The sequence below is a fragment of the Emys orbicularis genome, chromosome 10 (genome assembly GCF_028017835.1).
Source record: "Emys orbicularis isolate rEmyOrb1 chromosome 10, rEmyOrb1.hap1, whole genome shotgun sequence".
Lineage (NCBI taxonomy): Eukaryota > Metazoa > Chordata > Testudines > Emydidae > Emys > Emys orbicularis.
This window is the reverse complement of record NC_088692.1, coordinates 76,017,657-76,088,362: the sequence shown is the minus strand read 5'-3', so window position 1 is coordinate 76,088,362 and position 70,706 is coordinate 76,017,657. Positions and strand designations below refer to the sequence as shown.

Genomic DNA, 70,706 nt, shown 5'->3' with positions numbered 1-70,706 from the left:
TGGGCTGGGCTGGGGGGAAAGCAGAGCAACCCAGGCAAATACGTAGAAAATATTTTCTGTCCAGTTTCTGCCCATGTAAATGTATTTCAGAGATTGGCCCCTTTGGTCAGTTTCACAGGCTCTTTCTGGAACATGACATGCACTTGCTGAGCTTCAGTTTGGGGCATTGCAAGGGTTTGCTGGGAATGCCCAGGCACACCAGGAAAAGAAATTGCCTTGGCCTTTTCATGAAAGAGGTGGAGAGTCACTATTCCCTGAGGGGGAAATTACCCTAGGTGCAGAGGAGCCAGCACAGCGCCTGACACGTCTCATGTCCCACTCAGGGTCATTGGGCCAGATCCTCAGCTGATGTAAATAAGCTTCGCTTTGCGGACTCCACTGGAACTGTGATGATTGCCATCCACAGAGGATCCGGCCCCTCGTTTGGCTCATACTCATTGCATGCACACGACTAATTAGTGCTCCAGAAAGAGTAAAAACTGGGCAGACAGGCAATCTGACATCCCAAGCAAATGCTAATGTGCGGGTATTTTCCCAGTCCAGTGCCTCTCTTCTGTCTCTCCCTCTTGTCCTGTATTGGATTTCAGTGGATTTCAGTGGCAACTGGTTCTTGCCCTCTGGCTGATCTAAGCTTAGACAACAGGGGTCTGTGATGTACCTAAGCAAACAACTTTAATATTTCCCTAGGGCACTTTCTAAAAAGCCAAGGTGTTTAATTAGGAATGGTTTGATCAGAGCTCTTTAAAAGCCCATTTTGAACTTCCCTGGCTCACAGCCCAAACTGCTGTCTCCACACTTGGCACCCACAGACAGATCACTTTTGAAGCTGACTGTTTTTTGGCTCTGTTTGACGTTTTGCCTCCAGCCCAGGGTCGGAAGGCTGCGGAGGGCTGGCAGTGGAGCTGGAAACCAATTGTTACTAAACTCTCGTTTGGTGTATGCAGTGCTCTATGGTGGCAAGAGGCAGCTAAGGGATAATATTACAGTTCGATGTCCATTCTGCTCCCACTGGCAAAATTCTGTCTCTGATAATGACCAAGTGGACTTGGGTCAGAAACTTAGGGTGGGATCCATGAAGGTACCCATTCCCTTAAGTCCAGCGGTTAGGCTCCACAGCAACCACAAAACACCTGCTCAGCTGCCACCTAACCCTGTAGGTGCCTAAACTCACTTGGCTCCTAAGTTTTTACTTAGGTATGCACACCGCAGCCTCACTCTAGGCCCCCAGATGCCTGTGTCCTGCCTGAGCCCCAGACCTATTCACAAACAGAAAGACGAGCAGTCAGCTGCCGAGGTTATGTGCAGGGGCACCATCTGGTAGGTGCCCTCTGAGCATGCCTACTAGATCAGACGCCTTAGGTGAGTTCACACAAAACAGCCAGGGGCGAGAGGAGCCACTCCCTTATAACCTTTAGCCTAGTGTATTCACCCGGTATGCGGAAGACCCCCAGTTCGAGTCCCCCCTCTTCTTGAGGGGGAGAAGGGATGTGAATAGAGATCTGCCACCTCTCAAGGGAGCGCCCAAACCACTGGGCCATACTATCCTTCTAAACACTGTTTCTGGTTCAAGTAGTATTTAAATAGTCCATTGTTTAATTAAAGTGAAACAGCTTCAACAGAAGAGTTTGAGGGCACCCACATCAGAATATTCCATAGCATGGTGGTTTGGACATGCACCTGGGAGATGATCAATCCCTGTTCAAATCCCTTCTCCCACTCAGAAGGTGGAGGGTGCTGACCCAGGGGTCTCTCACATCCTGGGTGAGTACAGTAGGCTAAAGGTAATAAGGGAGCTTCCCTTTCTCCCCTGCCAGCTGTCCTGCTTCAGGTTCCACATTCCACTTAGGCAGCCGTGCACCTATCTTCCCTGTTTGCGGATCACTAGCAGAGCTAGGCACTTCCCTGCAGCCTGGACTTAGGTGCTTATCTCTGAGGAGGGGCGGGGCTAAGCACACACCACTCCCACTGGAGGAGGGACGGGCCTAAGCATGCATCACTCCCACTGGCGGCTATTAATGATAGTTAATTAATGTTAGTGAATTGCTTACTAAAAGTAAAACTTTTTTTAACACAAAAGGCTTTTTGGTCAAAAGGCCTCTTTTTTTTAAACAAAAGTTATCCCAAAAAAAGCTGTCATTACTGTCCAAAATGTTTTCCACAAAAAAGTTGCGCTTTATATATTTTTGCTAAATTTGTATTGAAAAAATATTGAAAACACTATAAAATAGTTATACATTTTTCAATTACAGAAAACCCAGGTTTCGGTAAATGAAACATTGCTTTAGCCATTAGCTATTTATTTTATTACTTTAAATGAAAATTTTTAATTGTTTTGACAGTTTTGATTCAGTTTTAAAAATTTTTTAAATGTATTGGGAATAAAATGTGCTTAAAAAGTTTTTTAAAAAGGAAAATTGGATCTGTTTCCAGCTCTTTCAAATTTCAAACATTTTCATTAACCTAATAGTTCATCTCTAATGAAAAGTACTAATCATTCTTATTAGAATATAAAATAATTAATCTATATCATTCAGGTGTATGAGGTAGCTGATTCACTGCCTGCTGAGGACTCTCATCCTTTAGTGGTTCATTTTCCAAGCACAGAGTCCATTTTACGCCTCTGGGTTTGTGGCTGTAGCTTCTGCATGTGGAGTGGTTTGAGAAATTTGTGCTGGGGACAATGGAGCTGGCTCCGTCTTCACTACGGGGGAGGGGGGTCGACTTAAGATACGCACATTCAGCTACGCGAATAGCGTAGTGGAATTTGACGTATCCGAGCCGACTTACCCCGCTGTGAGGACGGCGGCAAATCGACTTCCGCGGCTCCCCCGTCGATGGCGCTTACTCCTACCTGCGCTGGTGGAGTACAAGCGTCAATTCGGGGATCAATTGTTGCGTCCTGACGAGACACGATCATTCGATCCCCGAGAGATCGATTTCTACCCGCCGATTCAGGCGGGTAGTGAAGACATAGCCAGAGAGAGAAGGCTAGGTTGGCTTTCTTACACTGCTTATGTCTTACACTGAGTGAACTGACTGCATTGGTTTGTGGCATAAGAAGGAGAACCTGTCTGGGTCTGAGCTTGTGAAGGAAACTCAGGTCTGGTCTTCACTACGGAGTTAGGTCGACGCAAGGCAGCTTATGTCAATCTAACTATGGAAATGTCTCCACTTAAATTTCACTCCTGCTGATGTTCATTGCCCTGCTTCGCTGACTTAGTAGCTCCACCTCCACGAGCGGCGTAGAGTGAAGGTCGCTGTAGTTAGGTCAATGCAGCATCAGTGTAGACATTGTGTTGCTTATGTCAACTGTTACTGGCTTTCAGGAGCTGTCCCACAATGCCCCACATTGACAATACAATCGCTCCTGGTGAGGACATGCACTGCTGATATAAAGAGCAAAGTGTAGACATGCACAAGCAATGCATTTACTGCAGTGGCTGTATGCAGACGTAAGTTAGGTTGACTTAATTTTGTACAGTAGACGTGGCCTCAGTGATACTGAGACGGGTGCAAGATCTCTACCCAGGCTCCCATCCTACAGATAGGGATGCTCCCACACGGGGAAAAAGGGAGAGATTCTATTCCCTAGAGTTGTTAGACTTTGTATCATAAAGTGCTGGGCAAACCACAGCAATATGGACTAAAATGGCCATTTTCCTAACAGCTTTTTTGTATTTAGGCCCATGCACTTCGGTGTCCACCAGACTTGCACATGTTTGTGCATGCAAACTGGGCAGGGACAAACGAAGATCTGGGTCTTTGTTTTTTCGGGTTTTCTTCTCAGAGTGTAGGAAGGGGAAGGAGGGCATCTCGATGTGATTTATCCACACCCACAGAAATATATAGGGCCAGACTTGGCACAGGAGAGTGTCAAGGGGCCAGTTACGGTTTCCTGATGCTAAGTACCAGGCCTGACTCTGATAGAGTTAGAGTGGCTGTCAGGCTGCTCTATGGTACACGACTAGTATAGGGTCCTTAGATGGATTCTACGCCAGTGGAGGATCGATGCCACGGTGTTTCCTTTGCTGCCTCCCCTCTCAGCCCTCCTGACCATTTGCGGCCAGGTACCAGACCCTTTTGTTGCATGACAAGTGCAGAGGGGACAGAGCTGATTAGCAAATCTGGCCAGTTTTGCTTCCCAGGGAAAATTTCACTTTCTATTTACTAGTAAATTGGAAACTAGAAACTGCTCTTTTTTAGTAACAGGAGTGATTTAAAAAATAAATCGCCCACGTTTAGTGCATGGGCTGCAATTTCTAACAGAAAAGCGCAGTTTAGGTGGAATTTGATTGTTGTTCTGGGAGGCAGCCTATTTCAGAATATCACTTATTTTATATGGGTTAAACTCCCCTAAGGCCTGTGCACCATTTAAGTCCCCCTTAAGCCCTCAAAACAGGATTTAAGTAGGGCTTAAATAGTGCATAGGCCCTTGGCCAATCCTCTGCATTGGGATGAATTTCACTCTCTATGTATAGATCTTTAAGGCAGCTATCAGGTGAGCAAACGTAACAGGCTGAATTTGCAGTGGCTGAATGCATTAATTCCAGCAATGCCACAGAAATGGCATTGCTGGAATTAATGCATTCAGGGGTGGAACAGGTAAAATCCAAGATGATTCTGCCCACAACTCTGACCTGACCTGGTTGTAGCAAGACCCAGTTTGATGCACCTCTGATTAGGCAATTCTCTTTGTGAGAGGCTTTGTACCCAGCGTTTTAAAGCATTCTCATCTATATCTGTATAGGTATAAATATATAACAAGTGGTGGGAGAGGAAGATTGTTATCTAATGCATTAAGTTGAAGAGAAGGAGGACGAGAGCCATGGAAGCTGGAGAGGGGAAAGTTAATCATCCTAGACAGAGAGCAGTGATGTGAACTGGGATTAGGCAGGGGTGACAGAGAGGAATGGGTGGATTTTACAAATATAGAAAGAGAAGAGACAAGAGTGGATGACAGCCTGGATGTGAGGAAGGGAGGAGTCAAAAATCTATGAGGAAAGGTTAAAAATACTGGCCACGTATAGTCCTGAGAAAAGAACACTGTAGAGGGACCTGATAACAGTTTTCAACTGTGGTTAAGGGCTGCTACAATGAGGAGGAGATCAATTGTTGTCCATGTGCCTTGAAGGTAGGACAAAAAGTAATTGGCTTAATCTGCAGCAAGGGAAATTGAGGTTAGATATTAGGAAAAACTTTCTAACTATAAGGATCGTTAAACCCTAGAATAGGCTTCCAAGGGAGGTTGTGAACTCCCCATCATTGGAGAACAGGTTAGACAAACACCTGTCCGGGTTGGACTGTGTATATTTAGTTCTGTCGCAGTGCCAGTGCCTCTCGAGGTCCTTGCCAGCCCTACATTTCTATGATTCCATAACCCCAAGGCTGCAAACTTGAGTGACAGGAAGAATAGCAGAATTGTCAACAGTGACGGTGAAAGCAGGGTGGGGAGAGAGATGGAAGATCCAGAGAACAGATGTGTTCAGGTTCATCTCTATTTAGTTAAGCAGGAGAGACTGGAAGAGATGCAAGCTTGGATGCGGGTGGCAAAGAGCAGGTAAGCTGTGCAGGCCAAATAGATACAGTTCAAGTAATTTAAAAGCTCCATTGGCAAAGCCTACAGAGTTTGTACAATGAACAAGCTACATAGTGATGGATTTTTCCTATTTTCCCCCTTTTTTCATTAAAAAAAATCCAAGGAAATGAAAACAAACAAACAAACAAGGGATTAACACAACTTGCAGAATGAGAAATCAGGTGCTGAAATACCAGCCAGGCCCCAGAGTTCAGTTTCTCCCTGACATGCTAATTCAGACATGTTGCACATATTCAGTGTTGTCTTCCTGGGCACAAAGCCCAGTCTTCATCCCTCCCTCGTGCACACTTTCCTCCTTTCTCCTCAATGCTCCCTTCTCTCGGTGAGCTCCCATTTCTAATCTCCACTTGGATGCTATCTACAGTAGTCTGATTATGAATCAGTGTGTTAGACCCATTTGATTTAGTCTGTAAGCAATTTGGGGCAGGTACCTCGTTCTCCTACAAGTTTGTAAAACACTGTGCCCACCTGGGGTGCTAAATAATGATGATAGGTGAGGGTTGTTGTCTGTCACATCCACCTCACTAATGGTCTGAGCAATGAGTGGAATCATTGTGCATGTGACCACAGTTAAGACTTGAACCAGGACCTTTGAGGTCTGTAGGCAGCTAGTCTGCTAGACAATGTGGGTGAGGTAATATCTTTTATTGGACCAACTTCTGTTGGTGAGAGAGACAAGCTTTCGAGTCATAAAGAGCTCTTCTTCAGGTCTGGGAAAGGTACCCTGAGTGTCACAGCTACGCAACGGGGAAGAGAGAGTTTAGCATAAGTAGTTAGCACATATTGTAAAGGACCTTTCAAGGTAGAGTCGCCCGTTAACACCTCTGAAGTCATAGGACAAAAAGAGGGAGCTAATGGATCACAGATTCTTGTAATAAACCATAAATCCAATGTCTCTGTTCAGTCCATGATTTTTAATGTCTAGCAAAGTTATGCATCTTTTCAAAGTGTTGTGCAGGTTTCCTTTGCGGATGAGGACTGATAGGTCAGATGTAGAGTGATCACTTTGTGAAAAGTGTTCACCCACAGCTGATGTGGTGTTTTCGTCTTTTATCATTTTCCTATGTGAGTTCATTGGAGACCGTAGTGATTGTCTGGTTTCACTCACATAGTTGTTGTTGGGGCATTTAGTGCACTGGATGAGGTACATCACATGTTGTGATAGGCATGTGTAGGATCCATGGATCTTAAAAGGTGTGTTGTGGGGGGTATTGATCATTGTAGCAATGGAACTATGTCTGCAGGTTTTGCATCTGTTGTTCTGGCAGGGTCTGGTGCCGCTTTGAGTTGGTGTGACATGGTCTGTGGGGAGCTTGCTTCTGATGATGAGCTTGGAGAGGTTGGGGGGTTGTTTGAAGGCCAGAAGAGGAGGGTCAGGAAACAATTCTTTCAGGGTGGGGTCCCCATTGAGTTTGGATTGTAGTTGTATGATGATACTCTGTATGGATTCCAGTGTGGGGTGGTAGGTGACAGCTACGGCATGCGGTCAGAGTGGGTTTTATTTCTGTATTGAAGCAGGTTCTCTTGGGGTATTTGGGTGGCCCATTCCATGATGCGATGTACCTCTCTGGTGGAGTGTCCTTGTTTGGTGAAGGCCGTTCTGAGTTTGTTCAGGTGTGTATCCCGGACGTTCTCCTTGGAGCATATTCTCTGTGGTATCTGAGTTTCTGGCTGTAGATAACAGATTTCTTGGTGTGTTTGAGGTGGTGTGGTGATCCGTGGGTTTCTGGTATATGGTTGTCCGTAGAGTTCCATTGTTGAAGCTGATTGTGTGTCCAGGAAGCTGATGCTAGTGTGGGAGTGTTAGAGTTTAATGGACGGGTGCTGCAGGCAAGCTGAACGTAAGCCGTCACTGGGGGAGGGCAGGAGGTGTGCTGAGCTGTTCTCAGATAGGAATCATTCCCCCTGAGCAAGGCATAGAAGTCATGCTGAGCTGGTAGATTACATGCTGCTGTATGATGTTTTAATGGAAGATACACTAAGAACAAAATTCAAGAGCAAATGAGCAGGTGCCAAGTTCCTGGCCATGCCTGCTAATGACACTAGATGCCAGTAATGATTTAGGGCCAACTTCACACAGAATGAAGGGAACATGATCTGCCCCATGTCTCTGTAGTTCCATGGGGAGTGCACTGCACATGTGAGCACTATGGTGGAAGCAGGTGTTATGTACCAGGCAGGAGACTAGGATATTTGGAGACTGTTTGCAAGATTCTCGCTTAACATTAGTTCACTTATGTTAGGTACACAGTGAAACCAGTACAAGAGATCAGTCCTATTAAGCAACCTCCTGTTTTCAGAGTCTGCCCCCAAAGTATCCCCATGTGCACAGAGTGCAGTCCTATAACACCTCTGTTAGCGGACCCAGCACTGTTAAACAGCCACTCTTTGTTGGTTTCTTTAGTGGTAGTTTATCACACTGTATCCAGCCATCCCTTTATCTCTCTCACTAGCCACACTACAACTAATGCATCACATTTAGAGCTACAGTTCAGCAGATACATGGGTCAGTTAATTAGTGTTTAAAACACTATTTCCCACTGTTCATTTATTTATCAAGCCATGCTTCTCCAGGGAATATGTTTCCCTGGTGTAGACTCTGCCATTGCCTGATTGTTTGGAACAGTAGGTTGTTCCTAGGAGATTGGCCCTTTGGAGGGGAATACATTGATTTCTCTATATGAAGATTTTTCTGAAATGTTAGAAGTATGTGATGAGATTCTTTAGCAGACTGTGTCTAGTAATAAGCAAAGGAGTTTACATAAGAAAGAAGCCACCAAAACCTTCGTTGAGAGTTCTAACAAAACCAGAACTTTTTTTAGGGTTTCAAAAAAGCCAGTTATATCAGAAACAATTTCCCTCAGCAAAATACCACAGCAAAGATTGTTCTCCTGATACTTCTCAAAAGTACTGGAAATCTTGTGGCAGAACCTATTATGGTAGCATTTCTAGCTTGGTTTACAGACCAGAAAGGTTCAAAAAAGCATCCAAACTTCTAGGTGAGAAATCAAATTTCTCAGCAGTTTTTTGAACACACTGTTTATCCTCAGTCCATATCACGGTGCCTCATCAAAGTCATAGTTTGGACATCTTATGCCCCTGTTCTGGACTGTATCTCCCGTGAACACAAACTTCCATTCAGCTGCAATCGTCTTTCTACTTCATAGAGCTGAGCTAAATTCCCAAAGGAGTTCAAAGGCTGTGTAGGTGGTTTTTTCAACTGCTTATTCCACTGTACAGGTCACCTAAAGCAGTTGAAAATCAGAATTTTCACCCTGTGGGAAATTCCAGTATTTCAAAATTTGTTTTTGTCCTTGTACAGGATCAGGGCCTATCATATAGCCCTCTCCTCCTGTTTGGGTTCGAGTTTGCACTTGCTGAGCCAGTTTCCTCTCTGGCGAAGTCTGTCTGGAGCCCTCTTACAGAATCCAGGGAAGCAGTTTCCAGCAGAGTTAGTTGTTTTGTGTTTTATTTCAAGCCTTCTTAACAAAACAAGATCAAAGCTTCACAGACTCTTCCCTCAAAAGTCTGTGCAGGCCAAGTGGTCCCTTCCCCAAAGCTGTCCCTCACACCCATAAGTTCATCAGTCCAAGTTTCCTGGCTCTCACCTCAGAACCTCAGCAACAACAGGACTTCATACAGTCACCCATCTGTGTATTTGGTTCTTGGAGCAGTTTCTCTCTGCAGTTGCTCCAGCCACAGTCCATCTGGCGCACAGCCATTAGCCCCTCGGCTTTCTGGCAGGTATTGCAGTCCCTCCCCTCCATGTCCTGCCGCCTTCTTTTATGAGTATCAGCCAATTAAGTTGCAGGTCTTTTTCCCAGGTGCAGCGGGAGGAGCTAATCAGCCAGCCAGCCAGCTGCAGGCCTCTGACCCAAGAGCAGTGGTGTCCCCTTATACCTTCAGAAGTCCTGAATTAAGATAGAAAGCTGAAACGTTAAAACTTTTCATGGAATAGAAAATTTCAATGCAGAAATATCAAAATGCTTCATTTTGGGTCAGTTCAGCATTCATCTGTGTCCCTCTGCATTATCACGGCGCCTCATCGGAATTATAGTTTGGACATCTTATGTCCCTGTTCTGGAGTGTATCTCCTCTGATGCGTGTGTTAGTTCAACAAAAGAAGAGATTGTCGTGCAGCATGGGAGATATAGTCCATCAGGAAACCTGGCCCATATCGGATAATGGAGGTATGAGGAGTTCCAGCAGCTCAGATGGAGTTGACCAGACCCAAAACAAAAAAAATCATTTTGATTTTCCCAACAGAAAATCAAAAATTTTAGACAACATCAAGAAATGACATTTTCTATTGAAAAAACTTTTCAACCGAAAATCCCCAACCAGTTCTAGTCTGAAGTCATGGATCTGCGAGCCAGAGTATGTTGGTTTTATTTCAGAGAAAGGAGAATTTTGTGGTATAAGTGACTGCTATCCATCCTGGCTCTAGAGAGAGACAGGGTGGCTCATGGTTAGTTGAGTGGACTGGGAATATGGACTCCTCAGTGATATTCCCATTTTTGTCACTGCCTTGCTGTACAAGTCAGTTCTCTGCTCCATGTCTTAGTCTTCCCAGGAATACAATGAAAATGGTGATCCTTGCCATTACGTACTTCATGGTGGTGTTGTGAGGCTTAGGGCTGGTCTACCCTACAGAGTGGGATCGATCTAAGTTACGCAACTTCGGCTACGTGAATAATATAGATAAAGTCGACTTACTTAGATCTACTTACTGCGGTGTCTTCACTGCAGTGTGTCGACGGGAGACGCTCTCCTGTCGATTCCCGTTGCACTTCTCGTTGAGGTGGAGTACGGAGTCGATGCTAGAGCGATCGGTGGTCGATTTATCATGTCTATACTAGAAACGATAAATGGACCCCTGCTGGAGTGATCGCTGCCCATCAATCCAGCCGGTAGTGTAGACAAGCCCTCAGTTAACTAACTTTTGTGAAGAGTTTTGTAATCCTCAGATGGCACATGCTAGAGAAGAGCAAAGGACAATTCCGTTTGCTTGTATTTGGCACCCACGGATGTCCTAGGCTTTGATGGATAAACTAACACGTAGAGAGGGCCAGGAGCCAGATAACTGGAGGTCTTTGCCCCAGCCCAACCATTGCCAATAAGAATTAGCAAAAAGAACAGGAGTACTTGTGGCACCTTAGAGACTAACAAATTTATTAGAGCATAAGCTTTCGTGGGCTACAACCCACTTGGGTTGTAGCCTACGAAAGCTTATGCTCTAATAAATTTGTTAGTCTCTAAGGTGCCACAAGTACTCCTGTTCTTTTTGCGGATACAGACTAACACGGCTGCTACTCTGAAATAAGAATTAGATATATGAAGAACACTCTCTTCAGTTTACAGGGAGAATGATATCCTAATCCCATGTAATAGCTGGTGGAACAGATAACAGACACTCCCATCATAGGCACACAGGCAGCACAAGGAATTTGAGACCTGGAACCCATGCCAAGAATTGAGCACCTCCTGGGGAAAATGAATAGTGAATGAGAGTTTTCCTTTATTTACCCCCCTAAATGTTGTAGATGTGTTGTGGGACTCGGCAGGGAAGCCAGGGAGATAGGATTTCCTAAGCATTGATTTAGCTGACTGTGAAATGTGCATATACAACACAAGTAGAAACAGACATGGGTGATCCTTCTTTCCTGAATCACTGAGCAAGATTTTGAGATAACGACTTGGTCTTCGTACATGACCTGCACTGGAAACCGCGGCACCTCAAGAGTAATTCAGCGCTGATGTTGTCTCAAGTGTGAAGAATGCAACTTGTTTCCCACTCATTCCCAGATATATTACACCTTGTTCTTGAATGCTTGAATGGTGGAAAAGTTGATGGTGTCCGTTGCAGGTGGCAGGGCGTTCTGCTCTCTGCTACTAGTTTCACTAGTGATTTGTTGGAAAATTAATGTTAGTGGTTGAGTGGGAGATGTGACTGTGCTGTTGGGGGCCAGAAGGACAGTATGTCTAGCCTAATTCTGCTCTCACTCACACCACTGTGACGCTGGAGTAACTCTGTTAATGTCAATGGGGTTACATTGGTGTGAGACTGGCGTAAATGAGAGGAGAAGAAGGTGGCCCATTGTGTCGTGTGTACGGTCCATAGTAGTTTATATGGTGTTATGCATGCAAAAGGAAATCTGCTCCATGCAAATTGTCAGGGTGTGAATCTCCACTCCCTGAAACTTAGCAGTATTAGTTGTTCAGGTTGTTACTGAAATCTCATCCTAGCATCTCACTCCTCAGAAAATGGGAGCTTGTCCGCCTGGTAAATGGAATGTGAAATAACTGTATCAGTTGTCCTTGACACTTAGTTAGTTTGGTGTAAGTCTGTGTGTGGATACGCTTATTTTGGTATAAGATTGCCTTTGTGTTGATTTAATTAAGCTGGTAGTTATAGTTATGTTATATGGAAACAGGGCTCTTATATTGAAATAAGAGTGTGCATACAGGGACTTAAACTGCAATAACCCAGAGCTGATTAGTTAGAGCTGATTAGTTATTTCGGTTCCATTTATTGTATAGACAGATGAAAAGAGAAGGGCTAAGCCATGTGTTCTTGAGGTGCACAACATTCCTGCCAGTCAGGAGGGAGGGGCCAAGTCCTGCCAGTCCACCGAGCTGTGTATAAGAGAGCCCATGACCACAACAGCAAGGGGTACTCCAGGACAGGAGTGAGATAAGTTGGCTGAGATGTATGATGAAATCTGCTGCTTTCCTGAGTCCTAAGCAACCCCTCCTTTTCTTGCTACCCTCGCTCTAATAAAGTCTCTTTCTGTGCCTCCAACTCGCTGTCTGATGCAGGAAGCTGATGTGGGGAATGTCAGCCCCCGTCAAGCTGTGGGCAACACACCGCAGTGACACAATATCACAGTAACCACTGCCACGTTTCATTCTTGGTTCAAAAAAGACTTTCTTGTCCCAGGAATCACGTCAAAAACGGCCTTGGCGGGAGCAACATCCGAGCAGCCCACTGCATAAAAGGCTTAGTCTCAGAATGGTTTGGAAGCCATACAGAATGGAATAGTTTTCCTATTTTCTTTACAGCTGAGAAAACACAAAAAGTCACAGGAGCATATTTATTACTATACTTCTATTCCAAAACTTGCCTTATTTAAAAAAAAAAAGAAATAAAATTGTTTCTCCCCTCCCCCCTTTTTTTTTTATTCCTCCCCTCCCATTTCCTGGAGCAGGGTGGGGTTTGAACAGAAAAGCTCTCAGTCCTGGACAAGAGCTTGTAGCATGTGGAGACAATGGGGAATTTGTTTGTGGAAGTGATGAGGGAGCACTCCGTATTCTCACTGAAACAAAAAGCCACTGACAGTTATGAAGACTGAAGGAATCTGGGACACCCCATAGATATGTACATGAGGGATCAAAGACCTGACATCCTCCTCTGTCAAGAGGAGGTACATTTTCTTAATTCTCCTTAAACCTTCATCCAAAGTTTTGCCATCATCATTAAGTCTTGAAAGTAGCTGAACTGTGAGAGTTAGTTGAAATAAACAAGATTGGATGGAGGCGGTTGGTGTTCCCTGGAGAAACTGAGGTACATTCCCTGGAGGGGAAAAAAGGGAGACTAAATCTTTGATTTAAGAGAATGTAAGGCTAAAGTATCGCTGGTTTGGTCTCTTATTAGATGCCTCTTTATATCCAAATTTTAAGAATCTCCTGGAAAATGCCATTATGCCAAAGGCACAAGCTCCTGCCCATGAATGCTGTTTCATTACCAGTCTGAAACCCTACTAAGATTTCTCAAAAGTTTTCCATATCTTTTAATGTGCCTGGGTCAAAATATGGAAGCTGTGTGGAGTATAATAGCGTCAGGTGAGTTTTGCTCCGATGTTTTACAATGAGATGACATTTGTATTGTCATGAAGATGGTGTGTTGCAAGGCTGTAACATCAAGATGTGTAACTGTGTCCATTTTGTCCCAGATTTCAAAAGCTGCAAATCTCTGAGTGGGTAACAGGCTCAGAAACAAGAAGGCGTGAAATGAATCCAAGAAAAGAGGGCATTAAGGGTGATTAAAGTAAACTTACTTACTGCAAGGGTGATTAATGTGGAATGGACAACCAAAAGCAGAAGGAGAAACTGCAGATGGGTATAGATTCAAAAGCAAGGTAGAAAAAGAATGGAAAATGCATTCCAAAAAGCAAATAAATTGGATAGATAGACTGAGCTCTAAATGGGCCATATCTGCCTGCCTTCCTGGGATGTTACTGTGTAAGCACTTTGTTGGATCTAGAACTTTCCTTGCCTCTAAAATGCAATTTTTACTCTCACAAGGTTTTCTAGTTCTGTGAAAATCTGGGGAAGGGGGTAGAAGGAGAGAGGGGTTTAAAAAATCCGAAATGCTCAGATTTTTCAAATATGCACTTTTACTTGCAGTCCCCTTGTGACTGTTTGCATACAATCCCTGGTGCATGAGCAGAAACTAGAGGTTGCACACATGCATAAGTCCATCTTTGAAAAAATTGGGCTTAATATAAAATGGCAATAAACCCAAGTTAAAGTGATAATGGTTCTCCAGGGCGGAAATATCCTATGCTATCCAATCCTTCTCAGTTCTGGATGGTTTGGAAAAACTGGGTCTTTTTCTCAATTACCTCCAGACCTGGCTGAATTAGGAAGTGTGGTTACATAAATAAATCCAATGTAAAATGCTAACCAAGCCTCGTTCCAATCTCAGTTAATGCGTAGAAGAGGAAGAATGGCTGGAATTTTGGGTAACTGTTAAGTCTGAATATTGTTCATCAAGACTGGTTGATGTGCTCCAAGACTCCATGTGGGTAGCAGTGATCCTGTATGACGCCTCCTACCTCCTCCTCGCCCTCTTTTCCACAAAAGCCTGAAGAAATTGTCTTGCAAACTCCATCTTCCCAGTTTCAATGAATCTGCAGTCTCGCTAAGCACAAACACAGCCTTTAAAGCACTTTAAACACACCTTGGGGGCTGGAAGTTGTTGTTTTCCCATAACACAAACTCTTCTGAGATGCTCAGTACGATCCTGACTCTCCATTTGTGGCACTGGCTGCCATCAGAAACAATTCTCACCCTATGCTGGTGCTTGGTAGATCCTGTCTTCTCAGTATAACCTATTCAGACACCCACCCCCCAAAGTACCCATTCTCAGAATCTCTCTGCCTGGGTGAGGTTTTCTACTGGAGGATAGTATCAGAGGGGTAGCCGTGTTAGTCTGAATCTGTAAAAAGCAACAGAGGGTCCTGTGGCACCTTTAAGACTAACAGAAGTATTGGGAGCATAAGCTTTCGTGGGTAAGAACCTCACTTCTTGCATCTGAAGAAGTGAGGTTCTTACCCACGAAAGCTTATGCTCCCAATACTTCTGTTAGTCTTAAAGGTGCCACAGGACCCTCTGTTGCTTTTTACTGGAGGATAATGACACCCACAGGTAATTTGGGCTTGTCAAAAGGGACCTCTACTGACTAGTGTGAGTTAACAAACTAATTTTCTAGCAGTACAGATACTCAGGAGCATTCAAACTGAGGCGTTTATAGAACTTCTGTGTTGCATATTTTACTTCTTATGCATTCTATGGTAGGCAGCTTAATTATATCCCTAACCCTATGCTAAAATTCATCTTTGTAACACTAACCTTAACCATAATCCTAACTACTAACATTAACCCTGTCTATGACCATAAGAGTAACTGACCCTAACCACAACTTTAATTGTAACCCCCACATTAGCCCTAACCCTCAAATGATGTTTTATGTACTCAGAGAGGTTAAGAGCCCTGACAGACTGGGGCAGGGGGGAGCTTTGTAACAGTCTTTGGGCCCTGTAAAGAGGCTTCCAGTTTTCATTTAAAGCATTTCATTTTTGTTTTCAGTCTCTAGCCCTTTTCTTTGTGAAAAGCCTTGAAAATGCAACTGATGCAGGGGAGAACTGCCCCCCCCCCCGCCCATCCCAGCCAATGGGAATCCATTTCCTAACTGTGCACCCAACCTATGGCTAGACTCACTCCCCATCTGACCAATCACCACACAACCAGAGGCCACAGAATCACTTTCCTGCTACCACTGAGCTGCTGTTGGGGGCCAGCTAATGGAGCCTCATTGAGGTCCTGGGGAGGGGCCATTCCCTTCTCTCCTTAACCCCCTCCAGACTCCAGGCCTTTTGCACTTGGAACAGTCACTCAATTAATGGCCACCAAGTTCCTTCCTTTCCTCGAAAGGCCATGATGTATCCCAGCCATAGCAACCACACACCACTCCGGGTTTGCTCAGTGTTGTCCTGGACTATACCTTCATACGTGGAGGTCTTTAGGCAAGGGCCTGTCCGTTACAGGAGCGCTCTTTAAAACAGAGATGTTCACCCACTGTCGAGTGCCAGGCACGCTGACAACCCTACAGAAACAAAACGGAATCATAGAATAGTAGAATATAAAATCATCACTGCTAATGATGGCAAATTATCGAGGACATTCTAAGCAGCACAAAGCAGGGCTTTGTATGAGCTGCAGGATAAGTTTTCCCCGCGGTAGTTAGAATAGTGAGAAATGGAGAACATGTTGCAAACATGACCGTGAGGAATAGGCACCTGATTGAATTTCGCACTGGCAGGGAGTCAGGTCTATGAAGCTGGCAGAATGCACTCCACACACTATTATTCTAATTTGTTTGAACTGCCACTGAGAGAAAGAATTCACTGTCTGTGGGATACTGCGGGGGAGGGGAGATGGAGGGAGGGCGTTTCTTTTTCCCGAATAAACCAACTTGGAAATGTTCCTGTCTTCCCTGCTCTTACGGTATGACGAAATAGCCCCCTGTGTGAAGGACCAGCACAAAGCAAAGTATAGAGTGACCACACGCCTCGTTTTGGCTGGGACAGTCCCATTTTTAAGCTCTGTCCCGGCTGTCCTGACTTTTTTGACAAAAATGGGCATTTGTCCCATTTGCTCTTCCCCAACTGATCAGTTGGAAAGAGCAAAGGAACAAATGCCCAGTTTACCAAAAAAGTGGAGGAACACTGGGAGGAGGGTCAGCAGCATGAGGTGCTGGGCTGCAAGCTCAGGAGTCAGCCCCAGCTGGCACTGGGATCAGCCCAAGCCGCAGCTGAATGCGGCATGGATCTTGGGAGGAAGTCAGCCCCAGCACCAGCCGGGGTGGAGGTTGGGGGGGGGGGCACGTCAGCCCCAGCCATGGGCAGCACAGGGCTTGGGTGCTCATCGGGGCGCAGAGCTCGGGGGAGTGGGGGTCAGCCCCCGTCCCAGGCAGTGCTGAGCTGAGGGGTGGGGGTCAGCCATGGGTGGCACAGAGCTCAGGCACTCAGCCGCTTGCAGCTTGTGCGGGGGAGGGGGTCATCCCCAGCTGCGGGTGACATGGGGTGCAGTGCTCGGGGGCGGGGGGGGTCAGCCCCTGTCCCAGGCAGTGCTGAGCTGGGGGGGGGGGTCAGCCATGGGTGGCACACAGGTTAGGCACTCAGCCCCTTGGAGCTTGTGGGGAGGGGGCGTCAGCCCCAGATGCGGGTGGCACAAGGTGCAGAGCTGGGGAGACAGGGGGTCAGCCCCAGTACCAGGCAGTGCTGAGCTTGGGGGGGGGGGCGGTCAGTCATGGGTGGCACACAGCTCAGGCACTCAGCCCCTTGGAGCTTGGGGGGGGGGGTCAGCCCCAGCTACAGGTGGCACAGAGCTCGGGGGGGGAGGGTCTGCCACAGACAGCACGGAGCTCAGGGGGGGGGGTCAACCATGGGCAGAACAGGGCTCAAATGCTCAGGCTCAGTTGCGGGCCGCACGGAGCTCAGAGCTGGAGGGGGTCAGCCCCAGCCAGGGGCGGTTCGCAGCTTGGGGGCAGGGTGTCAGCCCCTGCCCCGGATGGTAGGGGTGGCTCTGGTAAGTCCTGCAGGTGGGGCGGCGGGGTGGCTCGGGCTTAGGCGAGCCCTGTCCGTCCCATTTTTACTTTAGGAAATATGGTCACCCTAGCACAGTGGGACTCCAGGGGTGCATAGGGCTTGTGCTGGCTTTCCATACAGGAGTGAATTTCACCCATTCAGAATAATCATACTCTGCAAATTCTAACCAGCGCTAGCATGAACCTGCTCTCCTGCTTCATATCTCACTGGCAATGAATACTGACAGAAACAACTTTTTTGCTACAACTTTTGAGTGCTCGGTGACAATACCAGCCTATAATAGGTAAAAGCCCTGGAGGTATTTTCAGACAGCCAGGGCCCATCATATTTGATTTCTCTGTTTCAGTGCTCTAAGATGCTTCAATTCCAGGTTTCTTCTGCAGAAAAACCCAGACAAAAGGATGCCTGTCTCTTTGCTAATCCAAGGCTATTTATTTTAAATCGTTTTTAGCATAATGCTGGCGCTGCTGAAAGGTACCAGATTTGCTGACTCTGGAGAAGTGACAGCTTGTCTTTAAAGCTAGAACAGGTACAACACAAGCTGCGACAGTACAAGTTTCCCAAATGCTGACCCCACCAATGTGCCTTCTGCCTTGGAGGCCTCCCCCACCACAACACCTGGGGATGATAGGAGAATTCCATCTCCATGGCCCATTCAATCCTTGGCCTCTCGATTGATTCTGTCATCAAGAGATCCAGTTAGTCCCCAAGGCTGCTTATTGTAATTTCAAATTTCGCATGATGTGCTCACCTACGACATTAGAAACTGGACTGAGCCCCCTTCTCCCCGCTCCCAATTCATTTAACGTACAGTAGATCACCAGAGGGTAACAGCTGTATACAGCTCCACTTCGAGTTGGAAGGTGTAATTTCCAGCTTGAGGAAACGTCACCCACACTAGCTCTGATCAAGTTAACACACTAAAAATAGAAGTACAGCCATAGTGAGGGGCTAGACACCTGAGTACAAGCCCGTCGGAGTCATTCGGCTGGCTAGCCCCTCCCATCATTCGCTCTGCCTCAGCTACTCTCTATATCGAGTGCACTAACTTGATCGGAGCTAGTGCAGGTATGTTTCCTGGAGCTAGAATTTACACCTCCAGCTCTCAGTGTGACATACCCTAAGTCACCAATGACCTGGGCCTTATTAAAACTAGTGACCTATTGGTGAAAGGCTCCCTATTACATAAACAATCTCCTGAGTCATGCTGTCTCCATTTGTTCTTTCTAACAAACCGGGAATACATTGCCGACATTTGGCTTGAGTTTTTTCCCAGTGCTGAAGTCCTTACCTAGAGACTAGAACTGAGTTTGTCTGCTTTTATGGCTTTGTGGCTAAAGTGGGACTCCAAGCCTCTCGGCGTACAAATAAATAAATAACAGCCAGCACTGATCTTAAAATGTAACAGTGATGGGTACGTAACTTTAGCAGCCAGAGAGAAACTGGCGTGTTTCCCCATGATACAAATTAATATCTTACTCCCTGTCTCTTGCTGGTTAACTTTCTACTCAGCCTCTGCATTGCTGTTTGACAAAATGCCATGGGGTACTGTGCAGACTGAGCAATGGAAGTCTGATTCTGTTGTTTTTTTTCCATATATTTATTTTACAGGGAGCTTTTGGTCATGGATGCTACAAGATAGTTAAAAAAATGTGTATGAAGTAATTATTCGTAAAAATGACTTTTTGTACTGCCTAGAGCCAGACATAATAAATAATACAAGAGGAAAGACTGAGACGTCTCATACATATTTCAGTCCTACCCTGCAGCACCCACTGCTCTTCCAGTCCTAGACACCCACATGACTCTGCTACTTCTCCTCAATGTTGTCTGGCAGCCCCTTCCTCACCCCACTCCCCATGCACATCAGTCCTGACCTCCAACAACCCAAGTATTCCAAATGTGGGCCCACACACACCTCTGCCAATGCACCTCAGCCCTGACCTGCAGCAGCCCCTGCACGTTCAATATTTAGCCTCTCTTGAGTCGAGATTTCCAAAGGGTTTAATATTTGTTCATGTAGATAAAGTACCAGGTTGTGATTTATAAATACATTTTCTCTTTTGGCTCACGCAGGATTTGAACCCAGTTCTTCAGAAGTGAAAGCCTAATAGTCTGACTTTATAAGATGTAATTTATATTTTCTCTTGTCCTGTGCCATGCTTTCAAGTGTGCTGGTTAATGAGCTTTACTACTGAGCCAATAGCCATGTACGCAGTCTCTCATAATGTTCTCTGACTGCAGCCACACCAACACTAGCTGGGATCCCTCTTGCTCTCAGAAGACAAACAGCCAGTATTTGGATAGGTGACCGCCAAGGAAAACCTAAATGATTCAGTAGGTGGGGCTTTTCCTTTTGACTCGGCGCTGTATCAGTGCTGCAATGCATAGTTAGTGGGTGCTATGCCATCTTGTGAATGAAACATAAAACTGAGGTCCTGCCCACTAGTGGTTATTTAAAAACCCATGGCATTATACACAAGACTAAGGGCATTAACCTTGCTCTCCTGGCTAAATTCCAGTTTGGGTGATTCCATTCTGCCTCCCTTCATTCCTTCTGCCATTTCTGGATACAGGATAGTCCTCCACTGTCTGTCTGAAACTGTTCTGAACTGAAGACAGTTCAGACAAACTGTTCATGCCTCTGACGAAGTGGGTATTCACCCACGAAAGCTTATGCTCCAATACATCTGTTAGTCTTAAAGGTGCCACAGGACTCTCTGTTGCTTTTTACAGATCCAGACTAACATGGCTACCCCTCTGATACTTGTTCTGAAGTGGTGAGTTCCCCTGATTAATGGGATCCCTACACGATGTATATGTCATGTAGTCCTTACAGTGAAGTTGCTAAAGAGCTGTGGAATCCATTTGTATTTAAAGAAGTATAGACTGTAAAGTCAGGATTATTGGTTATGTTGTGACCTTTAGCCTTTTCACCCTGAAGGGGCCAGACTTCCGCTAGAATAGTTGTACAAATTACCTCCAAGCAGCTGGCCAAGGATTCCATGTTGGCTTAGTAGAGGAAGGATACCGGTAATGTGAAGAAGCTTCTATTTCGGGTGTTCCAGGCAACGGTGTAGGGTTAGGTAGAGAGGGCATCTGACCCAGTGGTCATTGCTGGAATAGATGTAAAACAAATGAGAAACTCCATGGCAAAATTGTCTTTCTGCCCAGAAGTGAAGATCACAAGAGAGAGTGTGAGAATAGAATAATAATGCTACTGCACATAATGGACACCCTTGTTTGGAGCAAGATGCCTTGTCCCTCCCTCTATTAGACAAGGTGTTGCCCTGAAAACTCTCTTTTGTTGCTGGTTATATGTAAAAAAACCCTGTCGGGGTGTGTTTAGGTACTGTAGGTTAATGGGCTTGTTCCCTCTTAAGAGTCCTCATTCCCTTATGATCATCCAGCAGTAATTAACCCCTGCCTCCCTATGTTGTTTGTTTCAGGTAAACTATGACCACTTTACTATTAGTGTTTGTGTGTTTGCGAGTCATCACTGCAGCCATCTCTGTGGAAGTTTCAGGTATGTACAGTCGGCGGGACCACTGTTCGGTGCAGTGGACCATACATGTAACAGGCCAACATGCCCCTCACACAGCAGACACGGGCAACTTAACAGGTCTACCTATGAGCTCACTAATTTCACCCATCATTGCCGAGGGCCTCCTCTCTGGGCTGCTGCAACACCATGACATGCTGCTGTTGCTGTGCTTGGTAGGGTGGGAGATACTCCCAGCTTGTAACCTAGTGTCAAGGCCCCCTACCTACCTTCAGTGTAATAGCGTTATATTCCACCAGGGCTGTTACCAATGCTCAGGGGCTGCTTTAGGAACATCAGTTACTTCAAATTATATTTACTAGACTATACCCAAATATATATATTTCCTAATATTGTGGGTGCAGATTTACAAGCTAGATTGAGGCTACTTTGAAAATGTTGGTAGTTATGACTGATGTGTGTTATTGATTAATCCTCACTTTGTCTCTCTCCATATTGGGACTGGGCAGATCATGGTAACACACTGAGTGTGAGCATACCTGAACGGTCTCCCCTGCGTGTCATCCTGGGAAACTCTCTGACCATCCCCTGCTACTTCATCGACTCATTGGATCATGTCACCACAGCCCCCTATACTCCTCCTCTGACCCCAAGAATCAAATGGAGCAGACTCTCCAATGGGAAGGAAGTCGTCTTACTAGTGGCCACAGAGGGGCAAGTTCGAATCAACACTGAGTACAAGGAGGTGATCTCTCTGCCCAACTATCCTGCCATCCCCACCGATGCCACCTTGGAAATCAAAGCGCTGAGGTCCAACGACACTGGGATCTATCGTTGCGAGGTGATGCATGGTATTGAGGACAGCCAGGATACGATAGAGGTCATAGTGAAAGGTGAGGCCATTATGTCAATGTTTCCTCTTGGTGATAGTGTTGATGCTTACATTGGTTTGACTGGGGAGAAAGAGGAAGGAAGAAATCTGACCAGGTGCATTATGAATAGAAGTGGAGGCATTTTACCCTTTCCATGAGCATCTGGCATCACTCGCTGTCATAGACAGGATGCCAGACTTGACGGATCATTGGTCTGATCTTGTATGTGAGCAGGAGCCAAACAAGATAGACCATTGATTTATTCTAATGTGGGCAGGATCTGGAATGCCATATTAAACAGACCAACAGTATCACCCAGTGTGGTAGAAGATGTCACCAGTCTGTTCTGATATGGGCAGGAGATGGAACGCTAGAGGAGATGGACGGGTGGTGTGATGTGGTGTAGCAGGAAACAGGATATTGGACCTATGAGACGTTTGGTCTCACCTAGTATGTTAGGAGATGGGATATTTTCCAGATGGCCCGTTGGCCTGTTTTGGTAGAGCCATTCTTACGCTCTTTCAAGAAATGTAAAAGTGGTTTAGTTAGCTAATATGTAGACAATATAACACACAATTAACTTTCCCCCAGTTAACATTGTTACTCTCATCAATACAGTTGTGAGTGAGAAGAAGAGGGGCCAAGAAAGAAAGCATGCAAGAGGTTTAACCCTTCTTATGCCAGGCCTGAGTATGCATACAGGCACCCACTCCTTTTAAAAGTCACTCTGTATGGAATAGTATGGCTTAACTACATTTGCAGTACATATAACTCTTCAAAGCACATTTGCTATAGTATAAAATATATGTATCATCAGGGCAAGGACCATGCCTTCCTGTGGGTTTGGACAATACCCGGTGCACTGGAGCCTTAATCCTGATTGGGGCCATTGGACATTACCACATTCAAGTCTATAATAAAATAGTACAACATTGTACTGATAACACACAATTAGCCAATTTCCATAGAGTGTTTTTACAATACCGTGCAGTGCCATGCCAGTCACTTTAAATGTCTTGATAGTTTTGGATCCTTCTGACAGTGATGTATTTGTTGCATTCTGGGATGTTGGTTTACGCTGAAGCCGTCAACATTAAAACACCGGATTTAGATGTAGTATTAGTGTGCTCCAGCGTCACAGGAGAAAAGAACCTGGACTGGACAGCAGGTCTGTTCCTGTAGATTTTTCTGTTCACCAAAGGGAGTACATCTAATTCTCCTTAAATTGAAGCCTGGTGGCCTTGGGATGGTGGAATATAGCATGGGGAAGAACAGAGTCTCTTCAGGGCACAGTAGATTACCCACGCAATACGAATGATCTGTGGCAAACACATGATTTTCTACATGAGATAGAATGCCTTTTTTCTGACTTGCTAACCCCTTTGAAAGGAAAACAGGTGCGGGGCTGGTTCTTCACTGACTGATGTGTGTTTATGTGTGTGTGCTGGTGGATGTGTTTTCCAGGAATCGTGTTCCATTACAGAGCCATCTCCACCAGGTACACGTTGGACTTTGAAAAGGCAAAGCAGGCGTGTATCCAGAACAGTGCTGTCATTGCTACTCCTGAACAGCTGCAGGCTGCCTATGACGATGGGTTTGATCAGTGTGATGCCGGCTGGCTGGCTGATCAGACTGTCAGGTAATCAGCTGAAAGAGGGGAAGCAAGGTGGCCAAGAGGGAAGAAAAGAGGGCTATCCAGGCAGCCAGGGGCTGGAAATGGGATACAGAGCCTTTCACATCTAGGTAATTGGTTTAAATCCCATCCCAGGTAAATAATGACTAGCAGTTACCATCTGATAGTCATTTGGTGTGGAATGAGCTGGTGGATCTCAGTCCATTTCCAGGTAGATAGGTGTCCACATCACAAAACCACTCTCACAACTGGCCCCCTTGTTTAGCAGTCACAGCTGAGAAACTAAGGACTGAATGGCCTAGAGACTTGAGAGTGGTGGTTTAATCCCAGTTCCCATGCCCTCTACTTTTGCCCATGCGAACTGCATAGATGCTATGCCAAGCTCAACAAATGTGGCTGTATTTTGCACAAGTCAAGTAGTCATCTAGCAGGGCTCAGAGGAGTCTGAAAACCAGCAACTCCCGCTGCATCAGTATCTTTGGGGGACACCTGGAGGATCTTCTCCCCTCACCTCCAGTGTCAGGAATGGAAAGGAGTAAGTCCACTTCTCCCTCTTCTCCTGTCCAGGAAAAGTTCTGGGGTTTGGCCTGCCTCCACTTCCTCCCTCCCCCCAGAATGTCAAATCTCAATTCTGATTCTCCAACACCTGCTCAGCTTGTCCTGATGCCTCCTGCACCACAGAGCCATGTGACAGTCATCTTTCTAATGAAGCTTCTGTCTACTCACTAGACATTTCCTGTGCATGCTCTCTCTCTTGCTCTCGCTCTCAGGTACCCAATGCACCATCCCCGAGAGGGTTGCTATGGCGACAAGGACGAGTTTCCTGGAGTGAGGACCTATGGCATTCGGGAGACAGACGAAACATACGATGTTTATTGTTATGCAGAGGAAATGCAAGGTGATCTTGGGTTTCTCCTTTGTAATTCTCAAGGGACTGAGCTGGCAGTATCATGAGCATCCTCACTGCAGACAAGGATAAAACAAGAGGCAAAGGAGCTAGAAGTCAGAGACATTAGAGATTCAAAAGCCATGTGAGATCCCATCTAGTCCCACCCCGCCAAGGCTGGATTATTCCCTAAAGCCTGTTTTTCTGGGCTTTGTCCACTCTGGTTTTAATTGATTAAAGCAATGGAGCTCCCATTATTTACGTCAGGGGACGATTCCACATTCTGGTATCTCTCATTAGGAAATGATTTTCACAGGTGCTGACCACCCATGCCTACAACTGAAGTCAATGAGAGCAGTGGGGCTCAGTACCTCTGACCAGCCCCCAAAATATTCCTTATCTTAATGTCATTACATGACTCCAAGTAGAACATACACCCCCTTGTTCCACCCTAGAAAATTCCTCTCCCTCTTTGAGGTTTGCACCTTCCTAATATTTATAGACAGTGATCATGTGTATGTCCCCACCCTTAGTTGTCACTCATCCAAGCTGTACTTATCTAGTGTTTTTAACCTTTCCTTCATCCCACCAGCCCCTAGGGAAGGAAAGCGAAGGGAAGAGAGAGGTAGATGGAAGAGGAATTAAACACTGCAGTCAGTCCTTGAGTCAATGGTTGTGTGATTGCAGGTGAAGTCTTCTATGCCACCTCCCCAGAGAAGTTCACCTTCCAGGAAGCCGCAGAGAAATGCCTCAGTCTCGGGACCCGTTTGGCCACCACGGGAGAGCTGTACCTGGCATGGAAGGGTGGCATGGATGTGTGCAGTGCAGGCTGGCTGGCAGACCGCAGCGTTCGGTATCCCATCTCCAAGGCACGTCCCAATTGCGGCGGGAACCTGGTGGGGGTGCGGACGGTGTACCTCCATGTCAATCAGACGGGATACCCTCACCCCCATTCACGCTACGATGCGATCTGCTACACAGGTGAGTTGCACTGGGGTTTTGTTGAATTAAGTACAGTGCCTCCATCAGTACTCGTAAGCAGCAGATTCCAGGATCTGGGTATGGTGCTTCCCAGTCCAAGCTGAATTATCGCACAACCATGGAAATTAAAGATGAAAAACTCCTGTTAAGTCCCATCTTATCCAATGCCTGATTGTTTGTCATGCTCTGTTTCCCCGTGCTGTGTCTACTCCTGGTTTTAGTGAGTCAAGAGACAGGACTTCCATAATTTCCCTTGGGAGACCATTCCCGTCTATTCTATAAAAAATTAATTAAATTAATAATAATAATAAATAATAGTAATGAATAATAAAAATAGTTAGAACCACAGGGATCACACTAAACTTCCCTCCACTTTTGGTACTTCCTTCAAATACTTGAGGATGGCTATGAGATCCCCTCTTAGTCATGGCAGTGCAGGATTAACTCAAATATTATGGCGATGGCCACCAACATAAGAATCAGATACATCACTTGTCATCTTTCCCCACTGATCATTTCTGTTGTCTGTCTCTCGGAATGCCTTTGACTCTGTTGCTAGCCCCACCTCAGAATTAACACAGAAAAGCTTCTTACTGTTTCACTTAAACAAGAAAAGCAGATGTAAATTTACAGGCACCCAGTACCCAGCAGGCCAGTGCCCCTCCATTCTTGTCCAAGCAGAGAGAGAAGAGTTCAGAGTGTATGTTAGCATTGCAGTACAACTGAGTGTTCTCAATGGGAGGTGAGTGTGATATGCCTCTATCCACTCCAGATTGTCAAACACCTTCCAAGTTTGATAGCTCTCCAGGAACCAGGCAGCAGAGATCAAGTGCTTGCATATTAAGTAATTTAATATTATAGATAAGAGAGCAGAAAGAAGACAATAGGTCAGCTCCTGAGCAGCAGTGCTTTGCATAGTGCCTATGGTAGGGGTCCGTGTGCAAGGACTCCATTTTGCATTTCCTTGGTCCCGGTGTAGCCATTGTGCAAGGCTGGCCGCCCCGTGCTAATGTTAGAGGGCTGCCTAGGCTGCAAATTTCCATAAGGGGCCCAAGTTGCAGCTAAAGATTGCCCTGGCTCATGGGCATCTCAGCTACACCCTCTATCTGCTAGCCATGCCCATGTCCTGATATGCCAATTGCCAGCAGCAGGCAGGGAGGGTTGTGTGTGTCTACACCAGGTGTTGGAGGTTCAAATTCAAAATGAGTGGGGTTATCTTCCCAGGGCCGATGAAGCCCACTTTGGGATCAGATTATGCCAGCCATGTGGCACAAAGTGGCCTGACCACACCAGCAAATCAGGCCCAACATGTCAGTGCCCCGCAGTCTCTCTCAGGTGCTACTTATTAAACCACTTAATATGACAGGTAAGTGTTTGAGCTTTGATGCCTGGTTCTTGGAAGCCTCTCAGATCTGTGAGAATCATAGAATCATAGAATATCAGGGTTGGAAGGGACCTCAGGAGGTCATCTAATCCAACCCCCTGCTCAAAGCAGGACCAATCCCCAACTAAATCATCCCAGCCAGGGCTTTGTCAAGCCTGACCTTAAAAACCTCTAAAGAAGGCGACAATGAACTAGCCGGGTAAAGGAAATGGAATTTGAAATAAACCAACTGAGAAAACAAAGCAGCATTAGGGTGGAGGTCTGATCGTATTTGTTCTGCAGTGTTCAATCCTGTTTTCCCAGCTTCCCCCGTGCACTGCTCCCCGGCTCGGTCCTGCCTCAAAATATGACAGGCACTTGCTTGGCTCCCCGCATCTCTCTGTGCTTCACTCCCAGGCTCAGGCCTGCCTGCGGTGCAACATTACAGGAGCACCCCCTTTCCTTTCCCCATTTTGAGCTTTGTATTTTAAATTCCCTGCTGCTGGCACTAGAGGTCACAAAAGACTAGATCAGCATGAGGTGCGCTAGCAGATTAGAGTCAGGAGTATAAGGTGTGGGGGGGAGAAGGGAGCTCTGACTCCCTAACTCATATGAAAGCTATAGAACATATGGGAACAAAAACAAGAGACTCCCCTTTTAATTCAATTAAATTCCACTGTAGAGTGCTTTAGAGAGACGAGGAGCAGGGGGAGGGGAAATGGTCAATATTTTACTTTTTTAAAGGTTGAGTTTCACCCTCCAAACAGGGGCACCGAGTACCCAGCAGGCCAGTGCCCCACAGGCTCACTGAGTCCATTTGCAAGATGGAATAGCTCCCAGAGTGTCCACATGCTGTCACCCATTGTGGCACCTACTCACATGGTCTATATCTCCCATCACACATATGCCTTGTGCAATAGCATCTCCCTTCAGAACACCTGTACAACTACCCCATTATCTATCCTAGTTCTGATCACATCACCCGCCCCATCTCCCATCATACCCACCCTATTGCCTACCCAGGTTCCCATCATAGCCCCCACAACCATCCGATCGCCCTCCCCATCTCCCATCAGAGCATCTGCACACCCAGCTCCTTTCTTGAGTGTCCGTACATAGATTTGTTTCCAAAGCCTGGGCCTGTGTCCCTTGGAGACGCCAGTAAAGGAAACATTTGCCTCTTGTTGTAGATGAGGACTTTTTAGTCCCTGAGAACTTCACCATCCAGACCGTCACCCAAACCGAAGTGGAGATACCTCTTCCACACAATGTCACAGAGGAGGAAGCCCGAGGCAGCATTGCAACTCTAGAGCCAATCGACTTCACACCCACTGCCTCAGAGCTAGATGAAGGCTTCACAGTCACTCCAGATCTCTTTGCCACTGGTATCACTGCCGAGACAGCTTTCACAGAGGCAGAGAATGTGACTGAAGAGGGAGTCACAGCTGTATGGGTGACTCCTGAAGAGGTCACCACCTCGGTCCTGGACACTCTTTTCACCAGTTTGGCACCGGAGGTGAGCTCAGCGAAGGAGGACTTGGGGGCGACTGCCACGCCAGAACTAGAGTTTGCCTCAGTGGAAGAGACGATTGTGCGGGTGACAGCCGCTCCTGCGAGTGGTCTCATTCCTGAGCAGCCCATTTCTCCCACTGGTAAGTCACAGAGACAACAAGAAACCTCACGATCCATTTCCTCCAGGGCCAGCCACACCGCTGCTTCAGCTGACAAAATTGGAACACTGTCCATCTAGCAACGGATTTGGCTCTACTGGGGAAAGTGTGTCTGGTTTGGGCACTCCCAGTCTTTCCCTTGCCCCTAGCAGTTCATGGCAGGAATAGCTATCTGCCTACTGCCAGCAGCTCTTCTTCTGTGCATGGCACAGGAATGGGCAGGGGAGCCTGGAGGGCATCTCATGAGGTTGTAGAATGACCCCCTCTGTCTGAGGATGAGAGCTGCATTGGCCGACACCAGATTCCAATGTTCTGTCTGCACCCCTCTGCAGCTGAAGGGGAGGTCACTGCATTGCGATCATTGAGGGGAGGAAAGGGAGACCCCCAAGATAACCCCTCCTTTTATAGCCTCTTTAATAACAGCAGAGACCAGTAAACCAGGGACTTGGATCAATGTGGCTCCAGCAGGTACTGCTCCTACCAGGTTGGTTTTGAAGGCCCTTCCTGAATATCCATCCAGGGTGCCTGGGGGTCTCAGTGTCCATACGTCACTGCTCTCTCCCTTTCCCCACCAGGTGTCGTGTTTCATTACCGACCAGCCACCAGCAGGTATTCCCTCACCTTCACCAAAGCCCAGCAGGCCTGCCTGGATAACAACGCTGTCATCGCCACACCCGAACAACTGCAGGCTGCCTACCAGGCTGGCTTTCATCAGTGTGACGCCGGCTGGCTGCGGGATCAGACTGTCAGGTAAGGGGAGGCCAGGTCAGGTCAAGATTACCTGAAAGAAACATTCAGCCATGAAACAGAGTCACCTGGGTTACTGCCAATGTGCCGCACAGCCCCACATGGACGCAGGACCCCAGTGACAGCACAGTAGCACCTGACACGGATAAAACACAGGTCGGACTGTAGTGTAATGTGCTGCTGAACTGTGAATGTGTTCCCCACGTGTGCCACATTTTCCCATGTTGCATGTCCACGACATGTTTCTAAATCATACTGATGAAAAGCCCAATACAAGAGCTAGGCATTACCATTATTATTATGATTAAGGACGTTGGGCACCTCTAAATGCTAAGTATGATCATTATTCAATGGAGAGCTTACGTCCCTTCCACAGGAACACCCACCGAGATTCTTCAATCGCAGTGTATGCAGGACCCTCACTGGGGAGGCCCCTTTCTTTCTATTTTGGCAGATACCCCATTGTGACCCCACGGAATCAATGCGTAGGAGACAAGGACAGCTCCCCAGGCGTGCGGACGTATGGCATGCGCCCAGCTTCTGAGATGTACGACGTGTACTGCTACATTGACCGACTGAAGGGTATGTTCTCCACATGCCTGTGAGCACGGGTGTTAGGGGGTGTGTGTGTGTGTAAAGTACAGCGGAGGGGCAGAAATATCCATAGTTCTATGTGTAAGTGACTCATACTTGATTTTTTCCTCCAGGTGAGGTGTTCTTTGCAACCCAAGCAGATCAGTTCACCCTCCTAGAAGCCCAGGAATACTGTGAGAGCCAGAATGCCACCCTGGCCTCTGTTGGGCAACTCCATGCCGCCTGGAAGCTGGGCCTGGATAGATGCCGCGCTGGCTGGCTTGCTGATGGCAGCATCCGATATCCCATTGTGACCCCACGTCCTGCTTGTGGGGGAGACAAACCTGGTGTGAGAACCATCTACTTGCACCCCAACCAGACGGGATTCCCTGACCCACTGTCAAGGCACCATGCCTTCTGTTTCAGAGGTACTGACCCACTCTTCAGAGCCATTTGCCATAGCACACAATGCTGATATCACAGGGAAAACTCTGCATTCTGTGGGGGAAGGATTTCAAGAGGGAGATGATTACACGAGGGTTCCACTGTATGTTTACCAAAAGGAGCTGTTCCTCCCAAGGACACACAGGGACACCACATGGCTCATTCTTTTGCATTCATTTTACTCTCACAGAATCAGAAAATTTGAGATGGAAACAATCTATGAAGTCTCCTCTGCCCCTACTTTCTCCAGTCTAATTTAGTCTGTTTATCTCCTATTAAGAGAAATGCTATATATTTAATTATAGACCGTTCTATGTTGCTTGTCACCCTGGTATCAGGATAGTTTATGGAGCAGCATCAGGTTTCTGAGAGAGCCAATGCCTTCTTAGAAATTCTCTTCAATATCTTTCGGTTCCAGCCCTGCCATCTCTGGACAAGGAGGAATTTGTTGAGGAGCAGATTGTAACCCAGGTGATCCCTGGTTTGGAGGAAGTACCCTCTGGGGAGGAGCCAACTGTGGAAACGGAGTTTGCCACTGAACCTGAAAATCAGACGGCGTGGGGAACAGAAGTCTTTCCAACTGACATTTCCTTGCTATCAGGTGGGTCGGGCTGTTCCCTGCGCCCAGAGGTGCACTAGACTGGCAGAGGAAATGTTTAGGGCAAGGGCAATCCAGAAACAAAAATACTGTGTCCTTACCAAGGAGAATCCCTGTCTGAATCCAGCTGGGAAGTAACCTGATGAGGGAGGAAGCTTTGAACTGCAGCTCTTTCTTCAGAGGGAATTGGTTCTCTGGCTCAGAAACCCAGATTCACCTCACATGCACCTTTTAGCCAAGCAGAGCTCTGAGGCCTAGTGCTCAAGCCATCACACCTCCTGGATCACACTGAGTGAAACATGGTATTCCTCATGGACACTACATTATTCACAGGCAACCCAGGGCAAATGGGGATTAATGTGAATGGAGAAAGGCTATTCTGTGACAAGAAAGTGTGGGCTCTTAGAGCAAATAAAACCTGGGGCTCCCAGCTGTTCCAGCTCTGCTTGTGACAAGCTTTTTGGTAAGGGGGCCCGGAGAGGGCAGCTGACCCAACGTTTGAGGCATCTTTGGGTTTTTTTAAGCCGTTAGCAAAATCCAGGTAGTTCATTATGGCCCAGGTTTTCAAAACTGCACGTACAGAATATGTGCAAACAGTTACCACAAATGCAGGTGTCAATTTTGTACACGCCTTTTTACGCACACGGTTCTGGAAAACTGAGCTCAGACTTTTTTTGTTTTTTAAACGAGATGATTTGGTGCACTTCTTTTTAAAATAAAAATAGTCAAAGCCAGCATATTGGACTCATCAGCCAACCCTACACTAACAAACTAGTGCCAACAGCCCAGCATTTCTGAGCTATCCTACAATAACACATCAATGTGCACAGTGGTGAGCTGGAGCCGGTTCGCACCGGTTCGCGCGAACCGGTTGTTAAATTTAAAAGCCAGTTTAGAACCGGTTGTTAAAGGGGTGGGCAATTGGGAGAGGGAGGTTTTTCTGTTGTTAAACCGGCCCGCGGGCCACATCCGGCCCACGGGACCGTCCTGTCCAGCCCGCCTAAGCTCCCGGCTGGGGAGGCTCCCCCGCCTTCCCCCCTCTCGCAGAGCCTCAGCGTGCCGTGCCGCCGGCGCCAGCACTCTGGACCGCTCCTGGGCAGCTCTGCAGCTCCTGCCGCTTTGAGCGGCATAGTAAGGGGGTGGGGCTGCGAGCTCCAGGGGGCCGCGCGGCATCCATACACGCTGCCCTGAGCAACATGGTAAGGGGGCCGGGTCAGGGCTGGGAGGAGGGGTTGGATAAGGGGCAGGGAGCGGTTGGAGGGGGCGGAGGTTCTGGGGGGCGGTCAGGGGACGGGGAACGGGGGGGGTTGGGTAGGTGTGGGAGTTCTGGGGGGTCTGTCAGGGTGGTGGTGGATAGGGTCGGGGCAGTCAGGGGACAGGGAGCGGAGCGAGTTGGGTAGGGGGTGGGATCCTGGAGGGAATTTAGGGTGGGGGGTCTTGGGAGGGGGTGGTCAGGGGACAAGGAGCGGGGGGGGGGTTGATGGGTTGCGGGTTCTGAGTGGGAGGATCGGATGGGGGGGACAGGCTGTTTTGGGAGGCACAGCCTTCCCTACCCAGCCCCCAATACAATTTTGCAACCCCGATGTGCAGGGCCAGCTTTAGGAAGTGCGGGGCCTGATTCGAACAGTTTCAACGGGGCCCCGGCAGGGATGACTAAAAAAAAAAATGTAAAAAACCACATGGGGCTTGTACTCACCGGGCGGCGCTCCGAGTCTTCGGCGGCGGGTCCTTCACTCGCTCTGGGTCTTTGGCGGCACTGAAGGATCCGCCGCCGAAGACCCAGTAGGGAACCGGTTGTTAAGATTTTGGCAGTTCATCACTGAATGTGCATGTAAAGAGGGAAAATCATTCAGGAAACAGATTTCAATTTCTGGCTTTCAAGGGGGGGTACAGCTTTACTGGAAGCAACACTGAGACAAAAACTGCAGGATAGGTTTGGATTTTTTCTTCTTCTATGTATTATCAGCAGAAACAGCAGCAGTTTCCATCCACTAATGGTTGCAGGAATGCTGGCTTTGTTCTGATGATTATCCTTCGGGAATTTGTGTTGCAATTGTACTGTCACAGGAGGTGATAAATTGAACCACTTTTCCAGAGTTATTTGAGATAATCCTCATTAACAGAGTTTAGGGGCGGGAGGGCGATCTGGAAAGTGTATAGGATTTTCTGCCCTCATCTTCAGAGTCTGTCACTATTTTATTCGATGTCAGTTTTTATGCACAGTCAAACAGGACATTTTCAATAGCTCCTTGAAACTGATTTGTTAAATCCTTCTTCCTCACTCTCTCTCTCCCCCCACTTCCCCTGCTTCTTTTCCAGTGAGTCCATCAGCTTTCCCCCCTGTTGCTGCAATACCAGATGAGCCCAGTGCAGAGACTTCTCTCAGTGGAGTGCCTTCAGGGGAGATATCTCTGTCTGGAGTACTTGAAACCAGTGGTGAACCATCAGCTTCTGGGTGGATACCTGGAGAATCAGCTTCTGGAACATTTGAACCTAGTGGAGAGCCCTCAGGGATCGAAGAAAGCGGAGTGCCATCTGTAGACCTGGATTTCAGTGGACTTCCTTCTGGACTGCCATCAGGGGATGAAAGTGGGCTGCCCTCGGGCATTATTGAAGGCAGTGGGTTACCTTCTGGCGAGGAAGACCTATTAGTATCTGCTTCTGGAATCCCAGACCTTAGTGGGGTAACATCTGGACTGCAAGAAATCAGTGGAATTCCAGAAATTAGTGGACTACCTTCTGGAGAAGTCTCTGGTGTTGAGCTTACTAGTGGCCTGCCATCTGGAGAGTATGATGAAAGTGGACTCCCATCTGGTTTTCCAACTGTCTCTCTTGTGGATACTACTTTGGTGGAAGTTGTAACAACAGTAGCAGAAAGTCAACTGGAAGGAAAAGGAACAATTGGGGTCAGTGGAGAAGGAGACCTATCGGGGTTACCCTCTGCTGAATGGGACATTAGTGGAAAAGTCAGTGGGTTGCCCTCAGGAGTTGATATCAGTGGAGCACCATCTGGGATACCAGATATCAGTGGAGCACCATCTGGGATACCTGATATCAGTGGGTTACCCTCAGGAATCGATTTCAGTGGCGCACCATCTGGGATACCAGATATCAGTGGAGCACCGTCTGGGATACCTGATATCAGCGGCTTTCCCTCAGGAATTGATTTCAGTGAAGAACCATCTGGGACACCTGACATAAGTGGCCTTGTAGACCTAAGTGGCCTTGTTTCTGGTGTTGATAGAAGTGGAGAGCCCTCAGGCGTTATCTTTTTAAATACCAGTTTGGTTGAAGTGACCACCCCATCAGTTACGGAAGCAGAAGCAAAAAAGTTTTTGGAAATCAGTGGATTGCCCTCTGGGGACGAAGATATATCAGGCACAGTGTCTGGAATTTTAGATGTTAGTGGTCAGCCTTCTGGGCAAATAGACTTCAGTGGAGGGGTTTCTGGAGCTCCTGAAATGAGTGGACTTCCAAGTGGAGTAATTGACATCAGCGGAGATACTTCTGGTGTTGAGGTTGTTAGCGGCCTGCCATCTGGAGTTTATGATTATAGTGGACTCCCATCTGGCTTTCCCACTATCTCTCTTGTGGATACAACTTTAGTGGAAGTTGTAACTCAGACATCTGTTGCACAAGAGGTAGGAGAAGGGCCATCTGGGATATTAGAAATCAGTGGACTTCCTTCAGGGGAAAGAGAAACATCTGGAGAAGTGTCTGGAGTTATGGATATTAGTGGGTTACCGTCAGGGACAGTAGACATCAGTGGAGAGCCATCAGTCATTCCATATTTTAGTGGAGAAATTTCTGGAGTCACAGACTTAAGTGGAGAGTCCTCAGCAGTGACTGGAGTTAGTGGAGAGGCCTCCGGACTTCCAGAAGTCACCTTGGTCACTTCTGATTTGGTGGAAGTTGTGACAAAACCAACAGTTTCACAGGAGCTAGGTGGAGAAACAGCTGTGACACTCCCCCATATTTTTGAGTCAAGTGGAGATGTCTCTTCATCTGGGGAAATTGGTAGAGAGGCCTCTGCATTTCCTGAAATTACTGTAGAAACATCTGGATTTCATGAAATTAGCATAGAAACATCTACAGCTCCTGAAACTAATGGTGAAACATCTGCATTGCCTGAAATTACCATAGAAATTTCTACAGTTCATGAAACCATTGGTGAAACATCTGCAGTATCTGAAATTAGCATAGAGACTTCTACAGTACATGAAACCAGTGACAAAATATCTGCATTGCCTGAAATTAGCATAGAAACTTCTACAGTTTACAAAACCAGCGGTGAAACATCTGTATTGCCTGAAGTTAACATAGAAACATCTGGCATAGCTGTGGTCAGTGGTGAAACTTCTGGAGCACCGGAAGAGAGGAGGGAAGATTCTTCAGGAACACCCACAAACCCACTCCCAGATGTTTCAGGGGAAACCTCTGCACCAGACGTTGTAATTAGTACCAGTATGCCAGACACTGAATTAACACAAGAGCCAATAGGTCCTGAAGAGGCCCGGCTTGAAATACAGTCCTCTACTCCCATGGTATCGGAACCAGAGACCGAAATAGCTGTTGTTCTAGAAACTTTAGAGATATCACCCACTGCCACTGCTATCTTGCCTCAAGTTTCACCAGAAGCCACCGATGTGCCAGAACCCACTGCAGAAGGTATTGTTAAAAATATTCATTGCTTTTCCAGCCCACCTTCTTTTATAGAAAGGGGGTGGGGCTTCCCTTCTGTATACAGCAAAGGGACCATAATGAAAAAGGGTATTTAAGAAATATTTTATCTGAATGAAAAGCTAGAGGGATGTAGGATTTGCCACACAGATCAGACCGTTAATCCCTCAAGTCTAGTATCTGCCTCTCACAGTGGCTGATAAATGATGGAACAATCATAATGCACCTGGCCAATTGTGCAGCTCTGTACATGGAGGGAATGTGAGGGGGTTGCTCTTTTCTCACACCTGCAGCAATCCGGTTATGCCCTGAAACACAAAATATCCAACTGATTTTATCTTAACAAGCACAACTATCAGTGCTATTATTGGCCATACAATTATCCAGCCCCCTTCCATCCCCATTATTTGACTCTGACCTTCTATGGCAGTGGAGATAAATTAAAGTAGCCTTAAACACAGATAACTGCAGCATAACATGGCAAGTAGAGAGTGAAGCAGCACTGAGACATGGAGAGCAGGCATCTCCCCCTTTGTGCAGCAGCAGTAGGCACACTACATAACAGCAAAAGGCATCAGTATAATTTGTCTGATATCCCTCTCTCGGGAGTTACAGTCATACCCAAGACATGTGATGAGAAGCCCTGTGGAGCTGGAACCTGCCAGGAAAGAGACGGAAACATCACCTGCTTGTGCCCGCCGGGGTACATGGGTGACCACTGTGATATAGGTAAGCTCTGTCCTCTGCTTTGGTGGGGATGTGCAGCAAGGGGAGAATATTTTTATTACCTAAAATGAGTGCTGCTGTGGACATGTCCATGAGCACAGCATATCTGGAGGAAACCAGGAGGAGTTCACTTTCCTTTCACCATCATTGCTAAATGTTGCTCCAGCCTAGAGAAATCAGGGAAGCTCTGTTCTTCTCCTGACGCCCTAGAGAAGGCAACTGCGCCTTCCACTCTGGATCAATAGGAGAATTTCATCCTGGCAACTGTGGGGGTGAGAGGAAGAGGCAGAGAAGCACTGTAGCATGGGATATTCACCACTGTCCTATTTCCTTATCCCCTATCCTGACCTATATTATACCCCTATATCCAGAGCATTAGGATCTATATGTACTTATGGACGGATGCCTTGTGTTTCGTGATGTTTGTTATGGTGCACTAGGTCTGCTGTTGTGGACCTCCTGGCTTCTTCTGTGGCATTCAAGGGATTCCAAAGATCAAAAACAAGCCGGCAAGAAAATCAGAACTTTTTGCTCTCTGAGCTGCACCTGCTGGAGGCAGTATGTGCACCTGCCAAACCATGTTCCTAGCCCTTTGCATTGTCCCTTAGCAACTGTTGGCAGACAACACCTCACCTCCCTTCACTTAGCCTGGGTGCCCTTCTGCCACCAGAATCCAACTGTCACTTCACTATCTATGGCAGCTAGGAGTTGCCATATCCAAAAGGGGCCTTTTGGTGGACTTCCATGCCCATCCAACGTGCAAGGCACTTTGCATCAGTTTGTCAGGCCCAACTATGCATTGGGAATGAAAGAAAATATATTTCTTCAAAGCTTTAAAGGAAGAGAAGTGAACTGAGGTTCTGCTTGATAGTATTGGGTCTTGTGCCTCTGTTTGCTGGAACTGGCTACAAAGGATGATGCGCATGAGATGGAGTCTAAATCAAATTAACTCTTATTTTTTATTGGCTCTTTTGGCATATGTCTGTTTCACTACACTCTTTCAATCTGTGGATTGGTGGGCTCATTCACTGGTGTACGTATAAATTGCTACGGCACTTAAGATTGTGAAAACATCATGTGTCTTTCATGGTTGACAACCAGCTCAATATTATTCATACAGTGCCTAACCTGATGTCACTGTGAAAAAGTCGTCCCTTAGCGAATTAACCAGGAATTTTCTTCCACAGCAATCGCTTACCTGGCTATTGCTGCCTGTCAGGGTGAGGAGAACTAAGTCAAGGATAACATGGAATTCCTTGGCACTTCCCATTCCTGGCTCAGTTTCACTTTGATACCAAAACAGAATGTAGCCTGGGCTAACCCAAGTCAAGGTTGCAGTATACAAGAATGGACATGCACTCTGTATAAAATATGGGCCTCTTTTTAAGAAACCTTAGGTCTGCACTTGTGTGTATGTTTTATGTGCATAATTGTGCCTCTAAAGTTTTTGAAATTTTGCCTTCATATATATTTGCTTATATATGGTACAATCCATGAATGCAACCAGACTTGCTCAGTCATTTCTAGTAAAAAGATAAAATCCATCATTATAGCTCCCAGAACTATTTTCTCACTTTAACTCAATTCAACCACTAATGCATACTGCTTCGGGTTAGGCAGGGACTTTTCTGGAAGCAGCGCTTCTACTGGTTGGAGCAGAGAGCTGGGTTCTAATACCATACCTGTCACTGAATCACGGAGCGGTCTTGGGCAAATCACTTTACGTCTCTGTGCTTCGCTTTTCTCATCTAAAAATAGAGATATTAATAATTACCTGCCTCAGAGGTAGGTTGTGAGGTTTAATTCGTTTCCATTCATAATGCATTTGATATCCTTAGGTGGATGATGCTATAGTGATAGAAAGTATCATTATGTCTATGAGGTCTCAATTGGCCATCAAGCTCGTTATATTTCTGATACGTCAGTGCTCTCTTGCTCTCGCCCCACCTCCTTCTCTTTTGTCTTGCTAATAAAATTTTTACTTTGTCTGGTACTTTCTTTGATGGTGTATCCCGTGCATGTGATTGTCACTTCAAACCCCGCCCATACCTTCGGTAGCCAATCAAACGTCAGTCTTTCCGTGTTTGCACGGTTACCAGCACGACTCAAGATATAGTTCAGATATGAAGGACCAAGCCCTGAAATCAGATCCTTGTCACTGCTTAATACACAAAGATGGAGAACCAGGTAACAGGAGCCAGCCTCTATCCTCATAAAGCTTCAGTATTGTGGCGGCTACATGACTCACTGGAGTCTCCATCTCATTTGAGCTGTCTCTCCCCTTTGCTCATGAATCAGTGAAACCAAAGGATTCCAATATCCCACTTGAACTTGTTCTCTACACTGTCACTGAGGGGACTATTCAGAACTGACCTGAATACCCCAACATGGTAGTAGGGGGCCCATGCTGCAGGGAGCGGTGTGGGTGACTCTGTAGGGGGCACTCGTCCCTATGAGTAAGTATTGACCGTGATACCCCAGCACAGTTCTAAGTGCACTGTGCTGCAGGGAATGGTGTGAGTGACTCAGTAGAAGGCACTTTCCTTTCTGAGTCAGTACTCACCCCAGTATGTTCCTGTGTTTAGTGTGGGCGACTCAACAGGGACATTACCGAACCACTGCGTTTACATGACGCCAGGCATGGGGTTTGGCACTGTGCTAATGGAGTTATTGTCCTGGTCATTAAATATTCCACAGCCCTTTTTGCAAGAGTAATGGGTAGTGTCATTGGCCTACCACTGTTCCACGTTCCACCCCAGAGGTGGTGGCGTAGCAGTGAAGGAGGAAGTGATTATATGGCTGTACATTAGAACTCAGCAGATAAGTTGTAAGAAAGAATTTGTCTGCTAGTTTTGCTTCTTTTTCTATCTGTAAATTGCCCACAAAAATTGCAAAATTCTCATGTTAACTTGTTCAAAATCCTTGGCAACTCTCTTCAGTGAATAGTTTGTGATCTGCATCTACAGCTCATTGCACATGTTCAAAATCTCAAATGTGCTTTGTAGTGGCAAGTTACAAAAATCACAGTGTATTGTTTCTGTTTGTTAATTGGACAATTTATGTAAGTAACCAACAGTATAAAGTTCAAATGAATATATATGACAGTTTAGTGATGTGGTTTAGAATCTGTGTTCAGTGACTATTCCAGCATTCAAGCTGAAAATGTGCCTTTTAGGCTAGTAAAGCTCATTTGCAAACATATTCATGGAGAGTGAAATTCACCCGTGGGCAAAGAGCCCGAACAAGTCCTATTTCAGAGCAGAACTTAAGGGAGGCCTAGTCCTTGTACTAGCCTTCCACAAAAGGGTGAATTTCATCTAGAAATAAGACCTAAATGTGTAAACAAAGTGATTTTTTTTAAGATGGAACAACTATTCACAAAGATGGTTTTGCAATGTTAGCCCAATTCTACTATAAAGATAGTCTTCAAAGTGCTTTGGGATCCTTTGAGATGAGAGATGCTAGAGAAATGAAAGGGGGAATCTGCATATTGAGAACCATAATAGTATTTAATAATGGACCTATGCTGCCTTCTTCTTCTGGTTCTCCTGGTGTATCTTGTCTTCCTAATCTAGAAAGTGAGCTCTTTGGGACAGGCACTGTCTTGATAGCTGTGTCTGGTGCTGTGTTGAACATTGGTGGGCGCCAGAAGAATAATCAAAAAAGATAATTAATAATAAAGCAGAACGGAATCTAGTTCACCTTGCAAGAAGGAGCCCAACGCAAAGACCCAGCTGAAGTGGGGCTTTCGTGCTAGTTTTTCATATAAATTCCTACTAAGCCTACCTTGGTAAGGTTTTCAAGTGGATTCAGTGATCACAGGGGTTTTTTTAAATGAAAATTTCTCTACTCTACCGTACCATCTGATTCCCCCAAGATATCAACACCAGAAGCCAAAGTGGGAGTTTTGTCAGCCAGTGGATTGAAGGTTAACCCTCAGATGCTGGCATTTTCCAGACTTCTAGCCAAGCAATACTAAGGTCCATGTGGGCATGTCAGTTGTCAGCAATCTATTATTGCCCTCAGAATTAGGGTCCCACAAGGGCCTCAAATTTGAAGTGTTGTTCACATAACTGGTCTCTCCATCCAGACTTTTGCCAACTGTGTGCAGAAGCCTGTTACAATTGACAAAATTTGAGGGCACACAAGTATTAGCAAAAAATTCTGTGCTGGCATTTCAGTGAAAAAGCTGTGGTTTGCATCGTTTGAACTAGCTGATGATTTTAAAGACTTCAGTCAGGTCAAGGAAAAAAACTGACATTTGCTGAAACATCAGCAATTTACCAAAAGGTTTGCATCTCTCTGGATCTGCTGCCCAGCCAGCCAAAACAGCGGAAGTGTATTAGGTGATTTTGAAGGCGTCTTGATGGGTGCAATGCTTTTTTATGGCCTGAAGGATATTTTTTGTTGATTAAAAGAAAGCAGTAGAAGAAAAACCTTTTTTAAAAAATCACACAAATGATTCATACAATTCTATTTAATGTGAGAGTCGGGCTATGAAGGAGGGTAAGGTAGCTCTAACAAGTTCCAGCTGAGATCTAGGCACTGGCAGATGTCTTTACTGGCCAATCCAGTTATTTGGTGTCTCTTGGCTGTTTCATGACATTAAGCCAAAGGATTGTTCGCTTATGGAAAAACCAGCTCTGAGGATACAACCTAAAATAATGGCCTGTTGTACAGATAAAGTGAGTTTTCTATTACAGATAATATTGTGGAGCCAAGGATTCCCGAGATTCCTGAGCTCTCAGTGCTTGTAATCAAGTCATCACTTGTAAACATAGCACTGAGAGGGAGTACCACAAGATAAGCATGTTTCCTGATAAGTGTCCGAGTTTTGTAGTTTAATAGAATATTTTCTGTGTTGTGGCAGGTTATTTTCTTCTCCTCTGTATCCTGAGGCTTAAATTTCATTTTTTTAATATATTTTTCTATGGCTTAAATCAGAGAAATTAGACTCTTTCCATCTGCTGTCAAGTCACTCCTTGGCTGTACTATTGCCAAGAGCCATTACTTATCTCTCACATCTAAGAGAATTGTTTTCTCCAGCTGCTTCTTTTCCGCTTTGATCAGGATCTGGCAACAGAGGTAAAGTGTGAATGGAGTTATCTTTTAGGTGCCACCCATCTTACTGGCTTTGGGATATTCTTCCCTGCTTAACCCACCAGATCAATGTTCATAATATTCCCAGGAATTCCTGGAAAGCAGAAGCTATGATTTCTGGCAAGATTTTCTTGGCTCGCTAAAAAAGTATTGTTTAGTCAGTCTTTTGAGTCCCTATTTAGTGGTTCATACACATCAGTAAACCCTATAAAAACAGGTCAGTGTGGGTGGGGGTTGTACACTTTGAAAATGTCTTGCTTTTCAAGCTGCAGAATGGAGTTAGGATTTTGGATGCCAGATTGTATTTCCAAACAGATTATTCTCAATCCCAAGAAAACTGTAGGAATTTTTCACTGTTAGAGTGGTGTTTCATATCCTTCCTGCTTGCAAGCTGTTCCTCCTTAGTGAATGTTTTAAACACAAAACTAAACTTGTTTAATCAGTATTCAAATCTATCAGTGATCTAGTTTACCTTTTTAATAAAACACCACAAGTATTGTATCTTTAAAAAGTCCGTACCACTGTTACTGCCAATAACATCTTAGATAATTAAAAGGGAAACAGTTCTGAAACGCTAATGTATTCTTCATCACTGATGCTGTTTGTTCATGTTTGCAATTATAGTAAAATGGTCAGTTTCATTTTTGTTTATAAATGGTTTCTCTTCCTGTTTCTTATGTTCTAGTATAGTGTTATTGTGTTTAAGTTCGCAAGACTGCATGGGAAGATCTAGTTGTATACTACTTGAGTAGAATAGGAGTGAGTAAATGCAATACATACCTGTGAACATTAGAGTTTAGGAAGGGAATAACAAACTGGTGAAACTATTTTGTGTTTGCCTAAATGAAGCATGCAGAGTAATCCTGCTACCTCCCTGCTTTTCTCAATCAACAGTTGATATCTATTAAATACGAAACCCTGTTTTCATTTTTTTTTTTTAAATCATGAAAACATTTCTTTTAAAAGTGAGGCCTAAAACGCTAGTCCCTTTAAGAATACATCAGCTAGAAAACCCATGTTGTGACAAGACATTTGAATGGTCTTTTTGAATGTTCTGATGATAGCACGGTAAGTATAAATCATCTTCTAAAGACTCCTTATTTTCGTGATGCCCTCCAGAAGTGAGTTAATGTTTTAAATGCACTCCCTGTTCTCGGCTCCCCATTGCATTCTGTCTTCCGTGACTTTCTCTTAGACTGGAAGCTCTTCAAAGCAGGGGCTGTCTCATTCTGTCTTGTACTGCCCCACGTACATTGTTAGCACTTAAATAAAATAGTAATAATCTTTTCTTCTTGTCCTGGTAGAGAAGCTATATGAAGGGAACCAGCAAGGGAGTCGTGAGAAGACAAACATGCATTTTTTAGGAAAATTTACATAAAATAACAAATATCTAATAACAGTGGCTTTGTAAATTCCTTCAGTGTTAAGATACATGACAGCTGTCAGCTGCTGAAGGGTCCCTGCACCCTCATCTCACCTCTGAGAGTCTCTGTTGTGCAGGGTTGAATGGTGAGCAAGACTATGGATGTGTAATATATGCTTGTGGCAACTAAAGGGATAACAAAAAATGCCAAGCATTAAGTAATTGGGTGATTTAACATTTCTTTTACTGAAGTTTCCTTCTTGTATAAAACCCGGAGCCCACAGCTCGCGTGCAATATCATAGTTCCATTCTCTAGTGCAGGGGTCGGCAACGTTCGGCACGCAGCTCGCCAGGGTAAGCACCCTGGCGGGCCAGGCCAGTTTTATTTACCCGCTGACGCGGCAGGTTCGGCTGATCGCGGCCCCCACTGGCCGCGGTTCACTGTCCCGGGCCAATGAGGGCGTTGAGAAGCCGCGGCCAGCACATCGCTCGCCCGCGCCACTTCTCGCCGCCCCCATTGGCCCGGGACGGCGAACCGCGGCCAGTGGGGGCCGCGATCGGCCAAACCTGCCGCGTCAGCAGGTAAATAAAACTGGCCCGTCCCGCCAGGGTGCTTACCCTGGCGAGCCACGTGCTGAACGTTGCCGACCCCTGGTCTAGTGTATCTAGGGACTATATCGTGACTGATGCCAGCAGGTGATTGTAGCGGGGTGGTCACCCGCTCCTGCTCTGAGGGGTTTAAAAACAGCCCTTGGAAAGGACGGGAGGTGAGAGAGAACACCCTGGGCTGATTGGGGGAAGTAGATACAGCTGGGCCACGCCCCAATCAGAGCCCAGCTGGCCTTATAAAGGCCAGGGAGGCCAGAAGCTCAGCAGTCTCTCTCTGAGGCTAGGTCTACACTACCCGCCTGAATCGGCGGGTAGAAATCGACCTCTCGGGGATCGATTTATTGCGTCCCGTCGGGACGCGACAATCGATCCCCGAATCGACGCTCTTACTCCACCAGCGAAGGTGGGAGTAAGAGCCGTCGACAGGAAGCCGCGGAGGTCGATTTTGCCACCGTCCTTACAGCGGGGTAAGTCGGCTGCGATACGTCGAATTCAGCTACGCTATTCGCGTAGCTGAATTTGCGTATCTTAAATCGACCCCCCCCCTGTAGTGAAGCCGTAGCCTGAGTGCAGAGAGAGAAGGGCCTGGCTGCAGGGAGCTAAGTCAGAGTACCTGGGTGGAGCAGGGCTGGGGAAAGGCTGGGGAGCTCCAGCCTGGATAGCCCCAGACTGTGGCCTGGTAGGAGGCCAAGGGGTACTGGGGGTTGCAGAGGGCAGCCCAGGGCTAGGCCAAGGCAGCAGGTCCAAACCCCCCTTGCCAGTGATGAGTGGCCTATACTGCAGTCTGCCCCAGGGAGCGGGGGCTAGTTGGTGACTGGCAGTGGCCTAGTGCTGAGGCAAGGTGGGGATAGTGGGTGGGGGTTCCCCTGGGAGGGGAGACCTAGCGTGTGGGTACTGCCAGGGGGCAGCACCCAGAGCAAGGGGCACCGGGGTCCCGGGAGGGACACAGGGCCCAGAAGTAGAGAGCAAGGCAGATCACCGGCCTGCAGAGGGCACTCCGGAGGCTGGGTCGAGCTAATTCTCTGAGAGACCAGCAGCAGGCGTCCGCTCGTGTTACAGTGATATTATTTATTGTTCTGAAAAATCTCTAAGACCAAGTCCTACAGGGTGAATGGCAAATCAGCCACACCAGCTCCATATGTCTTGACATGTGCAAGGCTCTGAATGTACCAGAAACTGCTGAGACCAGGAAGGCACAGTCCCTGCCCCAAAGAGTTAACAGGCCAAATGGATAGTTTGATATTTATTATCCTCATGTGTTTAAATGTCATCTTTCAAAATATTTGCAGCATGCCTTTCAAAAAGTATTTCTGTATTTCCTTGCATTATTTTTACAACACTGTTAAAATGTATTCTGTGTGTATGTGTATATATATATAGAGAGAGAGAGTATCCATATAGTATATATAATATGTACAGTGCATATTATATACAAGCACAAAAGCAAGTTCCATTCTAGTGTTATTTCCTGATTTGAGATTTGATGCAGTGCACTAGCCAGCGTGTGTATCTGCTGCCCTTCTTCCTCCAGGACTTGCGTAGGTGGGACCACTGCATCTGAGAGAGACCTTGGGCACATAAAATGTTAGTCCTTGTCACTGAAGACAAATGAAGAGCCCATTATTCCCTGCTAAACGTTCTGCTTTAGCTCCTGTACATGCTTTATTTCCATTTCTACAGCGTGCTTTCCACTTAATAGAAGCTAATGGACAAAGGAGAACCCTTCCTTACTTGTTCAGGTGGAGATCATCAACTTCTGCTGCTACTGTTGCTGGGGAACCTGGTGTGTACTGGGATTTTAATCTTCTCTCCACACATTTCAGTTTCCCTTTTGTGTTTTAAATCTTCTAAGATCCAAAGACGTGAGCAGATAAGTAGTAATCAACCTGACTCATCCATTCTTTTCTACTAGGTCAATAATTCCCTTTTTGTGCTGGAAAGTCCCAAAATGCTTATTAGCGTTGATGAAAGCTGGGCATTTCACTTCCCTCCCATTTCACGAAAAATAATAGCTCAGAAAACATTAATTAGTATTTTAATGTAGAAGCAGACCCTGAAGAGCCAAGTGCAAAACTGGTTTAAGTGGTTCATAAGCCATTTGGGGAATATTTGCAATACCTTCAGGGACACAAATTAGGATATAAATAACAAGGGCTCTCAATCCTCATGCTTCAAAGTGCAAGCTGACTACCAGCTGATGCCAGGAAGACTTTCCCCCATCATTTAATACTTTACAATTTGATGTGCTATAGGAGTTTACACTTTTCTCTGAAGCATCTGGCATTGGCCACTGTGGGTGACTAGACAGATAGACAAAGTAAAACACTTGTATGTTTTCTTATGGCTGAAGAGAGGATACTTGATTAGGTGAATCACTGTTCTGCTCTGGTATAGCAGGAGAGAGGATACCGGACTAGACAGACCATTAGTCTGATCCAATGTGACAGAAAACAGAATATTGAACTTGATGGATTGTTGTTCTGCTCCATTATGGCCATGTCCACGTCCTTCTCTGATTCATCTTCTCTGAGTCTGCTTTCCCACTAACCCCTCTAGCACTGAAGTGTAGTGTGAGGTGTCAGCCAGATGACTTCTGTTAAAGTCAGCATCTTTAAGACTTTCCAGTACTTCAGAGTCTGAGAAGCAAGACTTTGAAAGAGAGAAGAATAGTCTCACTTAAAGGAGTTAACCAGCAACTGCTATTTTTAGTCTACAATCCTTTCTGTATGTATTTGGACACAATTACATTCTTACTCTTTGGAGCTTGTCTATGGTTTCTTGAGCTGACTTCATCTGTCGTCTTTTCATTCTAATTAACTTATTTCTTCCTTCTGATTTCAAGACTCACTGAGGAGTAGGATTAAGTTTCAGACTGGAGAGATGTTAAGAAAAAAATGTAGAAGGATGGATTTTTGGGGCATATTAAATACAAACTGTCCATTTTGGTCTCATTCTGAGCATGATACCCAATTTATCCAAGCTGCTTCCCTTCCCTTCCTGAACTGGGGGTGGGGGTAGGCATGCCATTACAGTAATGACATGTACTGTCCAGGTTGGGATAACTGACAGACTGTGAGACAGAGACTTGGGACTAATCCGGACCCACCCAAAGGGCTCTTTGTACCAATGGAGCAGTAGAAAGAGTCCATAAACCTGTCCTAAATGGGCCGCCAGTAGCTCCCACAGTTGTGGGGAAATCCTTGACTGGTGTAAAGCTGGCACAGTTGGCTTTATGCTAGCCCCATCGCTAGCAGCTGTGCTCTGGAACAGGTGAGGAGTTAGCCCTGGGAGTTCAGGATCAAGGATGACATCTGGACTCTGGTTAGAAAGAGTCAAAAATGAGGAGTCAAGGAGGGAGAGGGAATGGATTACACTGTGTGAGGATGTTGCTCTTACTTAAGAGAAGCCCAACGTCTGTCTTTTAGACTTTAGCTGATGGAGGCTGAGACACAGCCACAAGTTTGCACATTTGGTCAAGTTAGGCAGAAAAGATGGACAAGGAAGAGACACGACAGACGTCAAAAGATACTGAGCAGGATACACTGAAAGTCATCCCTCCGACCTCTGCTGCTGTTGCCCTGATATCACTATAGTGTTGTCCAGCCATCAAGTGACAGAAATTTGAGTGGAAAATGATGTCAGCCTCCTAGGGTGGGTTGGGCTTTTTGCTTTCATTTCTTCAGCAGTAGCAGCAGCAGTAGTTTTTAAAATAAACCCGTAACCCACTCTCGAGCTCTCCCAAAACCATTGACGGTCCCTCCTGAACAAGCAAAGAAACAAGTTCTCCTGTTGGTGGAGTTCCCTGCCCGGAGTCCTAATGGCAGCCCTTGATTTCTTGCAGACATTGATGAGTGCCACTCAAGCCCCTGTCTGAATGGAGCTACCTGCGCTGATGGCATCGACTCTTTCAAATGCTTATGCCTTCCCAGCTACGGAGGGGACCTGTGTGAGATCGGTACGGCCTACCTGGCTTCAGCTAATTTTACTAACAGCTGCACCCCCCCAAAAAAACTGACCCCCACCAATCCCGCCCTCATCTCAATAAGCTAACTCCTAACAGCAGATAAAATGCATCTTACTGGGGAAAAGATTAAGCTGTTTGCTTACAAGTGATTATTATTTTTCCATCACAGCATCTTGTTTCTCTGGGAAATTTCTCTTAACTTCTAGGAGACAGTGGCAGCTTTAGGGCTCCTAGGGAACCTGGTGTCTCCTTGGCTTCTTAGAAAGGGAAATTATTCTTTGTTGTTGTTTTCTCTTGTAAAATTGCATAAAGGACATGATAGTGTGATACTGTTTGCCATAAGCACAAACATGCTTTTGGGTCAAAGAAAACACTTCCAATCCACCTGTAATAACCCACCTGTAATAATCGGGCAGTGTCCCAGGCACATCTTCATGGCATGTGAACCTTCTCTGCTCCTCTGAGATTTCAGTGAAAGATGCATGAATTGAGCCATGTGAAATGGCCATGTTTCACTTTGTGAGGATTCACCCGTGAAGGGCTTTCATTCACTCCTGTGAATCTTCTCCGCTTCCACCTGACCTTTGTGTCGTTTCCTCAAGCGAATGCGATTTTCATGGCGACAATGGTGAGCAGTGTGAATCACAGAGGGGGAAAATGAAATATCTTGTTGTTTCATCAGAATGACACTTTCTTGTGTGCACAAATGCCATTTGTTTTGGGGGAGAAAACAAAATAATATTTTGTTTTACTGCAAGTCCATGAAAGCCTGATTTTCTGTCAGTTTCTCAAGGAGGAAAAATGTTCCTGCATTGCTCAACAAGGCCAGGGAGAAGCAGGTTGAAAAGTACTAGCTGTTCACCTTCAAATGGGTAATAGGAAAGCACGTTTGATCTTCCCCCTCTCTTTCTCTGCATCTCTCTTTCAATATGAGTGCGTGGTATTGCTCATGAAAGGAGAGGCACTGATTGGAATGGCTAGAGCTTGTGAGCAGGCACTTCCTTCACTTACCTCTTTCAGTGTACCTCAATCCTGACCTTTAGCACCTCCTGCTACTCTGCCAAGGGGGCCTCGCCTGAGATGAGGAAAAAGACCTCCTATAATATGGAGTATTCCTCTTAGCAGCTGTATTGAAACACCACTCCAATGTTTGACCCAAACCTAGTTTAATCTCTTCTCTCCATAACAGTTCATCTATTAATGGGATCTTGCCATCAAGGGGTATCTTTACCCTGGATTACCCTGGGACATATGAAAGCAGCCTACTGCCCTAAATATCAGTGAAAAGCCCCTTTTAATACCCAACATTACCCCCAAGCTAGAATGTATGACCTACTTTCCCTTCTCTAACTTTTTTGATTCCCTAAGAACATCTATGAGCTCTAGCATTTTAGATGAGCTCTTCTGTGCCATACACACAAGTCAGTCATTCTGAAATGCCTCTAAAGCCTGGAGAGAGTGCCACTTCATGGGATTACATTTTACCTGCAACTGCATAGGTTTTTGCATAGGTAACTGCTATATAGGAAAGCCTCGCGTTTTCTGTTACAATGTCCTATTGAGGTTGTGCATCGTGTTCCATCCCAACTGAGTGATTGTGATACTTTATAAAGGGGGTATGACATAACCCACCAGAAAGAGACTTAGAAAGGCACATTACGTACTCCCTCCCCTGCTCTCAGAGATGTAGTGGAGAAGATCTAGGTTTGTGAGCACTCTCACAGCTCCCGCTCCCCAAGCTTGGCCCAGCGGAGATGGTCTGCTTCTTCTGTAGAGGAAGAAGGCAGAAAAAGAGAATTCAAAGGCCCCACCAACCAGCCAGTCTTTGGAGGGTCAGCCATTGAAGTCTGCATGGGGTCTGTGTTGAAGAGCTTCACAGGAATGGAGTAAGAGGAATTGATGAGTTGAAGGGAAATGGGGTACTCTGGAATGCAAAGGTGGACAGTAGCCAAGGTGAGTTTTTTTTCATGAAGGTGGAATATAGAACATCTGTCCTGCATGAGGCTAGAGGGACATTTGCTGAGTGGCCAAAAGGAATAATGAAATCCCACCACCCTAGGGCAACAAGGAGCTGAGAAAGGATGATAGATGGATGAACTCTCTCTGCCACTGAAAGGCTGCTACTAAATAAATCTCCATCTTGTCACCACTAGATCTTCCTTCCACACCAGTGCTCCTCTTCCTCATCTATGGGCTCATCACATCTCATCTGCCTCACAGTGACAGTTCCTCTCTGGCTTTGTACCTTGTCTTGGCTGTTCTGACTCTGGGTGCTAGTCAGTGGAGGAGGTGATAAGAGATGATGGGACATAATAAATTCAAGGCCCAAAAGACCTAGCAATTCCATGGTTTGAGTGCAACTGCTTGCAATGCAAGTGACTATTTGGAGGAGATGGTTTTATCATCATAATAGCATCTGCCCCAACTGGTGTCATTTCTGCATCTGTTCCTGTTTTTTCTTGGTTTACAGAAGGTATTTGTATGACTTTGTTGATGGCAGAGAACAAAGGATTCCCCAAAGTTCCATCTTTTGTTTGTTCCTTTGCATCCTGCGCTACGCTTTTCCATTTTTAAAAAAGACTGGGCTCTACTTCTCTGTATTTCCTGTCTTGTATCCCTCGCCTACCTTTTCTCCAATATCCCCGCACAGCTAGTCTCATAGTCCCTGTGGCCTGTGAGTCAGTTGCCAGAGTTTCTGTGGCCCCAACTATTCATTTCCAGTGCCCACACTTCCTGATGTAGGACTCATATACCAGCTGATGCCCTTTCCTGAGTGACTATTCTGTGTATGACCCGAAGAGAATCTCCCATACACATCCTTGCCACATTGGAACTAGAGCTTCAGTTCAAAAGAAACAATCCCCCTTGTTAAAATAAATTAAGCTGGTTAATTTCTCTGCAGGGAAGAGGATAGGAGCTAACTTCCCTTTTAAAGCCTTTACCTTTCAAGCCCTGGCCCCAACCATAATATAGAGACAGTCAAATATTTTGTGCCTTTAATTTGCTTTGATGGCATTGCTTAATAATCACCAGCAATAACCACTTAAAGCAGGTGACAGATTTTTGCTTTTTTTCTACTCCTTTTTAAAAATATTTTCTTTAGGGTGTTTTTTTTTTCTTTTTTCTTTTTTTCTGTCTCCCATATGGTAAGTCCTGCCCTGCCTCCCTTTTGTGTGATCTCACCGGGTTGCTTATTCCATTTGTGAAGGCTCAGAATAGTGATGTAGCCAACTGAATCTAAACTCTGACCTCTCCTGCCCTTCCCTGCCATCTCTGATGCATGAGCGCTGATTGTGGAGAGTAAAATACAGGTTTCAAAGGTGAAAGCTGCTCTCCAAGGCGAGCAAAATCAGCAGGACAGCTCTGGGGGGAAAGTGGTGTTGTTTGGGGCTATTTCTCAAAGCAAGAGTCCCAGAACCTGACTTGGAGTTTGAAATGTTCAGGAATCTGTCTGTTAAACCTACTTCCCCTCCATAAACTATTCCTCGTTTACCTTCTGATCATTTTCCTGTGGATGTAACATACAAAAATATCAAGGTTTATTCTTTAGTGGGTGTGACCATGTGTTGTATTTTTGTTCCGTGAAAGCTTGAGCAGCTGAGAGGTGAGTTGGATGGCACTCTGCCCTGAGGCATGCTGTTCCCTTTCATTCCTTTCTTGTGTGTTTCAGACCTGGAGGACTGTGACGAGGGCTGGACCAAGTTCCAGGGCCATTGTTACAAGCACTTTGAACAGAGAGAGACGTGGGTGGAAGCTGAGACCCGATGCCGGGAACATCAGTCCCACCTGAGCAGTATCATCACTCCAGAAGAACAAGAGTTTGTGAACAGTGAGTGCGGAGGGTAATGGCCAGCATCTGAGGGTGGTTGGGCACAGATCAATCAGTCCATTTTGGCCTTAAAAAATCCACCTTCCCTGCTGGGTGAATTCTACTCACACTCACAGTTCCTCTCAATCAAGACCCTCTTGTCCTGCAGAGGAGGAGGAATTTTCATTTTCATATAGGGAAACACAAACCCAGCTCATTCCATAGATCCGTGGGTCATACAGATTTGCCTTGATATCCCATTGCCACATTAGCTGCTTCCCAAGGCGTGTGCACCTGTTGGCTTGTTGGCTCGTGCCAACACAGAGGTTTGTGGGGAGCAGGATATTGGAGGGTGTGGGTGTTGCTGTGGGGCAGGTGCCTGGTGGCTTGTGTAGGAGGAGGGGATAGGATGGGAGAGTGGGACCTAGCTGGGAGGGAGGTGTTTGGGGAGTGGGAAGGCGTGAAGTAGGTGAGAGAGGAAAGGGAGGTTGTTAAGGAGTGGGAGTCTGAGGTGGGGGAGGGGAGCTGGCAGGAGGGCGAGGCAGCGGAAGTGGGGGGCCTGAGGCGGGGGAGAGGGGCTTGGCAGGGGCAGGGCATTTGGGGAGTGGGGGGCCTGAGATGGGGAGGGGATTCTTGGCAGGAACAGGGCATGTGGGAAGTGGGAGCCTGAGGCAGGGGAGCAGGGCTTGATGGTGCGGTTGGGGGCCTGAGGCAGGGGAGGGGGGCATGTGGGGGCCTGAGGCAGGATGTGTGGGGGCTGAGGCAGGGCAGGGGAGAGTGGGGGACAGAGGAGGGGGCTTGGTGGGGGCCGGGTGTGGGGGGGCCTGGGGCGGAGGGGGGCTTGGTGGGGGCGAGGTGTTTGGGGGCCTGAGGTGGGGCGGAGCGTGTGGGGAGCAGCCCACACCAGCCAGCAGAAGGAGCTAAGGGGAGCCAGTCTCCCCCTGTCCTCAGCACTGGTGTCACTGTGCCCCTGGCGGCCAAGAGGAGGAAAGTCAGGGGAAAGCCCTGCTGGCTGCGGGAGACTCTGCAGGGCTGGTCCATGGGGCTGCCCCCAGCCCAGAGCCGGATGTGCAGCAGCAGCTCTGACTGTTCTGCCTTCCACCTCGCCAGTCTGGGTAGAAATAGCAAGGCCTGGGAGTGAGCTGGGGTGGGAGCAGCATCTTCCTTACACTGGAGCCAGTGAGACGCCTCCCAGGTTGGGCAGCAGCTCCAAATAGCTCCAACCCAGAGCGGGAACTGGTCTCACCGCAGCAGCTAGGAGGAGAAGACGCTGGAGGAGTCTGGTCTGGTCACTTCAGGAGAGGAGGGAGTACCTCTCCCGTTTTTCCGGGGGAGGGGGAGCTGTGTTCCATGCCCCCTCTGCACAGAGACGAGAGCACACACCATGGATCTGGTTGGAGTGGGATCCTCAGGCTGCTGGGATGGGGAGCAGGACCCTGTTCGACCAAGGTTCAGTCTAAGGGAATTAGGACTGATGAAGCTTCTGCTGTGGTGCACAGCCTTGTCTGGGACTCCTGGGAACATGCCTTCTGCCGACACCACCCATTTGTCCCTTTAAATGAATCTGAATGCTAGTGTGCAATTCCCTCATCCCTATTAGTGAGTCGGGAGACGTGGGGGCCTGCAGGCATGTGGAAAAAGTGGCCCAATTTGGGCCCAACTGGGGTCTTGCTTTGGGGCATCAAAATTAAACAGTTCCCTTTGTGTTGTGGCCTCCCTCTCTGTGGCCTCGCTCTGAAGGGGTGATGGACCACAAAGTAAGAACGGCCCTCCGCCCACACTAGGACTAACACCTCCAACCTTAGTAGCCGCACGGCTGCCCCTGGCACAGGAACAGCAGACCGTCATGGGACGAATACGGCAAACTGGAGCCATCTTTACAATGACACTCCAGAGCATTGCCAGCTCAGACGCTCTCAGTTCCTAACTGAAGGAGATTTATCCACCTCACCTTTAACCAATCTGGCTTAATCAATCAGAACTGCCCCTTGTCAAGCAACCCTTGATGTGGTCCAGATATAGACCATGTAGCCGTGGTGTTCAGATCCTTGGCAGAGCCCTTTTGTGTCGCCTAGGACTAGCGTGGGAGAAGTGAGTGGTGGAGCGACTCCCTTTCCCATTTCTTACCCTTCTCTCCCTGTCTTTCTTTTTCAGACTATGCCCGGGATTACCAGTGGATCGGACTCAGTGACAGGGCTATCGAGCACGACTTCCGCTGGTCTGATGGAAACTCCCTTGTGAGTTGTGTGGAGGGGTGGGGGTGGCATTTCTTCATTGAGAGTCATTTCAGGAAAGAACCGCCCACTTCCATGCAAGCTTTGACTTTTTGTGCTGTGTCAGGACATGAAGCTGCTGTCTGGGGACAGAACCTTAGAGCCATTGGAGTGAGCAGCGGGGACAAGTGCTGAATGGAGTCAGCCATAAGCTATTTTGGGGTCAGGAGGGACCATCATTTTGTTCTGTGTTTGTACAGTGTCTAATACAATGGGCTCCTAGGCGCTACCACAATACAAATAATAACAATACATTATGTCCATTGATGAGAGGGACAGACCCAGGAGGAAGAGAGAGACCCAGTCAGAAAAACAGAAGCAAGGGAGAGTGAATGAACAAAAGCAGAAGGAAAAGAGCCCAAAGGGAGAGAGAAGAAGCAAAGGGAAAGGGAGAGCTGAAGAGAACAAGGAAAGTGTCTCCGTAACTTAGAGGAAGGGCTTCTTATCTCTTCACAGCAATATGAGAACTGGCGGCCCAACCAGCCCGACAACTTCTTTGCCGCAGGAGAGGATTGTGTGGTGATGATCTGGCATGAGCAAGGCGAGTGGAATGATGTCCCATGCAACTATCACCTCCCGTTCACATGCAAGAAAGGAACAGGTGAGTCCTGGCGCTCCTCGTTTCTGGGTTGGGGTGTATGTCCAGGCTTAGGCTACAGCTCTTCAACCTACAGCACAATCTATAGCAGCCAAACTTTGCCCTACCAAGGGTACCATTGGCAACTTGCTAGGATGCTAAGGGTTGTACATAATGTGGATCAAATAGAGCATTTTGCAGATCCCTTCCTCCTTAATATGCATGGGCAGCCTACGAGATGACTAGTCCCAGAAGGCAATGTGGCTTCTGCTTTGATAAAGATGGAGCATTGCAGGCTGGGATACGTACCCTCCACGGAGTTCACCAGGACTCAATGGTCCACATTTTAGTCACCCCTTGACTCTAACAGGAATAAACACTGGCTGTAAACCCAGGAAACTTCACTCATTCCTTGTGAACCTTAACTTTTGCACGGTGACCCTGTGTGAGAGATTAGTACAGGAAATGAAGACAAATCCTATGTGTATTTGAAACGGCAAAGGGGATTTATGGAGGCAGAATTAGAATTTGGCCAGGACCCCAGTACGAACACACCTCAAGTCTTGGGAAAAAGTGCCCTAAAATCTTTAATAAACACTCATGGTCAGGACCTTGGCTTTATGCGTCATCCCAAGGATGGTACTTCCAGCAGCACCACATCCCCTAGCATTGCGCTGGGCCACTAGAGTCCGTCCCCCCTACTGAGACACCCACCCATCTCTTCAGCACAGCACTGTCTAGATCTCCCTAGCACTGCATCGGGGCGGCGGGGGAGTAGGGGAGTCAGTGCTGACTCAGAGCACCCACCACTGGGTCACTCTCACTGCTCTTTGCCACACCTGGGTCCTCCTTGGAGGTCTCCTGTCCAAGCATTGATCACATCCAGCCCTGGATCAAGCTGAAGAGGTGGTGTGATTGCAGAGGGAGTGGATTAACAGGAAGCTTATGGAGGGTGGGAATTGCCCTTCCATAGCTCACAATCTTCCTATGAAATAACCCTCAAATATTCCCCCTTCAAGGCTCCAGGGGGATGTACCACTCCCATTTCCCCTACCATCAGCCCCTACATCCCCCATTTGGAGCCAGTTTTTGCCCCTCTTCCAAGCCAGCCAGTCAAGTCCAGTTTCCCCCAAGCCATCCGCTCCCATCCACCAGGACCCCAATGGCACAGAAACAACAAAAGCCTTCCTGACAGCAGCTTTCTTGTGCCTGACACTCATTGTGGTCCTGCCTTTCTAGAGGGGAGGGATGGAACCCTTTGGAACATTGTTGCTAAGTTTCCCAGCCAGCCGCAGAATTTCAATATCCCCCGTGACTAAATTTCCAAGCCAGTGGTAACCGCAGCAGAATCTCAAAAGGAGTTTGGGTTGTAATTAACTGCTTTTTATTTAGTGCCTCCATCTATAGCCCCCCCTGAACAAAGAAAACGATCCCTCCTTTGTTAGCTGCTTCCGTAGCCCCCAAGTCCGGCTGACGGACGTGGCAATACAGCAAGTCAGGCCGGGTGATGGCAGGTACTTAGCAACACTGGCATCAAGTGCTGGCATGTCATAGATGCCAAACAAAGCTCCAGTGCAGAATCCCCTTCCCTGGCTGGATCCAAGGCATCCGCAGGGAGATGGCCATGCTGTTTGCACTGCAGCCAGGTGTTCTCGGCCCTCACTGCAGTGACTCAGCCAGGCTGATGCTTTATCTGTGTTTCAGAGGTAACGTACAATCAGGGTCCCAGCCACTCAGGCTCAGCCCAGAGCAGCTCCTACTTCACCCTGTGCAACACAGGAGCAGTGAAGAGCTCACTAGCCATTCAGCCAATTCCTGGTGAGGTGGGAAATGATCCCTGTATATGCAGCTGCCCCTTGCCACCCCAGAAGTGGCTGCATTTCAGCGGGAGGTGAAGCAGTCCTTGTCTGTACATCCTGTAAAGCACTTTGGGATCCTTTGGGACAAACTGCACAAGGGAAACATCATTTATTGGTTATTATTCTAGGAATGTATGTGAATGTGGCCAGCTCCCCTTGAGCAGCACGGTTAGACCCAAGCTGCTTGGTTTGCGGCTCTCATTGGCCGATTGCCTAGCAAGCACACATGGAGCTGCCAGTTGCTCATTGTCTGGCTTGTCTTTATCAGTTGCCTGTGGGGACCCTCCTGTGGTAGAGAACGCCAGGACCTTTGGAAGGAAGAAGGACCGATATGAAATAAACTCCATGGTACGGTACCAGTGCAACCAGGGCTACATACAACGCCACGTGCCCACAATTCGGTGCCAGCCCAATGGCCACTGGGAGGAACCACGGATAGCCTGCATAGATCGTACGTATTGTTCCTCATTCCTACTCTATGCACCATGGCCCCTGCAGGCCTCTGAGACTCCAGCCTGGCACTCTGCCCAGGGCCAAGCTCTAGGAGTCCATGGGCTGATTCCTGGAAACAATCCACATGATACAATGCAGGGAGGGACTTGAATTCAAGAGTTCAGCCCCCAGAGGGGACCAGAGAGCTGTAGAGGCAACCCAACCAGGGAGAGCAGCGACTTTGCCTGACACACACCCCAGCCTCGCTGGCTGTTCCAGGTGTAGGACTGATGACTCCTGGAGGGAGCTGCCTCCATTTCTTTTTAGCTGGAGCAACTTGAGGGACATGGAGCAGGTGGGTGAGATGGGTGAGAGCCAAAGTGCAGGAGGAAGGGAGATACTTATGGCTCTCAGACAGGGGTGTCCTCCATCCACTACCTCGTCCACAGAAGAAACTGGTTTGCTGCCATTCAGGCCAGTAGGAAGGGATGCTTTCCCTCCCTGTGCCAGAGAGTCAGGTTGTTCTTTGTCTCAGGTAAAGCTCCTGTGTTACCAGGATTATTGGAGCTGACATCTCCCAGGTGGGTCTGGACCACGGGGACCAGCTGGAGACACAACCTTGACTCTTCTGAGTCAGTGCAGCTGCCAATAGCTGGAAAGCTTCTGCCCAGTCAAAACGCCCCACTCCCTGATGCACTGGCTCCCCTGAGCCCAGGGCTCCTCACGGTTGTTGAGGAAAATGGAGGACAGCTCACAGGGAGGGGAGGAGAAGCAGCTAAAATGGATCTACCGGGGCTCCCAAGGAGGGAGAAATTTGCAGGGCTGCCCAGAGGATTCAAGGGGCCTGGGTCCTTCTGCTCTGGGTCTTCGGGGCACTTTGGCGGCGGGTCCCGGAAGAAGCCCTCACCGCCGAATTGCCGCCGCCTCCGGGTCTTCGGCAGCGGGTCCTTCACTCGCTCTGGGTGTGTTCGGCGGCACTGAAGGACCTGCTGCCGAAGACCCACCGAAAACTCTCGTGGGGGCCCCTGTGGGGCCTGGGGCAAGTTGCCCCACTTGCCCCCCCCCCGGGCAGCCTTGGAATTTGCACTTTGGGGCAGTGGGGGAAGAAGTTTAAATGGTTTATTTTGGCAATATCCACAACTGAGCTAGAGGCACTGAGGGAAGGAGTGAGGAATGGGTGCCTGGTGGGGGCTCCCCTTAAAGGGCACCCTGAGAGCTCCTTGAGACTCAGCTTAGGCCTGTCTACCCAGCCCTTGTTTTGTGAGTCTCACTCCTCCAGCAAGACTCTGAACAGAAGCAGGACACATAACATATCAAGGAAGGGTTAGCCCAAGAGCCACGCAACCATGGGTTAAATTGGAATTATCCCCCTTTTACAGATGGGAAGACTGAGGCACAGACAGGGGAAGGGATTTGCCCAATGCCACACGGTGCAGCAGTGGACAGACCACCGAGCTAACTGCATTATGGGTGCTTGGGAGGGGCGGTCTCCTTCCTTGCTGGGCCATTGGTCTGAGCTGCTCTGGCTGCCTCTTTGCGTGTCTGCCCACAAGGAGGGGGAAGAAATACAGAACGTATCGGACGGACAGCGGCGGCGTTGTCTCTGAACAGGATGCTTTTGAACAGGCTCCCAGGAGGCACCTGACTCTCTTTAAATTCAGTGTTTGCGGGGGGACAGGGGCCGTCACAAAGTGCACTGAAAACGCCCCACTGATTCACCAGGTCCCGGAGCGCCAGAGGCAAGAGAAGGCCTGATTGTCTGGTGGCGAGCGGGCTGGCGCCGTGGCCCCGCTGCCTGGATGGCCAGAGGCAGAGCTTGCATAGCAGCCCCTGCAGTGTTTTTCCAGGGAACACGAGGCCTGGGGTGAGCCAGCTAAGGACAAGCAGGGGCTCTGTAACTTTCTCCCAGTAACAAGGTGCCTTTTCTTCTCCTCCTCCTCCCGCAGCCTCCATCTACAAACGCAGACTACACAAGAGGAGCCCAAGGAATCGGTCGAGAACCAATGGCAGAGCCGCACAGACACCCACCCATTAGAGAGGGGAGCAAGAGATTTTACGGAAATTATATTAGCAGAGGCAGTTTCTTCTTCTTGATGTTGTTGTTGCTTTTTGTCATATAAGGAAAAAAATATATTAAAGAAAAAACCCCACCTTTGTGTATATATATATATATAAAAAACAAACCAACCTCAGCGCACCAAAGCAAAAGGAATTAGATTCCAGCATGTTGACTAGCCATCCGGTTCCAAATACCTTTGTGCCTTTGGGGAAGGGGTGGGAGGGTTGCAGAGGGCAGGGGGGTTAAGTTAAATAATAAAGAAGATTATTTTTTCCTGATTTTATCCACGAACAATGTAATTATTTCTGTTATTTAATGGCTGGGGCGGATGCCACCTTTGTTTTATTTTAAAGAATCCTTCCGCTGCTGCAGTACGGCGGGGGTGGAGGGGCACTCAATAGATGGGAAGTGTCGCTGAATGTATGAGGGGCATGTAAAGTGGGGGAATGGAAGGGAGAGAGTGAGATGGAGGGATGAGGGGGGAGGGAAGCTAAAAATCTGGGCCCAGATGCCTCTTGGTTTTGGCCCCTCCCCTCTCTCCCACCGCTGGTTCCCGGACGCCGAGTCTCCCCATCCCCAGGCCGCATGGTGAAGCAGCTCCCATCCTGTGATGGCGCGCTCTTTCCAGGGGACCGTGCAGGGCACCAGGGTTCCCTGCACCTATTTATATTTTTGAAACATGATGATGATAATGATGAGAAATGATAATAAAGAGAGAAAAATTGGAATAGTCTTTTTTTGGGGTGGGAGGGGTAATTTAAATGGCTTAGCCAAAGTCTCCAGGATGCTGGTAGGAGCCTGTGTGTGCGTGTCCTGAATTGCGCTTTTGCTCATGACGAGGGGCGGGGAGATCCAGTCTGGGAGGGGAGCTTTGGGGTTTTGTTCTTGTAAAAAGCAAAAAAAAAACCAAAAAACCTTTTTTTATTATAAGTCTTGTGCCTAAAATGAGAACCTGACACACGGCAGTGCCTGCTGCTGTCAGCGCTATTGTGAAACCTGGACAATAAAACTGGTTGTATTTTATTCTTCCTGTTACCTGGTGGACTGCGTGTAGGCAGCTGTGTGGTTGTATGCCACTGCACGTTTGTGTGTGTGTGCTCGTGAAATGTCTGTTGTGTGAGTCGAGCAGCCCCTCTGTGCCCTACCCACACAGGCTGAGAGTCGGCTGCAGCTCCCTGCTTGAGAGCCTGGCTCTTTAGTTCACGCTGTAGAAGCTGGTGCTTTTAGCCCTGAAGTCCCCCCGGTTCAGTACCCTGATGTTGGCCATGATGGCATCCATCACACAGGCACCCGGGTGTCTACGTCTGTGTGAACACTTTGTGTGCATGTGGATGTGTGTTATCCGTGGGGAGCAGTGTGCACACACAGTTGGGTGGGCAGGGGTCTCCTCCCCAGGTGAATGTGTATATGAGTGGAAGCAACAAATATGCCTTAAAAACCTGAGCGAAAGGTGCCTTCCTGAACAGGCCAGGCAGTGTGCTTGTTTGGGGGGAATGCAAAGGGGCCTCCCATGAGCCCAAACTGACTGTGACATGGTTTCCTGCTGTTGCTGCTTCTCCAAACCTCTCTGGAAGTCTGTGGCCTCCCATGGAGCAGGAGAATTTATAATGCTTAGGGCAGCGAGGTCTAGGATGCAGCACAGCAGGAAGAGGGTTTCTCCGTTTCAGAAGCCCTCCCCTGAATGTCCCATCCCAGCTTTGGAGATGCATCTGCTGCTGAAGCTCATTATAGCCGTGGGGTCTCTTGCTTGGAAAGGGAGTTCAGTGCTGGGGAAAGGTGCTCAATGGACAGGTGTGGAGAGTGGGGCCTCTCTTTATCCAGCCAACAGGCAATGGCAAATCACCCTAGTCCGCCACACACATGCTGCTCCTTGCAGAGGGGGAGCTCTTGGAGATACTAACTCCTCTCTCTATTAGAGAACTGGGTGGGGAGCAGCCTTCTTGTTAGGGGCAGCAGCAGAGGTCTCGGTATCCCCCATCTTCATCCAGACTCACCACAGCAGGTAGGAATCTGGGGGGAAAACCTACATCCTCAGAGCACAGCAGCTGCAGCAGATGAGTTAAAGAGGCACCACCCCAGCTCCATGGCATAGCCAGTGACAGCTATCGCTTCCCTCTCCCCAACACAACATAGCCTCTCTCTAGTGGAGGCCACCCCTTCCCACATGCCATTGCATAGACCCCACTTTTCCTCCCATATACAATCAGCCAGCCTCTCTTCTTCCCTCTCCTCCCATTCATGATCCTGCAGGCCCCGCCCCTCACTTGGGTTACCTATGGAGTACATACCTAATACCCCTGCTACCATAGAAAATTAAAAGCAGCAAAGTATTCAATGCACTTTTAGTTTCTTTTACTACAAGGAGAAGACACATGCCCAGCCAGCTCTCTGCCAGCCACCAGCACATCATCAGTAGGCCATTGTTTGGGAGCCCCCCGACTGCAGTGTCTGAGACCTGCCCAGCCATACCAATTTCCTATCATGAACAAGTTCCCCCATTAACCTCTAAAGAAGATTCAGCAGCCTGTCCAGCTCAACAACACTCAGCATTTCCTACCTGGCCTGGGCAATTCATTAGCCCTAATTAGAGAAACAACTGACGAGACTGCAACTACTGAGAAGCCCAGTTCCTAGGCTTGTGCTGCTGATCTCATATCCAGAGTGCCAGGACCTTTGGGAGCTCACAGCTGAGACAAACTCTGACCATTTCAGCAGGAGACAGAGAGGATTGCTTGGGTAAGTCCAGGGAGCTGCAGCCCATAATAGAAATGGTATTTTAAGGGCATGGGAAAGCACCTAACTTACCGATATAGGGAGGAACCAGCACTGTGTTGGGTCATTTGTTTGGAAAATCTCCTGGTTGTTTAAAAAATCCAAACCATCAGGGGAAAGGGGACACTGATCTGCTGCCAGGAGAGTTATGGGCCGCTGGCAGACAATGCAGTTAGGAGATGAGCAGGCTTCCAACTTCCCCCCCCACTTCATCCCCTGGGCACACCCTTCAGTCCTGTCCTCACAGCTACTTCAGTCCAGGGCTTCCCCCATACACAACTGCCGATGCGCCTCCACCCGGACCTGCAGCCTTCCACCCTGCTCTTCCGCTCCTGCCTTCCCTTCCCCACAACCTGCCGAGGCACCTTCGTTCTGCCTTCCCCCAGTTCCAGTCCTGCTACCCCTCCCCCCAGTTCTGCTGAGGCTCCCCAGTTCTGCCCTAATCCCCAGCCTACCCCCCGGGCCTGCTATGCCATATGGCTTTGTTCATACACAGCTCTGCTGCTGCCCTTCGGTTCTTAACTCCAACACCTCCTGCTCATCCAAGTCCTGGGTGCCCCACTTTGAGCCTAGTACCCCGAGTGCTAAAATCCTTCACAGAGTGGTGCCCCCAGAGCTGCTGCCGGGGAGAACACAGCAGAAGTTGTCCTACCACCCAGGTCACAGTTGCACACCTCTGGGGCTTTCTCCAATGCTTTATTTGAAGAGGTCCAGGAGAATACATCTTTTCACAACAAAACGCACAAAGACCGAGCCCCTGGGATTCAAGTGGTACCTGGGAGAGGGGCCCATGGAGAACAAGGCAGGTAACCCGGAGAGTTCCACCCAGTACACACATAGTAGCACCTTTCAGTGCCCTTGGAAACCGCCAAACTCAGATTGGAGTCTCAGAGAGTCGAAACACAACCAGATCCTGCAAGGAGGGGAAGGGAGAGAAAGAAGGGACTGGAGGGGGGCGGGTGGGGGAGAGAGGGAGTCTCCCGGGACACACGAGGCCTAAGCTGTGTTAGCTCTGGGCCTCTATGCTTAGAATTATGCCTAATATCTCTGACCTCATCTGTGCTTCATTGGGAGAGGAAGGGGAAGGACTTTGGTGAGCTGTGAGTCAGTTGTGTGTGGTTGATCATTCGCTCACATTAACTGGGGGATGGGGGAGAGTGACCCGCCTTACTCTAAATTCTGGCTTGCAGTTGATTTGATGCCTTCCGTGCTGGCTGGGATGGGATGGCAGAGCAGTCTGTGCATTAGAAACAGCTGTTCCCCTTTGGTGCCGGTGAAACTGGAGCACGTCCAGGGGGCATCTGCCTTTGCCATCAACCAGTCGCGCGCTCTGTGCTTCTCCGGTGCCTGGATGCGTCACTGCTAGGAAATGACTGTCTAGCCCAAGTGGACGTGTGTGAGCCTGTCACTTCTTATCTAGATGATCCTGTGACAAAGGGATGGAGCCACCTGGTAGCAGACACCAAGCTCCCCAACCCGAGATACCATCTCAGTCTCTCTCCACTGTCTGGGTGGAAGGAGATCTGGTGCCCCATTCCCAGCCAGGAGAGAGACGCAGAGGTGGCAATCGGCTGATTAGTGAGACGCCATGGCCCAGCAACCTGCAGAAGTTTCCCTTTAGTGAAAAAAATGTAAAATTTAAAAAAAACCAATTGAAATTAAAAAATACCCCAACATCCCGGAAACCTGATCCTTTAAATCCAGGCAGCACCAGGCAGGGAAGTGTCCACTGGCAAAGAGGGAGGCCCCTCCCCATTCCTTAGTTCAGCTTGTAGCAATACACCCCAAACTTGCCCTTTTCGGGAAAGCCGAAACTCCGGACCCCCGGCTCTGGTGGGCCGCAGTTGGGCCGGGGGAAGGCAATGGGGTAGCGGATGCTGCCGTCTGCCAGCCAGCCAGCGTCGCAGCGATCCAGGCTGAAGAACTTCCACGCCGCATAGAGCTGCCCCACCTTGGCAATTTCAGCCCCATCATCCTGGCAGGCCTGCTTGGCCTCTTCCAACGTCAGCTTCTCCGGGTGAGCCAGGTAGTAAACTTTTCCTGGAGGGGAGAGGCAGAGGGGGTGGTCACTGGGAGGCGGAGGGACATGGAGCATGGCCGGCCCTGCACAAAAACCCCTCACTCACAGGAGGTGCTAGGAATGGGGGTTCACCCCATCTCCGCCTGGATTCAACATAAGTTAGGGAGTTCAGAAACAACAGGGCGTGTTCTCCCTGCCCCCCCGTCATAGGAATGGGGAAGGGGCCAAAGGGATTTTGTACCATCTAAACCAGGGGTGGGCAAACTACGGCCCAGGGGCCACATCTGGCCCTTCAGATGTTTTAATCCGGCCCTCGAGCTTCCGCCAGGGAGCAGGGTCCGAGGCTTGCCCTGCTCCGGTGCTCCAGCCAGGGAGTGGGGTTGGGGGCTTGCTCTGCGCGTGATGTGGCTCCGTGCGGCTCTCGGAAGCAGCAGCCTGTCCCCACTCTGTCTCCTACACGTAGGGGCAGCCAGGGGGCTCCACATGCTGCCCCCACCCCAAGCGCCGCCCCCGTAGCTCCCATTGGCCGGGAACCACAGCCAATGGGAGCTACAGGGGTGGCACCCACGGACGGGGCAGCACACAGAGCCGCCTGGCCGTGCCTCCATGTAGGAGATGGAGGGGGGGACATGCCGCTGCTTCCGGGAGCTGCTTGAGGTAAGCGCCGCCCGGAGCCTGTATCCCTGACCCCCTCCTGCACCCCAACCTCCTGCCCCAGCCCTGATCCCCCTTCTGTCCTCCGAACCCCTCAGTCCCAGCCTGGAGCACCCTATTGCACCCCAAACCTCTCATCCCCACCCCAGAGCCCACACCCCCAGCTGGAGCCCTCACACACACCTGCACCCCGGCCCCAGCCTGGAGCCTCTTCCTGCACCCTGAACTCCTCATTTCCGGCCCCACCCCAGAGCCCGCCCCCCCAGCCAGAGCCCTCACCCCTTCCCGCACCCCAACCCCCAGTTTCGTGAGCATTCATGGCCCCCCATACAATTTTCATACCCAGATGTGGCCCTCAGGCCAAAAAGTTTGCCCATCCCTAATCTAAACTTCACCACACATCAACGGCTGGGCATACCAGCTTTGCCAGGCATGCCCCCAAGCCTGGGGAATTCCCTCAGTGCTGGATCTCCTGGGTTTGTGGACACTTTGTGCCCGCAGAAGGAAGAGTCAGGCCCTGTATTACAGAATCGGTGGTTCCCCTGATGCTGGCACAGCTGGTGCCATGTTATCCATTTGAATGACCCAGCTTTGCCAGTCTCTCTCGCCTTGCATCCCAAACCGATTTGTAACCTAAATGGAGCAATCGCTTGACCCAGCGACCTCTAGCGTGGGGCACGGCTGCAGTTTTCCAGCATGCAGCAATGCTACCTACCATTTCAGTCTGGGCAATGGAGGAGAATCCCAGATCTAACTGAAGTTGCTCTGAGAATTTAGGGAGGTGGATGGAATTACCCAGGTTAGAATTTGGCTGGGTCAAACATCCCGACTCTTAGAGAAGTTCTACTGTCTATGCAGGCCCTCAGTTTTACATTTCAGCAGAGAGGTTTCCCTTCCCCTGCCACCACACTGTGTCCTGAGAACAAAGTGCCCCCCTACTGGTCACCCCCCTTCTCTGCAGCATCAAGCCAGGCTCCCGCCTAACTATGAGCCCTGCAGATGCCAGACTCACCTTTCAGAGCAGAGGAGAAGCAGAAAACGTCAAAGTAGTGCAGGTTCTTGTGGCGCTCGCCATAGCTCCGAATGCCAGGGGCCAGCCTCTTGCCGCCACAGGGCTCCCGGGGCAGGGAGATGGGGTACTGTACTGTTCCATCCAGCAGCCAGCCGGCATTGCACCAGTCCAGCCCCTCCTCCCAGGACTTGAAGAGCTGCTCGAAGGACGCGATCACAGCGTCCTGCTCCTCGCAAGCTTTCTTGGCTTCATGGAAGTTGAGTCGATAGCGGCCATGGTGAGGCTGGTATGGGAAAACCACCCCTGGAGGGAAAGAGAGAGGGATTGGCTGTCACAGAGCCACTGTGAAGGGTAGCCCCCTCTGACTATGCCCTCAACCTGACACACGCCCCTGAGATGGACGGTACAGATCTCCACCGACATACCCAGTATGAGGCTCCCAGCAAGCAGAGGGTGTTAGAGCAGCACCCTGCCCCCTCCCAGGCTCATGCCTCCAAACTCACTGGAGCGAGGCCTAGGCACAGATGAACCCCAAACTGTGCTGGGGTTCAGAGACGTCCCAGAAGGGTCTCCAAAGCCCCTTGTGAGAACAGCCTCTCTCCTGGGGTTTCACTCATGGGATCATCCAGGAAAGAAAGGCCCCTGAGTGCCCAGGATCTCATCTGAGTTCAGCACAGCCCCTGTCTTCTTGGAATCAAGTGGCCAGTCCAAAGACCAAAGGGACTGGCAGCATCAGCCCAAAGGGACAATGACACATGTCAGTGGTGACACCTGGTGGCCAGAGTGAGGCATGATCACTGCGTGCTCAGAGTTAATTGGGAGAGCTTTGAAGGCCAGTGTGAGTAGCCAGCAAACTTGCCCCTCACTCAAAGCCTTCGTCCTCCAAATGGCTGGAAGGCGGCTTGGTACAAGTCCCTCTGCTGCAGAGCGAGTGGGTAGCACTGGGTCAGGAACACAACAAGGTGGCAGGAAATGGGACATTTCCCACCGTTCTGGGTGGGTGTGAGTCTGGGACCATGATGCGGAGCTGGGGTCTGAGCCTATGGAGAAGGAGAACATCCTAGGGGGTGACTTTCCATCTGGATCACAGAGCCACAGGCGGGACGTTTCACCCCCTTCTCCCCTTCTTAGTCTCTTTCTCCAGCACCAATTCCCTGTGCATTGTGCCCTGCGCTGCACAGATTCAGCAGTGAGAAATTAGGCCGGGGGTGGGAGGGGAGAGACACACACGTGTTCTGTGGTCTGATGCCCCCTCCTCCCACCTGTGAGAGCTACCACCTTAAAAAAAACCCACTACAGTATGGCATAGCGACAGGCCCCCAGTCCTGCAGCAACACAACTGGATGTCACGCCGCGCCCCCGGGGTTGGAGGTCACTGTTAGCAAGACTTGACCGCGGAGCCTTTGGGTCTTTAAACAGCCACCTCTTCTACTTGGGGTAAAACACCCCTCGCAGCTCTGCTAGCACAAAGCCAGCAGCAGACTCCTATACCCAGCCTCCACTAGGGGGAGCCACACTGACAGGTGCACTTCATAATGCGCCCGTCGTGCGAGTGTCGGCTGCACTGGATGAAGGATGAGCCACAGAAGTCTAGTGCAGTGTTATCTGCATGCTGCAGTAGTACTGTACCTAAGGGCCCCAGTCAAAGATCAGAGCCCCACTGTGCTCGGTGCTGTACAAACAAGGAATAAGAAGACATCCCTTCTTTCTCCCTGCCCCAAGGAGCTCCTGCGCATCTAACCTGCCATAAAGCAAGTGCAAGGTGATGGCACGTGGCAATAACACTGCAGGGATGCCGATCTGGGTGGGCAGGGCCATAGGATTTGGTGGCAATTTTTATGAGGGAGGGGCTCCTTCCTTCACTCTCACTCATCCAATGGGAGAGCATCTGTGGGGGAGCTTCTTCCTGAACCTCTGTGCCGTGGCACACGCATAGCCCCAGTGTTGGCTGGGCATGGGAGTGACCCAGCAAGGGGCAGCAGCAGAAGGACCCAGAACCTATGCTGATCCCACTCAGGAGCCTCAAAGGGGACAGCTTCTTGGGTGCCTGTTACTGTCCCCAGTGGCTGTAACCCCGTGTGTAACCTTTGTGTGAGGGGGAGTTGCCCCATCTGTTCCCCTGCCCCCTCTCCCCCACCCCCCATGGCACTGGACGCCGGCCCACTCACCTCGCAGTTCCAGCTCCACAATGCCACTCTCGTCCTCCAGCCCGTCGATCACCTCGCAGCGGTACTTGCCGTAGTCCTGCAGGCGCAGGTCGCTGATCACCAGGGACGCCTCCTGCTCGCCCCGCTGGTGCAGGTGCACGCGGCCCCGAAACTCGCCGAAGCTGCGGTGCTTGAGCCCGATGGCCACCAGCACGTCCCGCTCCTTGGTGTTGTCCTCCCGCAGCTTGGACCACTTGATGCGGATCTTGCGCGGCGTCTCCAGCTTGGGCTCGTAGTGGTAGCGGCAGGGCAGCGTGATGTTGGCGCCGCGGTAGGTGAAGATGGCGTCTTCCGGGGTCTCCACCACCAGCTTCACGCCATTGAAGTGAACTGGTGGGGGAAAGGGGGAATGAGCACTGCCAGGGGACCCCATCCCTCCAGCTCAGGACTCTTCTGCAGCCCACGGGGAGTGGATTCCCCACGTATGCTACAAGGAGGGGGCAGCCTACCCCACAGGCATCCCCACTAAGGGGTTCTAAGGCAGTTACTGTCCAGCAGGGCAGCCAAGCACCCACCAGCGGCCGCAGGGCACCTGGGAAGAGCTAGACGTGTATAGGGAGGGGAGGAGGGAGCAATCTGCCCTGCTCTGAGCACGGTAACTCCTGCAACTGACCACACCACTGATTGACACCAATCTGGCCCTGTGAGCCCCACCTCCTGCACTCTTGTTCCCACCCCCCTTGTACTCTGCTCCTTCCCTCACACTATCTACCGCCTCCCAGGGCCGGCTCTGGCTTTTTTGCCGCCCCAGGCGAAAAAGCCTCCTGCCGCCCCCTCCAGGGGAGGGCGGCGAGCCCCGCCGGGGAGAGCGGAGCCCCGGCGGCCAGAGCGCCGGGGGGAGGGCGGCGAGCCCCGCGGGGGCTCCGCTCTCCCCGGGGGCCAGAGCGCTGGGGGGAGGGCGGCGAGCCCGGCCGGGGCTCCGCTCTCCCCGGCGGCCAGAGGCAGCGCCGGGGGGAGGGCGGCGAGCCCAGTCGCGGCCCCGCTCTCGGGCCGGAGCGCCGCGCCGCCCCCCTCCAGGTGCCGCCCCAAGCACCAGCTTGGTGGGCTGGTGCCTGGAGCCGGCCCTGCCGCCTCCTCCTGCACTCGCTCACCACCACTCGCCGCCATTCATCATCACTTCCTCCCTCGGCGCGCACCCTCCCGGCGCATGGAGGAGAGGGGTGGAGAGAAAGAGAGGCAGGTGGCATCAGATGCTGCTGGGGTTAGAGGGAATCCAGTGCCCAGCAGAGGGCAACTTCCCTATGGAGCAGCAGCTATCTGAGCCCAGTACCCACCAGCTGCACAAGCATGCGAACCTGAGAACTGCCAGCCAGGATCCCCTGGGAGGGAGAAGACTTGTTCAGGGTGGAACAAGGCAGTAGAACTGAGAGCCCTGGATGGGATATTTGGCCTGCATCTCAGGAAGCCCTTTCAGACAGCAAACCCCCGTTAGGCTGAGCCGTCATCTCACAAGGGAAGGGGTGCGAGTCGCTGGGGCCGCTTGCAACCGGAGGAGACGAATCTCCAGGGAATAGGCTGCAGGGCCCAATCCAGCCCCAGCCCTATGGGCAAGAGGGTGGACCCGACCGGATGGGAGCTCCTCAACTGCTCCACCTCCACCAAGAGGAGGGGACCCAGGGGGAGTGAGACGGAGGAATGGGGCAGAGGACCCCATCAGACCAGGTTCAAATCAGTTCCATTCTATTCCCCCAGGGATCTTCCAACTGGAGCGAGAGCCAAGGGGACGCAGTCCTGGCCTCCTGGCAGGGCAGAGGAGGGCAAGAGGAGATTTCCAGGGAAGGTGACGGGGGAAACTCCCCTACGTTCCACCCGGAGGAGGGGCGGTTTATGGGAGGGGGATGATACCAGCTGGCCGGGGGAGCAACAGCCCCAACATGCCTGGTGTGAGCCTGGCAACAGTCATCCTCTTCCTCTGAATTACCCACCCGAAGTTAGGAGGCAAAGACCCTCCACTCGCACCCACATCCTCTGCCCCGCAACTGCCCCGGCCTCCTCCTCAACAGCTCCCACCCCCACCTCACCCCGATCTACGCCTACTGGCAACACTCCGATCTTTCACACCCACGTGCCTGCTGCCTCAGGAACTGGGGAAGGGCAGTGGGTGAGCGATGCCTTCGGCCCTGCCCTCTCCACCACACGCACCTTCGCCGTTGCCATTGCCGTTGCCCTTGTCGTTCATGACGTGGTCGTAGTAGAAGCCGTTGTAGAAGGGGAGCCCACAGCAGCCTCTGCCCAGCTGCAGCAGCATCACAACCAGGGACAGCAGCAGCATTGCTCCCGGGAGGCGGAGGAACACCTGCCTGTCCAAGAGAACGAGGAGGCTGTGTCAGTGCACAGGGGGTGTCTCCCCATCAGCCCAGCCCCTGCTAGTGCACCTGTGGCTTTGCACAAGCGAGTCGCTCTGTGTGCACTTCTCACGTACTTGCCTGTGCACACGCACGGGAGAGAATTGACATGTGCACAAGTCAGTTTGCACCCACCGCTGGGCTTGGCACATGTATGTTTTGTCGCTAGTACACACACACCGTACAGGCTGCCTGCACATGCATCGTTTGAAAATACTCCTCTACTGTTTAAAGTATATCCTGCTGGGAGAGGCTAGGCCTCGTATAGCAGGGAGCTATTTCACAGCCAGAGCTCCGACTGCCATCTCCCACAGTGCCTGCTTAGGGTTGCCAACTTTCTACTTGCACAAAACCCGAACACCCTAGGCCTGCCCCTTCCCCAAGACCCCGCCCCCGCCCACTACATTCCCACTCCCTCAGTGGCTCACTCTTCCCCACCCTCGCTCACTTTCACAGGGCTGGGGCAGGGGGTTGGGGTGCGGGAGGGTGTGGGCTCTGGATGGGGCCACAAATGAGGGGTTCAGGGTGCAGGAAGTGGCTCTGGGTTCTGGCTGGGGGTGGGGTCTCTGAATGGGGATGCAGGCTCTGGGGTGGGGCTGGGGATGAGGGGGGTTGGGGTGCATGAGGGGGCTCCAGGCTGGGGGAGTGGGGCCAGGGATGAGGGGCGTTGGGGTGCATGAGGGGGCTCCAGGCTGGGGGAGTGGGGCCGAGGGATTTGGAGTGCAGGAGGGGGCTGTGGGTTGAGACAGGGGTTTGAGGTTTGGGAGGGGGTATGGGTTCTGGGCTGGGGGTGCAGGTTCTGGGGTGGGGCTGGGGATGTGGGGTTCAGGGTGTGGGATGGGGGGGCTGGGGCAGGGGGTTGGGGCTAGGGGTTGGGGCGTGGGCTTACCTCGGGCGGCTCCCGGTCAGCGGCACAGCGGAGCTAAGGCAAGCTAGTCCCTACCTGTCCTGGCTCCGCGCTTCACCCTGGAAGCCATCAGCAGGCCCAGCTCCTAGGTGGGGGGGCCAGGAGGCTCTGCACAGTGCTCTCACCCGCAGGCACCACCCCCGCTGGCCCCATTGGCCGTGGTTCCCGGCCAATGGGAGTGTGGAGCCAGTGCTCGGGAAGGGGGCAGCACGTGGAGCCTCCTGTCCCCAAGCCTAGGAGCCGGACCTACTGGCTGCTTCTGGGGCGCAGCGCGGAGCCAGGACCAGTAGGGACTATCCCGCTTTAGCCTCGCAGCACCGCCGACCGGACTTTTAACGGCCCAGTCGGCGGTGCTGACCAGAGCCACTAAGGTCCCTTTTTGACCGGGCATTCTGGTCGAAAACTGGATGCCTGGCAACCCTATGCCTGCTGCAGGAGCTCCCCACCACCAGCGCTCCCACCCCACTCCTCACACGTCTGCCGGCAGCAAAACACAGCCAGTTTGCTAAATGCCAACGTGAGCTTTAAGCTCTCTGATGGTACAGTTAGAATCCAATTGCATCTCTGCACCAGGTGCTGAGCC

General features: G+C 49.0%; 2 protein-coding genes across 2 annotated transcripts; one reads left to right on the top strand and one right to left on the bottom strand.

Annotated features, from left to right (window-relative positions):
- Positions 1 to 20,943: 20,943 nt before the first annotated feature.
- On the top strand, positions 20,944 to 58,182 carry ACAN (aggrecan). The gene is made up of 18 exons (XM_065411814.1): positions 20,944 to 21,013; positions 21,499 to 21,882; positions 23,326 to 23,500; positions 24,265 to 24,392; positions 25,068 to 25,361; positions 27,915 to 28,376; positions 28,970 to 29,144; positions 29,596 to 29,723; positions 29,849 to 30,142; positions 30,577 to 30,759; positions 33,076 to 35,424; positions 36,052 to 36,165; positions 47,076 to 47,189; positions 50,869 to 51,027; positions 53,161 to 53,243; positions 53,736 to 53,880; positions 55,984 to 56,166; positions 58,094 to 58,182. The coding sequence occupies exons 1-18, from the start codon at positions 20,944 to 20,946 to the stop codon at positions 58,180 to 58,182; spliced, it is 5,529 nt and encodes a 1,842-aa protein (XP_065267886.1).
- Positions 58,183 to 62,737: 4,555 nt separating this feature from the next.
- HAPLN3 (hyaluronan and proteoglycan link protein 3) lies at positions 62,738 to 69,143 on the bottom strand. The gene is made up of 4 exons (XM_065412450.1): positions 69,014 to 69,143; positions 66,833 to 67,201; positions 64,665 to 64,967; positions 62,738 to 63,018 (listed from the first exon to the last, which is right to left on the bottom strand). Exons 1-4 carry the CDS (start codon positions 69,141 to 69,143, stop codon positions 62,738 to 62,740), a joined length of 1,083 nt encoding a protein of 360 aa, XP_065268522.1.
- Between the last annotated feature and the right edge of the window lie 1,563 nt (positions 69,144 to 70,706).

Excerpts from the sequence above, each read along its gene's own strand:
- ACAN (XM_065411814.1), top strand. The coding sequence starts at position 20,944 with ATGACCACTTTACTATTAGTGTTTGTGTGTTTGCGAGTCATCACTGCA. Across the intron at positions 25,362-27,914 it reads CGATGCGATCTGCTACACAG|ATGAGGACTTTTTAGTCCCT; the intron begins GTGAGTTGCACT and ends CTCTTGTTGTAG. Across the intron at positions 35,425-36,051 it reads GCCAGAACCCACTGCAGAAG|TCATACCCAAGACATGTGAT; the intron begins GTATTGTTAAAA and ends CGGGAGTTACAG.
- HAPLN3 (XM_065412450.1), bottom strand. The coding sequence starts at position 69,143 with ATGCTGCTGCTGTCCCTGGTTGTGATGCTGCTGCAGCTGGGCAGAGGC. Across the intron at positions 67,202-69,013 it reads CGGCAATGGCAACGGCGAAG|TTCACTTCAATGGCGTGAAG; the intron begins GTGCGTGTGGTG and ends TTCCCCCACCAG. Across the intron at positions 64,968-66,832 it reads TGTGGAGCTGGAACTGCGAG|GGGTGGTTTTCCCATACCAG; the intron begins GTGAGTGGGCCG and ends CTTTCCCTCCAG.